The 72,089-nt window shown below is 42.8% G+C and overlaps 2 long non-coding RNA genes across 2 annotated transcripts; both read right to left on the reverse strand.

Moving 5' to 3' along the window:
- Window positions 1–21,777: 21,777 nt before the first annotated feature.
- On the reverse strand, window positions 21,778–25,564 carry LOC134174131 (uncharacterized). Its single transcript, XR_009968515.1, has 3 exons — window positions 25,248–25,564; window positions 24,123–24,174; window positions 21,778–22,553 (listed from the first exon to the last, which is right to left on the reverse strand). It is a non-coding gene; the product is annotated as an uncharacterized LOC134174131 (long non-coding RNA).
- A 5,863-nt stretch (window positions 25,565–31,427) lies between these two features.
- On the reverse strand, window positions 31,428–60,205 carry LOC134174132 (uncharacterized). Its single transcript, XR_009968516.1, has 4 exons — window positions 60,077–60,205; window positions 47,005–47,249; window positions 35,956–36,374; window positions 31,428–31,530 (listed from the first exon to the last, which is right to left on the reverse strand). It is a non-coding gene; the product is annotated as an uncharacterized LOC134174132 (long non-coding RNA).
- Between the last annotated feature and the right edge of the window lie 11,884 nt (window positions 60,206–72,089).

The raw sequence follows: 72,089 nt of genomic DNA on the forward strand, positions 1-72,089 counted from the left end.
ACTGTGTTTACCTTTTGACACTGTTTTATTCCATTAACAATTACAATCTAAGACAGTTCTGCTAGGGTATTGGAAATCTTTACAGCTCCAAGGGAAAAAGTGTATTCTCTTAACAGTTTTGTTAGCTCAACAATTTATTCTTTATTTATATTGGCTTTGATGTGAGAGAAGAAAGTGAAAAAGAATGTAGAAAGTGGGCAGTTTCATAATACAAGTATATTTATCAAGTAAAAGAGGCTTAGGAGACAAGAAAAAACTGTAACATGAAACACTGCAAAAACACAATTAGGACCATAAGTATGAAATTATGCACAGCCTAACCTGAGTTCAACCTTTGCTTGCCTGGTATGAAGGTAAAGCTCTTTAATGGCATTTCCAAAAAAATAAATACCTGGTTTTATGTTCTAAAGCTCAACCAGGAAACTGCAGCAGCAATTGGCATCACTCTGCTAGAAGGAAGTCTTGGTGTGCAGAAGACATGATGGCTCAACACTTTTAAAAGTGCTGAAAGGTGCCTGAGATCAGCAAAGTTTCCCACATGGTTTTGGGATTAAATTTATCTGAGGAATAAGACGGGAAAGGGCAAATAAAATTAAGGATATTTCTATAGACCAGTCAGCGCTACTATATGCATTCAGTATCATCATTAGTGACTTACAGAAAGGCTTGTGAGCTTAGAGAAAAGCTGATATCTCAATCTCAGTCTAATCTCAGACCCATGATCACATTTACATCAGTCTTATATTTATTTCTTCTCAGTGTGCTAAAGCAGCCTGACTGGCTCCACTTTAAGGAGGAGAAGGGTGACACATATTGAAAGGCCTCTCTACACAAGGAAGTTGCACAGGGTGATGACCTCCCTGTGAGCACACTCCCCTCATGTCTTAGATAAAGTTTCTTTTTTTCCAATTTGGCTCAAGCTAAGCTGTAGAAAGCTCTGTTGCACTGGAACAAGCATTTGTGGGTACCTCTTTGGCACCAGCAATTGCATGGTGAGGCTGCTGGGAAGAGGTGAAGACCAGGTGCCTCTGAAAGGGGAGACAAACAGCCCATAACAGAGGAAAACATATAGCCTGTGTCTTCCAGATCCTTCGAATCTACTCCCTGGCCCCTCCTGGCCTCTCTCCTACTGTTCTGCACAGATGTGGAAAATCTTGAATGAAGTATCTAGGGACCTCGATCTTCCTAGCTAACAAAGCTTGTTCCATCTCCTCTCTAATAGGAAATAGATGTCTTCCAAAGGATTTGTCTTGGTTTGGATTCAGTTTTGCTTTTCCCCTCTTGTCCCAGACAAAATCTTGCCTATGTGTGTACAGAGTTGCAGATGGTGATGCACAAGCCTTGCATGCTTGGGAAGAAAAATATAGGATGCACCTAAAACCTAAAACAAGGTTTTATCACTTGTAAATCTCAGTTGTCTTAATGGGGAATGGAGGATATTAAAGCCCTCAATGGTTTCCTGTTCACAGTCCAGCTTCTTTCCAGAAAATACATGTAGTAATGAGAAAAGGATGAAATGGTCTTGCTTGAGTAATTTATTGGATTTACCTGATTTGGGGTAATTCCTGGGATTCCCCCAAATGACCCTTCCCTTTCCCTAGTCCCTGTTGGGGGTTACAATTTGCTTCCTCTATCTGAGGAGCCAGTATAGTTGTTGTGGTGGTAGGTTGGTGTCGTGGTTTAAAACCAGCCACACAGCTCGTTCACTTACTCCCCCCCCTTCCTCCCTCTTTCTTTCCTTTCCACCTCCTTCCCCGCTCCCAGAGGGATGGGGAGGGGAATCGCAAGCATGTAACTCCCACGGGTTGAGATAAGAACAGTCCAGTAACTAAGGTATAACACAAACCACTGCTGCTACCACCAATGATAATAATGATAAGAGAAAATAACAAGGGAAAAGAATACAATACCACCCATCGAAATGAGCCTGACCTAAAAGAGAGCCCTGTGCCCTTCCGGATAACTCCCAGTTACCACCCCGGGCATGACGTGCTGTGGTATGGAATACCTCTTTGGTCAGTTTGGGTCAGGTGTCCTGTCTCTGCTTCTTCCTGGCTTCCCCTCCTCCCTGGCAGAGCATGAGGCTCACAAAGTCCTTGGTCAGAGTAAACATTACTGAGCGACAACTAAAAACATCGGTGTTATCAGCACTGTTCCCAGGCTGAAAGTCAAAAATACAGCACTTCACCAGCTACTAAGAAGGAGAAAAATGACTGCTACTGCTGAACCCAGGACAGTTGGTCATAGCCATGTCTCCAGACACTACTACCTGCTGGCTGAGCATACATAAGCAATAAAGGAAGGACCACGTTTCCTATATGTAACCTTAGATGAGCTGTCTGGAGACATTATTCAGGCAGGAACTCGCATGTACAAATTGGTCAAGTGCGCATTCAACTGTCTGATTTGAATATCCCAAGGTATGTTTTCTGCCTGCACATGGGAAAACACATGTTTTCAGTTTCAGAGGTGGGTATAAAATAAAACTTTTTTGGTATCTAACAGAAAATCTTTTCATTTAAAGAGTTGCTGAGAAAGATTGCACCAGAACATCTCCCAGCTGACCCAGTCTAAAGGAGAGGATGATCCAAGTTACTCTTTTCTCCCTCTTCTTTCTTTGTTTTTCATGAGAGACTCTCCTCAGGCAGCAGGATATCAGACATCCTTCATGGCAGAGAAATAATTCTGTTTCCCTCTTAGTTTCTTATCCAGTTGTTTTCAATGGGGGAGTTTGTTTTTCCTGTATGATTGGAATAATTACTCTGACAAGACAAAGGACTGGGACAGATGTTCTCCCTAACTAATAATAAAAGCAGTGTCTTTCAGCTTTTTGCTGGCTGTGAAATCTACCACCATCCCATGATACCCCGCAATGGGATGCAGATAGTGAACACTTGTAGAACTGGAGTGTTGTTACTGATCTTCACTCTACATTCAGAAGAGGACAGGGCAAAGACTGCAGGGTTAAATTAAACTGTAACCTCGCCATCTCCAGTAAGAAGAACAACTGTTTTAAAAGCTCCTAATTGTTGCAGGTTACCTGCCCTTTACAAGATGGCATTGTTATAGTTTGATATTTCACCACAAAATGGTGCTGTCAGTGGTCAACAGCTCAGGGAACAGTTAATTGTATTATTGTACAGCTGTTTGTAAGAGTGTAAAAAGCTGCTGTTCTCCTTAAAACCAAAAAAAAAAAAGAAAAGATACAAATCTTGGCATCAGTTCTTTGAGGAGAATAGTTAACAAGTGTCCAAAATACTTGTAACTGGAAAGACAATTATTGTGCTTCCTTTTGTCAAGTAAAAATGCATTTCCTCTGGTGTAAAGGGAATCAGCCTACTATTATGGAGTTAAATAGGGAACAGTTGTGTTGGAAATTCAGAGGAATTACTAATCTCTGCTTCTGGAAGTGCCACTTCAAATCCAGGGCCAATTCCTGTCTGCCCACAACAGGGAAAAAGGCAAAGGAGCTGTGGATTGCACCCTAGCAATGCATTTGTGTGGATGGACCTGCAATGACTTCACATGCAGTGAAGTCCTTAGATTGACAATGTCCTGCTAAATCCAGGTTGTTCCTTTCTGATGGACAGCAAATGCCTCAGCATCATGCTGTAACATATCCCTTTCATACTGTGACATATCCCTTGCTACCCCAGTGATCTGAGGTTTGCATTTCTGGCAATACTTGAAGGACCTAGCCCAGCTCTGCTAGATCCTGCAAGATGTGAACAGTGTCAGAGAATTTACAGTGTAGATAGTCAAACCAGGCAGTGGCGAATGCATTGAACTTGTTTATCTGAAAGCTTTGATTTGTCACAAATAAATTTGTGTTATCGGCAAAGGCTCTCTTTCAACAAATTCAAGCCTATCAATATTAATGTTTTATTTGAATGTTTTCTAAACCAAAACTTTTACTGTCTAATTTTTAAATGAGAAAATTATTTTGACTTAGAAATGTGGGGTAGGGTGGGGGGTTTCTACTTTTTAACAGAACGGTTGAAACCAAAAATTATTTGGAAATGATAATATATTTGCATTGGCCCAAACAGACCTCTTTTTTTTTCTTTTGGAAACACATATTCTCTGTCTTTTTTGTATTTGGGAGGTGAAATGTTCACTTCAGATGTTTTGGAGTTAAGGCATCGTTTCAAGATACTTAGAGTGCATGGAGACAAAGAGACATTCCAGTGGGGTCCCCAGGCTCACTGATTGAATTCAAAGGTTGCAAAAACCCCCTCCTTAAGCCAGGGCAATGCACGGCTTGCAGTCTCATCAAGGTGGTAACTAAAGATGACCCATAGAAGCCTCCACGCCATTGGGTGCAACCTGCTGGGGAATTACGCTGCATGAGCAGCACAGTGGGTGCTTCCCAACTCTGTCACTTAACCCACTGCAAGCCCTAAAGAGAGCCTATCCCAGGAAATCCTATCTACTCTGGCTTGTATGCTCAAGGTTCCTCTTTGTATCACCTACAATGCTCTTCTATCTCAGTTCTATCACATATGTGCAAGGCCTCCCCTAAGTGACACACACCTCCGTCTACTCCAATATATTGTGAAAATTAGATCGAAATCAGCCAGCTGTTGCAAAAATGTCACTTAGCAGCATTGCGGCCAGGGGGTCTATTTGCTCCAATGATTCCAAGCAGCTGAAACACTTTAGTGGTTACCCCAAAATTTCTAGCAAGCTTGTATGCAAAAAAATAACTGGTTACTGATGACTTGATCCAAAAGCTGCTTTTTGAGGAGTCTTAATCTAGCCAAAACATTTTTTTCCTCTTTGTAGTGGTACGGTTTGTTATAGCTGTGCATTGAAACAGGAGCCCTCAGGAGACTAACAGAAAGTTCCGACATTCAGAAAGGCATAATTAGTTGCAATTAGCTTTGAGATGGACATAGAAGGCTTTTATGCCTTTCCATAGAAAGTTAAAACAGTAAAACATTAATTGGAAAGAGCAACAACAGATGGATACTCAAAAGGTGGTCCTTATAGACGGACTAGGCAGAGGAATGGTCAGAAAGGAAGAAGTAGTTTTGCTAAACAAAATCTGGCCTACAGGATCCAAACAGAATACTTTGAAATGAAAAGGTCTTAAAATTACCTTGTAGCTTTCACAGTTTTGAATAGTTCACTACAGTATAAGTAATTTTGGGCATTTTTTCTGTCTTCCTTCTTCCTATTGGCAGTCTGCAAATTTTCCAAGGTTGAGAAACTTTGGAAAATAAGGATAACTTGCAGAAAAATATAAAGGAACGTTCTTTATTGCCCCACTTTTTTTTGCCAGAAACAGGACACCTGAAAACTCCCAATTAAAATACATCTTTGACAAAAAATGAGGGAAAGTGGATTCCAAGCAATTTGCCTGATTTAAGTGAAGACACACCAGCTGAGTCATTTAGGAAAAAAAGTGCCAAAATCTACTCACAGGCTCCTGTTCCAGCAAGAGTGCCCAACCCGCTCCAGCACTCAATATCCAACTTTCTTTCTAGATGGGAATAATTGCTTTTTCCCATGAGAAAATGCTGACTTCACTTTTACTGGAGCATCATCTTTCTGGAAGTGAGTCTTCCTCTGTGAAAGGTTGGTGGAGCTGTTATCTTGTGTGTTTGTTTGGCTCAGCATGGTACACTGGGATGTTCTTGTCTCTACTATTGAGAAAGACTTGGATTCAAAAAGCTGGGGTATATTCACAGCATAATTTGACACCTCTCTGTTTATACCAAACTCCCCCCAAAACAGAGGCTACAATTATTCTGAAAACACTATCTGCAGTGCACCATCTGTTGCCTGCATCTGCCTGCTCCACAGAAAACCCATGACCACAATCATTCATTATGAGGCTTCAGAGAAGACTCATGAAGATCCTCTACCCAGGCTTTGAAGGCTCTTCCCAGTAAAAGAAAGACCCTAGTTAAAATGAAGCTGGAGCCAGCTGGAAAACCTTTTTGCATTAAAGTATTCACAGGCTTCAAAATATGAAGGATCTGTCCATGTTGATGTTCCCTGCACACCCATCAGTAGCCGTCACGCTCTTTAACTGGGCAATTAGTGCTATAGCCCACTTGCCTTGCAGGTGCTCCGAGCTTCTGGGACTGCCAGCCCCTTTTCAAGCTGGAAACATGCTGGCTGCTAGCAGCAGAGCACTGAAATGGATATGGCACAATCCACATCTTGCTGTCTTCCCTAGAAATATGACTTTCACATGCTGTGGTCTTCAAGGCAGTGTTGGTACTAATGGAATGTGAAGAGAGACTATTCCAGTAGCCTGATGGCTCCTACAAGATCTACTAGAACAAAGCCCATGCTGAGGCTTATTAAACAGCTGGTGACAGCAAATGGCTGTGAGGGAGGATGGCAGAAGCATTGGAAAATGCAGGCCAGAGACACGAGTAAGCATGCTTGGCAAGATGCAGGGTGCTGCTCTATACCTCGAGAGAGGAATCAGATGCTACCAATAGCGATTCCTTGAGCATTCCCCCACCCAATACCCTTGCATGTAACATGATGCACAAACATTCAATAAAAGCTGTTCTCTCAATAGCCTGTTTGAAAAGCTATAAAGGTAAAAAAAACAAAACTCAAACCCCTTAACATCTCGTTTTGCAGGTAACTCTGGACTAGAGCTGAGTTAATGCAAGTAACAATCCATGCCCAGTTCTTCACTCTACTTCAGCATTTCCAAAATATAATGCAGCAAGGATGGTGAGAAATTGAGCAAGCAACGTGAAAATGGAAAATAAGGCAGACAATTATGATTTAACTTCATCAGTGAAATTGTATGGAATTGAAAAGTCATTTCAGCAGCCCCAAGACATGTTAACAGCCCTAAAGAGTCCAGACATAAAAGTAAGATATTTTCCAACCTTCAAAAGGATCCAAAGTTTCCTAGCAGGAGGGAATTGTTTTAGCATGTAGCTTTTTAATTAGATGTTGGAAAAACTTAGTGGTGGAGTAGATTCTGCCCTAATTTACACTGAAGCAACTGCACTTTAAGGTATAAAAATTATTCTGGGTGGATATTGCCTTACCAAAGGACAGAATTTAACCCAGCACCTTTAAAGTTCATGCACCTGCATGGTCAGAAACTCTCTTGCGCTGTACTGCAAATGATGGCTAAACCTTCTCAGAACTGGAGTCAATTAACGTTAATTTTGTTGAGTCTTCCTTGCAATAAATGGATGTAAATGAGGTATCCCCGGTGGAGACAGATTTACAGCAGGCAAAACAGCTATAAAAGTAAGAACAACAGGAAAACGAAGCTGGTCTCTGATAAGAAGGTGTGAGGTAATTATGAGCTTCCAGCTAGGGCATGAAAGTAACACATCTAACCCCAACAGACAGTAAATGTCTAATCTGGCAATTTATGGTGATTGACAGGTGAGACTTGCTGGGAAGAAGAAAAGAGAGGTGACATAGCAGCTCTTTGCATTACTGTCTAGTCTACAGTGTGTGTTACACAGGGCAAGGTTCTGACACAGCTCAGCTATGCAAACTGAGGCAATTTAATCCTGTTTCTGATCAAAAGTTCCCGAGTGGCTCCTTCTTTCCCATCACAAGGTTTCTTCATCACTTATGAGCCCGTTCTTGATCCTCTTAATCTCCCTCCTTTTCCAAGTTCAGGTTTTGCTGAGCCTCCTTAGGCTTGCTGTAGACACAGATGGGATGGAAAAGAGGAAATTAAAAAAGAAATCATATAGCTACTGTAAGTCAAATGGGCTGAGGTGTTGTCTTCCTTCTTTCTTCAGGAGATCTTGGGTTAGCTTCAATAGGAAGGTGCGTGTCATTAATGGCATTTAGTACAAGCAGATATATTTCACTCTTGAGGGGCACCAATGCAGTTAGCAGAACATGCGAGCAGACAAAGGTCCATGTGACCCAGCGACCACACGAGACATGCATAAGGAGAGGGAAGATAAGCCTATACTGATGTCTCATTTTCTATACTCTCCCAGTTTCCGGTACTCTGGTTTATACAGCAAGACATAAAACCCCGTAGCTGTCTCTTACTCAGACTTGGGTGTAATATTTGTTCCCCCAGACTGCAATTCCTCCTTTGTCCGTACCATTTAGATTACAGGAGAATGGCCTCTGAGCCCATCTGTGCTTGGCAAACGATGAGTGATGAATAATGTGTTAATTGCATAGGCAAAGGAGGGTAAGCCTGCCCAGCTCTGGCCCTCTGTAAACAGTTAAGCTTCTTTGTGGCAGACAGCCTGAAGCACTGAGACAGGTCAATTAATATGAGGCTCCCAAGGGAAAAGAGAGATTGGCTTTCCACAAGGGAGAGCACCAACATTTCAACGGCCACTGAGATGTGTTTCCTGCAGAGTGTACACAGCATTGACCTGGACTGATCTCTGCTCTTGCCTCAAGATCCAAGTGTGGTAGGAACAGGTTTTGTGAGCTTTGAATCAAACATCAAGCAGGGCTAATGCCTGAGGGTTTGCAAGAGTCTGTGAGTAAGGATGGTGCTTGGAGCTAGTGTGACACTGAATGAACTTCAGGAGGGACTAGTAGATAATCCACTGCATCTCACATCACATCCTCATCCTCCAGCTGGCTGTACTCACAGTCTGGCGAGCTAGTTTTCCAGTTACATTGGTAGGTGAGGAAGAAAAAGCCCTCCCAGAGGAAAACTGTACAATTGCTGGAGAAGAGGCACCGGGAACCCTGGAATCCATAGCAGACATGCTCCTGCAGCAGAAAATGACCATCCAGTTATGCATGCTTGACAATTCCCCCACAAATATCTTGAGGTACTCCAAGGATGAGGGCCAAAAACTGGCTCAGTTTTGGGCACAGGGCTCCCACAACAGAAGGAAAAGGGCACATTTGGGTTGTGTTGTCTGAGATATGAACTGGGCAGTAACAGAGCATCTATATGTATGCCAAATGCTGTGGATAAGACCTAGGAGACACCGGGATGGAGAGTGCACAGCGGGTGCAGGGATGTCTGTGAGTAATACGCCTTAGTCTGGGCAAGAGTAATCTCACCATTTCTCAATGAGTACAGCTCTTTTTGTTCAGGTTTGAGTGTCAGTTGTTGCAATAGGGAGCTAAACAAATGACCCAGCAGCCCCTGTGGATAGGCAAATGCTCATTAAGTAGTTTTCATTGCCTCCATTGGCAAACTGCAGGTACCCAGGTACCAAAGAGCATCTCAAAATTGTCTGCAGCTCCCCCAGACAGCAGGCACACTGGAGCTACAGACCAGGGCCATACACTCAAAGCAGTGCTTAAAGCTACATCCTACCACCTCGTGTCACCTCCCAGCAATGTGTGGGGCAGGACTAATTTTGTAAGCAGCAGGGGTGGATTGTGACAGCCTGTGGGACTGGCTCAAACCCAACAGGCAGTGCAAATGCACGTTTGGCTCCGCAGTCTGCTACACATCAGTGAAGGAGCCCTCTGAGCCTGTAAAAGCAGCCACTGTTCCGGGTGTACCTTGATGCAGGTCCCCCTTGTGCTGCCACTGGAAGTCTCAGCTGAGACTGTGGAGTTTATTAAAGAAGGTGAGTAATTATGCAGAGCAGTTCATATACCCACCACACCATATGTGTGCAGTCTGTGACCTTCCTGGTGGTTTCTGCAGCACACCCTTCTGCGAGCTTGCCACAAACATAACAGGTAACTAGAGATCTGCACCGGGGAGCACTCGCTGATTGCTCTAGAGCTGCTAAACAGCTCTCTGACAATGAGCATTTAAAGAGCAGTTTCCTTTCCATCGTTCACTTTTCTTGCCTAATTTATTACTGTGGGGTCATTTTGATTATTAACCTGAGCCCTTTGCTTTCTATGGGCAAGTGCTTCCACCCTCCCGCTGCACATTTACACGCCAGCTCTCTGAACATTTTATTACTCAATTTTCCTGTTTGATTTCCCAGGGTACTTCAGTTCCTGCTCTGAGATACGGTACGTTCAGAGAGTTAGTTACAGACCCACAGTCTCCACGTCGTCAGGGATAGATTCTTCTCCTCCTTCCCAGTAGCTGACAGATGGTTATTCTTCAACAAATAAAATCTAAATTGTATGAGTCTGCGCTGCTGCAGGAGCGGGTTCTTAATAAGAGCCTTGCTGTGATGAAAGGAAATAGAGGGAAAAGCAACCCTGAAGTGGGTGTATTTAGAACTAAAAATAGACTGCATGTGTCCATTTGCTGGAATTGCATGGCAAAATTTCACATCTGGGGGGCACTTCAGTGGCACCGAGGCCTGGTATTGGCTTCTCCAAAGAGATGGGTTATATCCACAGGGAACTCTCCTAACAGACTGGTTTTCTGAACCGGTGGTAATGATGTGCTAAATCTGCCTTGTGCAGGACCCCATGTGTGAATGAGTATCAAGGGAAAAATGAGTCTGCACCCGCTCAGGGTGACACAGCCAGGGTTAGACCACCAGAAGCACCAAAGCTGAGCTGAGTTTATCAGGCAGAATCTGGCTCACTGCAGGCATGAAGGGCTCCCCATTCACCTGACCTGCAAACTCATGCTGTCCATTGGTCCCTCTTTGTTAACACTCTGACAACTCTGAAATGGCTTTATAAAACTTCAAAACCACAATATGTCCATGTCTTAAAAGCTTCATCCCAGGAACTGCTCGGTTCACATCTGCATGTTATGTGGCTGCTCTGGCTTTCCTCGGGCCAGCTTCTGCTCTGGTTAGCATTGACATGGACCAATTCCCACATCAAGGTCTGGATAATTCCACCAACATCATCAAGGTTAATGTGGTTGTACACAAACAGATTAACCCCCTATTATCTTCTCATCATTAAAAACACAGGGTTTAGTATACTACAGGTACGGTGAGTACCGGTGCAGTTGGCGTACAACAAACATGGCCCTTTGGTCAGCATTGCTGCAGCACTATGGGCTGACCCAGCAGTTAGTTGCTTTCCCCGCAGACATCTCTTACCTGTTCCTGAAATGCTGAGCCAGCCAAGGCTTCCAACCACCTAAAATGTCTGCAGATTTTGCTCCTCCTAAGGTAAAATAATAAATGTGGTTGTGGGAAATACAAACATCCATCCTGCTGTGAAGGGGCTGCCACCAGGCTGGCTGCGAGAAAGTGACCATTGGCAAGATATTCCTACAGGAGAGAGACCCTTAGAGCTCTGGAGTTTGACAGATGCTGAAAAGTGTCTTTATTAGCTTTTCATTAGCTGCAGACCGTGAATGGACTGAGCTTAGACAGCAGTCCTCCCACAGCCCACAGGTTTTAATCACCATCCCCACTGATTAAGAAAAGAACTACCTAAAGCCTACTTGTCATTAATCGTTGAATATATATTCATAATTCAAAATCAATAACTCAGATCACCTAGAAAAACCTATTGCTCCTTGGATACAGAGAACAGAAGCGGGCAAAATGATTTGCTAACTTCTGGATTCTTTCCCTCACTGTAACTTCTCAGGTACTCTGAAAAACTCTCTTCTTTTCACACTGCTCCTCAGGTTTACATGGAAGCATCAGTTAGGAATTGGTGCTTCCCTTCCATTTAGTCAATGCTTCAGAGAAAAAGGATTGGGCATATATGCTCTTCCTTGGTGTGCTCCAGTTTATTTTCAGTCCAGAGAAAGTCTAAATTACCTGGGCTGTGTGACATCTCCCAGGAGGTGCTCCAGCCTCAGCAAACCCAAACAATGAACCAATATCAGCCCCAGGAAGATCAAAAGGGTGTGAAGCTGCTCCCATTGGAGAGTCCTGAAGGAGCAGTTTATACCAGCTCTTGCCCTGCTCTATCTGAAAGTTAAGAACTGCAGCAAGAAAATCTTGCTCTTTGAAGCAATTACATTGCTCCTCTACCCACCAGTTCTCTGAGCACCTCTTAAATCACCTTTAATGTGATGTATCTTCACAACTCCCCGGCAAGATAAGGGTGATACCATCAGCCTTGTTTTACAGATGGAGAGCCAGGGCACAGACAGAGCACTGTTGCCTAATCACTTTTCTTTTATTAGTGAGCTTACCTCCGGCAGTGCCTGCTTATGTCTTACTCAGCATTCAGCCCTTTGAGCAGCTGCTCTTTTATGATGGCTCATGAAGGCCGTCAAGTTGCCACAGAAGCAGCAGACCAAGAGGTTTGGCTGGTTGTATAACTATGGTTCTTGCTGTACTAATGTAGGTGCAGTTACAGAGACCCTGAACATAGAGGACTGTACACTAACCTAAACCTGGTCCATTTAAAACCAGACACTTGATTCACTTCATTCATGAGCAATTGTAATTCATATTGGTGAGAACAGGTTGTATACCTCAGGGAGGTAATTTTATTTCATGGTTTACTCTGACTCCTCTAATTAGTACTAAAAAAGCCCTTCTTTTGGCTGTGCATTCTCTGTTCCCCAGACAGGGAAATCCTTGCGATAGTTTCATATTGTCTGAATATGTGTGTATTTTCAGAATGCATAGAAAATCTGCTTGCCATGTTATAGCATGGAACTTCAACATCACATGGAAAATCATAGCTTATATTTACATTTCCATGGTGTGGCTTTGTACTTATGTGAAGACAGCACTTTGATGAAGCCCTCCTGACTCTTGAGTCTAGTTATTTTTGGTGCACCTCATGCCAGATGTTGATCCAAGCAACTGTGTCTTTCCTATGCTCACATACAATAGCCATCAAAAACTAGAGTTGGATCCCGAGCAGCTCCATTCCAACATGCTGAACCACCTTTCTGCCTGAAAAAGAACCACCTAAAATTCAACTTTGACCAAAACAAAAACAGTATTTCCATCCCTCGTGTTCAGCCACCAGCTGGCTGCTGCTTTCCAAAGATGTCCCCCATTGCATGGGTAGAACTTCCTGCCTTGCAGCAACAGCCTGCACAACGTGGGTTTCCAAGGTGGAGTGAAAGTCCATGTTGCATTTGCACCATGTGTGCTAAAATCCGAAGAGCTATTGAGCACCTTGAGGTGATAGATGGGCTGTGTGCGTATAACAAGCCGCCAAATCTTTTCCTGTTGCTCATTTTTCTTTCTTTCCTTTCTCTTCCTTCTTATCTGCTGGTATCTGACACCTGCTGGGGAATGTTGGCCTGAAGCCATTAGGAAGAAGGAGCAGCTGAAAATTGCTTGGCTGATTTCTCTGTGAAGAGCTCTCTGCAAGTTTTGCACGGACAATGAACAAAGTGCTTTAAAAGGACAAAGAGGAAGGGGTGGGATAGAAGGGCTCTGCAGTACAGATCTTCCCACAATCCCAACTTTATGGAAGGGTAACACAGATCAATCTTGAGTTCTCTTAATATGGGACAGAAAGCCGAAATTCAAGCATCAAAGGGCACGGCAGGTGCTAAGAGCCACCCAGACCGACAGTGTCTCCTGTAGTATAAACAAGTAAACTGTTTGATTTCAAGCTCCAGCTATTTTGCTCAGATACCCCTTGTTTACTGAGTGCTGAATGGCACTCAGCATTTACAGATGTAAAGCCCCTGACTGGGAAGGTCATTAAAATTGGCGCAAAGATTGGGTAAAATCTGAGAAAATCCACAGGGGAGCCCAGCTAATTAATTATGGTTTTGTAATGCACCTAAGAGAACAATGTCCAAAGCTCTGAGCTGTTTGAAGGGGCTGTTTAAAAGCAAATTAAAGCAGAATATCTACTGTAAATGTACAATTGAGCTGTATGCTAAACACACAGGCAAAGTTGTTTACCCAGCTCCTGGACCCTCTTGAGCATGGTAGGTTTGAACATTTGAACACAAATGTCACTGGACTGGGAGAGGCTGTGAGAAACGAAGCAGGCAAGGGAGGAGAGAAAACATCCACTGGAACAAACAGGAGTGAAATACTGCAGCAAAGAATGAAAAATAAATAGACACAAAAAAGGGGAAAACAAAATATTGAGATAGAACTGAGTCCTCTCAACACCCTCTACAGAATCTGTAGCTCTGTCTCTGGAAATATTATCTGTGAGGAGTCACTGCTAAGGTTTTGAAGAGATGATGCTGGGCCCTGGTGCTGGGCAGGCTGGGCTCCCATTCAGAGGTGCATGTGGGAAGCCAGGGCAAGCACTGATGCTCTGCACCCCACTGGCAGCCCATAGCATGGCAGATCTGTATCTGCCACATGGGTACCATCTGCCTGGGATCCAGCAATGACCATCCTCAGATTCGGGGAAAATGGGTGGACTGTGGTGAACAAACCATCAGAAGGTTTCCAGATACCATTACACCCAGCCCTTATTCAAAGTATTGCTGAGCCACCCCAGTGAAAGAAGCATCTGCCTCCCATCTGCTCTCCCTGTTTGCAGGGGCATATTTTTTCCATAAGCAAAAGATTTTGCCTTGAGTCAAAAACCTGCCTTTTGGAATGGGCCACAACCCCTGTGCTCCTGGAGCTCAGTCACTCCCCATGGATGAGAGCTTGACTCCAGCAGTGAATGTGGCTTTTTCATCTGACAGCGTAACCAGATACCTTTGGCAACTCCGGTTATTTCAGGAGGGGTAAAAATATAGCTCTTTCTGCTGATAAACTCATTGTAATTTGGCACAACCTGCTAAAGGCTCTCCAAAAGGTGATGACACGTGATGCAAGACAGGTGAAACTGGCTCCTTGGAAAGCACATGTGTGTACAAGCTTGTAGTACCTGCCCTTTCTAAACTGCTTGGTGGGCAGGGAGCAGTAGTGGCCCTGGAGGACTTCACAAGCTGTCAGAGGCAATGTGTGTGCATTCCTGTGAGGGGCTCAGATGACACCGAGTGAAGAGAGAAACCATTATGTAACTTGGAAGATTGTATTATACAATAACTTACACAGGCAAAAAAGACATATCCCAGCCAACTGCTCCAGTGTGAAAGATGAGATTCAGAAGATTAGTAAGGCCTCCTATCTGCCAAATCTTGCTGAGCATTACACCACATGGTGGAGTTGGGCTAACCCGGTGCATTATTATGACTCAGCTTAGTGGGAGAGGTAGGGCAGGGCAAGGCAAACTTCACTATCAGCATCTGCTTAGAAATCGAGCTATATTTACAACACCAGGGCTGATAAAATGTCTGTTGTGTTTGACTAACACCAAATATTGCAATACACTGCTTACCAGAAAGGGGCTGGATTGGCAGCTAAATTGTTTAATTAAGATCGAATTACCAGAGGGCTAGATCTGGTTTTCAAGATGTAACACAGAGATTTACTAGTAAGAAATGAGTTTTAATGTAAAAATAGCAGCTGCCACCAGGTACAACACGTAGCAGCAGGTGGGAGAAAACCAGTCTTTTCAACAGTGATCTTTGCCATCTATCACCCATCACTAGCCTGGAATTGGTCCTGCGTTCATGCAAGGGACAGCCAGAGCAGGACAAAGGACTGGAAAGCAGGATTCGATGCTGTCCTAGGTTCCCACCCAGTTGCCATGAGAGCCCCGTGCAAGGCACTTTTTCCCCTGTTCTGGTGTTGAATGGTCCAACCTAGGGAAGGGGTGGTTCTTTTGCTTGTCTCTGCCCTGGGAGGTCAAGCCAGCCCAGTTTCTGAATGGGAATATACATGGCGAGAAGGAACATCACATCATCCCTCCCAGTAAAGGGGCCATTGAGTAAATTGATCCCATGCTACACATCCCCAGTCAGGAGAGGGGTTAACAGGCCTAAATCTGCATTTAGGTGATCCTCGGAGTCCCTCCAGGCTTCCCACAAGGGACTTCAGTGCAGCAACAGCACCAGCTACCAGTTTCAATCACAGGAATGAGCAGAGCCCAGTGCCTTGGAGTTTTGCATCCTTTTAGTATTTCTTTCTGTGAAGGTGTGAGCCCGCATTGCTCAAATCCCTTCCCCTTTTGGACACAATGAAAGGTGAAGTGGCCTTCGTCTGAGACCATACGACTTCTGGCACCCTTCTCTTATTTGGCAGCCCCTATCCTTAAGTTCTATTTATTCTTGCAATGTATTTCTTTCTGTGGAATGTGAATAAATTTGACCAGTGGATGGAGGAGTTACAAGGGAGGGTCAGATAGAGACAGAGACATGAATATGGGGTTTGTTTGAGCTTCATTTTCACAAGGAACCAGACTAAGATCCACCCACTAATGAAATGCCCTGCTCCTGCTTATCTAGTGAGACACTGGAGAGTCTCTTAACTTCCTGGTGCATTAAGCTTCACTCAGTGCAAAATCTGCCCGTGACCTGGCATCACCTCTGCATTTCCTTCTCTGATAGCACCGCAAGCAAAGTATTTCAAAAGCAGGATCTCAACTTTGGGACCCAGACCTATGAACCCAAACTCTGCCTAGTTTTACCCACAAGTAAGCAGCCCTGCAGCTCCGACCAAAGCCAACGGGAGCTGTTGTACATGAGGCATGTTAGGTTATGGCAGCGTTTCTTAATGAACTGTTGGTTCTTTTGAGACTTGAGTTTCTTCGTTGTAGCTCAGTGCTCAGGAGAGAGGGAAGAAAGAGAAGTGTGTTGGTCTAACGCTGAAACAACTAATTTATGTAGTTACACTGTGACTTAAGAAAGTTCTGCTTTAAGTGAGTTTATTAAGTGGAGTCAGGATGTCTGACAGCTAGCAGAGCCTCTGCAAATAAGACAAGGCTGTTGGTAGTAAAAAGTAGGAATCCAGTTAAAAAATAGCTCCTCCAGTTACAAGACTGCTTGAAATATTGTACTCTGGAAATGTTTGTGTTTTAAGCTGTTTTAGTGTACAGTATAAGTCATTGATTTTTTTTTCCCCCCTTGGTTTTGTTGCTGAACCGATGAAGGGAAATGTTTTTCTCCACTTGCTGGACAGCAGCCATGAATTAGTAATGACTGACCATGTTTCAAAAGTGAGTGTGTATTTTAATCTGCATTGAAAGCCATGTTTATCTTCTTTCTGGAAGCTTAAGGAACTTTTAATGTCTGTGCTGCTGGCAAAATGCAAACTACTGCAAGGAGGCAAGCCTGGTGCTGGGCTGAGCAGCTCCCACATGTGGATACCTTGCATCCCACTGTAGAGGTATCGGCTCGGCCTGCACGGCTGACAGGCAGCTCTGCTCTGCATCAGGCTTCATGACCTCGTCTCACTGCAAAAATTAACCTCATCCTGTTTAGGTAGTCTCCCCATTTCAGAACAATCCATCTGCATCCCTTGTTTTTCTATGTTTTCATGAAGGAAATGAAGCACCTCTATGCTGATGGGCTGTCATGGCCCTCTCATGAGGTTTCTCATGAGGAAATCACTGACACTTTGAGCAACAACTCTACAGTACTTCCTGTCCAGCATCCTAGACCAATGTATTATCTGAGAATAAAGGTGCTTATTTCAGAGTGCTTGCTTTATGAATTTATTATGGCTGAGTCTGCAGCAATTGGTTCCTCTATGGAAGTAATTTCCTTTGTGCAGGGGAAACCGAGGTAGGGAAGGAGAACCATGTAGAAGCTGAAGTGCTAATCTGAGATTTGAGAGACCTTGTCTTAAACTGAGAAATTAATTCCCTCCACAGACTTCCTTGGATATACTGCAGTCTTCTACCCCAGCCTTTTCCAAAAGAAATCTTGGAGTTTCATCAAATTTGCCTTCTGGGGCAGTGAGCAAAACACTTGTGAGATAAACTAAGGTAATGGGGCTACATAAGTACCTCTCAGAGAGATCTAGATGGATGTGCATGAAGAGATTAAGCTCCTGATCTTCATCATCTTTATAGGAATGTGCACTGGGGGGATCCCTGCTAATGCAAAAGGAGTATGAGAGACAAGTGGGCTCCCATAATTTAGAGACATAAGGTCACGTAATGATTTCTCTTGATTCTCAGTAGCCTACTTGAAGCAGCAGAATATTTTTCCTAATTCCCTTTTGTTCAATTACACCAACTGCTTTTTCTGGGGACCAGACAAGCAGAAATATTCACCCCAGCCCTTCCACTGTTATTTCTTCTTCTCTGACTCTGCCATCAATACTCTGGGGTCACTAGGGAGGGCAGTAATAGCAGCAGCATCTTCATGGCTGCTCTACAAGTTTCACTTGTGTAAAATGTACTCTTCATTGTGAATAATTTATTAAGAAAAAAAAAGTCAAAGCTTAGAAAAACCCAACTTTGGGCTTTAAAAGTGCAATGAAATGATCACTCTTTGGCTACATCAGCTTCCCAGTAATTCTCTATTTGGGTGGAACAGGATAATCTGTGAAAGCCACACCCAAGTAATTCCAGTATTTCTGCTAATGTGTGTACACTTTGCTTCTGTAACCTGAACTAGCATGTTCCCAGCTAGCTCAGGTATTTCTGCATGGCACTTCATGGAATAAACACATCCCTAGGCCAATGTCCTCTCTTATGACCATCATTTATACCTAGCAAAACCATTTCTTTCACATTCTACCTCAGTTTTGTTCAGGTCCTGCTGAAGTTGACACTCTGGGTGACGGGTGATGGATGAATAGAGCAAAGGATGAAGACACTGTATACGAAGAGAAGTTAAAAAGTGGCCTCCAAAGTCCCATGGAAATATATGGGAAGAAAGGTCTAGGAGCACAGACATGGAGTCAAGAAGGATTAGGATGTTTGAGGGAATGCTTTAAGTTGATTAAACATGAAGGTTCTCCAGAGAGACCTTGAACAGTAAAATGGGGAGTAGCAAGGAAATTTGAGATGTCCAAGGGTGCAGCCCTCTAGCGATAATAGCAAAAGAAGCATCTTAATAAGTGGGAAAAAAAAACAAATTTCACAGTACCTTGTAATCTCTGCCCAGAGTGAGAATGGATATAAATTGTTTTCTTCAACTGCAAGTGCAGTACTGTGGAGATCATGCTTTTGTCCTATGTTTGCATGAAACTAAGGAGCCCCAGAGATGTGGGCAGGACTGTATAGAGTCATACAGAGCTATCACATTCAAGAAAACATTGGACACAGTAAACTATGCTATAAACCACAAGATGCTTTTTATACAGAACAGATCTTTGTGCTCCCCGAAGTAGCTCAACTGACTTCATCTGCCATCTCTTGGATAAACCTTTCTGGGTTCCATCTGAGTCCAGTACTTGCTTGGGATGAGGACAGCTGCATCACACAGATTATCAGTGACAGGTAAGGCTGAACTAGTGTGGTCCTCTTCACTCCATGCACACAAAGTTTGGAAGACCAGAGAGACAGTCCTGATAACAACAGAGGGGTTTAAGATTCTTGTAGCTTTCAGCAGCTATGATCCCAGAGCAAATCCACATGCTTCCTAATAATGATATACCTTGAAACTTCACAGTACCTCCCAATAATCATATTGATTTGGGTTGAGCCTTCAGGATTAGTGGATTCTGAGGTTTGGAGATTGCTGTTTCACGGATGTGTGTACTTGAAAATTGGCTTGACTGGAGCCAGACTGATGCATGGCTGTATTGCTCTTTTCACATTGTTAGGTCTCATAAGTGTCCTGTTGATCCAGGTGAACAGAGCATGGTATAAAGTGGTTTCCAGCCCATGCCATGCAATCGGGTCATTCTGGCAAATGAACCTTGAAATGGCCCTTGGGGGTGTGTGGGGACAGCCTGGCACCAGTCTTGAGCTCTGGAGCTTGGTGTGGAGATGTGTTGTGGCTTGACTCAGGACAGAAATGAGGGTAATGGCCTTCAGCTTGTATTGAGTGGACAGTGGCTTGCACCATAAACCCCACCACAAATATTTTATTACAGCCTGGTAAAAAGGACAAGTTTTTACTCGTGCAGAAGCTGGGGTTTTACTGAGCTGAAAACTGAAATACACCTCAGATCAGGAGTGTCCTTCACAGTTCCCACCAGTTGTTGTTACATTGCATGTAGCTCTGTAAGCTGCATGATCTGGATATTTTTCATGTCCTTCATCTTTCCATTTCTAGATGCTTACCATTTAGTGGGCTAAAGCTGAGACAAACATATATGTTGAACAATATCCCATTTTCCCATTGAGTTTTTTGTTTCCTGTTTGGATTGACTAGTATATGGATGTTTTCAGGCCACCAAGTGAAAAAATAGAGGTGTTAAAACACCATAAAGCTTCAGCGGAAAAAAATCCCAAAACAAACAACAATTAAACAATGGACTTGTAATACGGCTGGATTTGACTCAGACTTCCAGTGTTCAGTGTTAGCCTCTCAAAAAGCTAACATTTATTCAGAGTATCTATTGCAGAGCCAAAAGCTAAACCACATGGTGGGGGAGGGCAAAGGGAGAGGTGGAAGCATTTTGCCAGTGGAAGACTGTGTGCATTATTCAGGCTTTAACATTGCTTGCATTCATGGAGCAATGCCCTTCAGTTTGGGAAAGCATCACAGGCACAGCTCCTGTTTGGCAGGATGAATGAAAGGCATCTTACAGAATCTGTACGTGAGACCATTAGCCTGACGTCCGAGCCACAGCAAAAGCTCCTCTGATAAACCACACCTCTTGAAGGAGACTGGTGTCCTTGCATCACTGACACAGTCAAAGCCCTAAAACCTGGGCAAATAAGGCCTTGTCTACTGGCTGCTCTCCTCGCCAGGACTTTCCACTGTTGCTACCCAAGGGAGGTAAATGCAGGGAATATCACAAAAAAAGAATGATTCTGTCTCATCATTTAAGAGGTAATTTCATGACTGGGTGTGGGTCTTGGAATTAGTGCCCTGGCAGAAACAAAATCCCAGTCATTTCATTGCAGTTCTCTTCAGTAGCTCTTTGAGTGCTTCTACAACAGAGAGCTGTACTGGGGACCCTCATTTTCTCGAAGGGTATGTGGAGGAGAAAGGCAACTCAGTCAAGGTTATGGAGCAGGCCAGGATTAAAACCAGGTCTCTAAATTCATAGCCTTACCCATGGACAGTACAGCCTCTCCAGAGCATGTTTAATGCATCTACAGTTGGAAAAAAATGAGTCAACAGCGTGTTAAAGATTCCTCTGACTGCCTGTAACCTTGTTGAATCGAAGTCCAATGTTGTGCTGAAGACATGGACATTCTTCATCATCATGGAACCCTGAATGCTCACAGCCTGTAAGTAGTCAGTTGCCATTAAACTGACTGATATTGGTTCACTGGTGGAGAAGTAGCCATTTTCAGACAAGTTTTGTAATGCAGAATTATATACCGGCTTCAACTCTTCTAAACATTTAAATACAGACACTGTTCGTGACCTTATATTTTATTGCTTTGTGGTTTTATTTGTGTGTCTTAAAGTCTTCCTGAAGCACTTTGGATCAGTAGCCCTTTGAAGCACAGACTTGCCAAGTCCATCTTCGAATAAACCTCATCACTTTCAGAGCACTGGTGTGGGTGTATTTGGAAGCAGTCCAAAGCAAATCCCAGCTGAAATGCATAATTCTGGAGTAAAAGAAAAATATATGGGGTGGGAAGAGTTTATGGCGTTTGAGTAAAGGAGAGGAGAGGGAAGAGTGAATGAGAGAAAGCTTGTTAAGCGTAAATATGATGTGATCATAAGTCAAGCAAGAGGCTAAACAGAATGCTGTGCATCCAAAAAAAGAAAACTCTGTAATTTCTAAAATCAAAATAGGCTTGAAAGTTCAGGCTTCTGCACTCTTACAGGATAATTGGTTACTGCAGGTTGGAAGCGATGTTAGGAGACCTCTAGCTCAACCACCTGGCCAAAGCAGGGCCAAACATGAGGTACTTCATTCTGCTCTCCCCTTCTTACATCTTTATGACTTTAAATGACACTTTCATGACAACCCCCCTCTTCATGGTTGCAACAGCAAAAAGGAGGAGAATAAAGAGTAAAGCATTAGTGATTGAAATGATTTAGGGACTGCATTTTTCTTTCTCAAAGACAAGATGAAGTAAAGCACAAAACTATTCTTTTAGTTAACAACTCAAAAAAATTGTCAGTTGCGTCCAGTTGGGATATCATGGGATACCTGTTGGAGAATGCTTGCCTGAGTGGTCTGTGAGTTCTTCCACACTTGTGATGGCCTTGCCCTCACACTTTTCACCCACCACACCATGAGATAGCCGGAGAAACTTAGTCCAGGAGACCAAATGCCACTGACACTTTCTTTCCTTACCCATCCTGATAAGAGATATCACAGTTTGGAATCAAAATACCAGCAAAGTTTGCATCTCCCCCCCTGCGTGACCGCCTCGAATGTTCCTGCGGCTTAAATACACATCAACACAATTTGAGAAACCCAAGATAGAGAGGAAAGCATGTAAATTCCAGCTGGGCTAAGGGACACTAACAGATGTATGGTACAAATTATTTCTTAGCACCCTTGCTGTGATTGCTAATTCTGTCCAAGATTTCTAGGCCGGTATGAAGGGATAATTATTCACATAACCATGAGGATTATGGGCTGAATACACCAGGACTGTAGTGCCTCTGTGTCCCAAATGCATGCCTGTTTGATGATCTAAGCAGTGGCTGGGTTAGTCAAACTACAGCTTTGAAGATATTCATGCACACCCTCGTGTTCCCAAAGATACTTTTTCAGAAGAGCTCGGATTGTATTTTTAAGACTTTTAATGCGAAGATGTGACATCCCAAAGCAAGTCGGTGCTTTCTGAAAATTGGAATGGTAGGGTGAGAAAAATCTCCTAGATTGTACACCCAGGCATTAGACTATGATCTTCTGATCACAAAGGAAAGCTTCTAAGTTCCATGAAGTGTTTGAATGATATTTGAGAGTAGCCTATAAACAAAGAAGAGTTTGGAGGCATTAATGTACTGTATGAGGAGGTTTTTCAACTAGGATGGGAATAGCAGGGTCTCACAGAAATGAAAATTTGGGGAAAATTTACATTATAAAAATGACTGGTTCTGGAAAGACAGCCTTACATCAGAAAAAGCTGAAATTTTCGAGTTATTTTGTAGCTTCTGTTGCTATCATAGTCCTACATAATTTTTTAAAAGTCCATGAAAGATACCTAATTCCCATTAGTTTCAGTGTCAATTAGATACCTAAGAAGCACCTATTTGGACCTTTCAGGTGCCTAAAGACCTTTATCAGCCTAGCATTTCAAAATTAGTCTGGAAAGGCTATGAACTGAATTTCAGGTATCCAGCTGTTATTCTACTACTGTACCAAATATATCAGTCTGCATTCTGAAGAAGATGGAACCTTGCAAAAAAGAAAAACATGTTATGAAATGTCAATGCTTGGAAAGCATTATAATTTATATTTACAAAAAATTAGGTAGCCATTAGGGAAAACTTCTTGATGTGGGGCTCCTGCTAGGAAACAAGTAGAGTTTTCCACCCTGGAAAACACAAACTGTTCTTCAATGGATTATCAAAAAGTCAACAGAAGATAATATTGATGCAATTTCATGTCAGTCAATTAGCTATTGTTCCTGCCTTAAATAGAATGATTATTTTCATGTTATGCTTGTTGCTAGCTAATAACTGTGCTGACAGATGTCTAGAAATAAGGCAGCACTCAGGTAGTTTCCAGGCAGAGTGATTCAGAGGGCTGTTGGCAGAGCATTTCTTAGGAGCTACTAAATATAACAATTCATTCACATTTCTTTACATTGTATTGCTTCAGTGGTTTAGGAGGGTTTTCCTTAGCGCTGTTGTGGCAAATAATTTCTGTTTCTCTGATACTTTTTTGAGGACAATAGCTGGAAGCACCTCGTTTCCTTCAGAGGAGTAACCCTAATTACCTTAACACAATATGATTCCCGTCTCTCTCTGATTTGAGTCTCTATAAGCCCCAAGCCATCCAGGTTGGCCACTTAGAAACAAACATGGCTTTTTTACACACAGCCAAACATGGTGGCACTTCCACCACCCAACTTTTGACACTTTACAGCCGGCACTGGGTGCCCTCAGCCCTGCTGCCTTCATTGGGTGGACCAAGTGGAGATCAAGCCCTTCCTCACACAGGACCTCACAGCAAAGTCATTTAATGCATCTGTTCCTCACCTCAATACCTAGTAAAACAGAGGTGGTAGCACTCCTTTGCATGTATCTGACACTTTCTACTATATGCAGTACCACTTAACATGATAGGAGTTTTTTTCCAATGCTCTTCATAGAAGTGGAGGTACCTCAACACCATTCAACTTCCAGCAGGATACGTCTTTTCCTCATAAGTGCTCATATTTATACATTTTCATGTAATCAGACTGAGAAATTAACACCTCATGAGTCAAAACTTCCAAGCCACAGTATTCAAACTGGGACAGATCATAACTGTTTAATCCTCTTTATAATGATTCTGTAGTTATCCATAAGAGGACTAAGTTGACTAAGTTACCTTTTAATAAAAGCTGTTAAGTCATTCCCCTACGTCTGACCACATTCTTCTTCTGTAAAAGGAAATGGAAAAAGCGTGAGAATTTGAGTGTGAAAAGACCAACAAATTTACATTTCTAGGCTTCTACTTCGGGTTCTTCTTTTGATGTTGGTTTCTTTTCTGAAAGCTGAAAAGGCTGGTTTGTCTTTAGTCTCTGGTTCAGTTTTGCTTAAATTAGAGGTGATTTATTTGGGGTTTTTTGATGTGGCTTGTTTCCTATGACCTGGACTGAGTCCTCAAAATGAATTCTCTTTAGATATTTTATTCAAATTGAAAAGCCTTTCTGTTTAGAAGGGAGAAATTACAGAGATGGAAGAGGGTTTAAGTTTTATATAGTGCTCCTCACGACGTTATCCTCCTTCCTTACCCTCCATCCCTTTACAAAATAGCGTTTTCTTCTCGCTCTCTTGCAAAGACTGATCCTCATTCCTGTCACACATTCCTTCATTTCATATAAATACCAGGAAAAATACTGCAGACCTCGCATGGGCAAACCTCCCATTGAAACCAATGGAAATGTTACCTGAGTAAGGTTCTGAGAGCTTGGCCCTTCACTAGTAACTCAAAGAAATGGAAAAAAGTCACTGAGAAACCAAAATACTCTGTTCTGACTTATAAAAGAGTGGGCAGGAGGTGGAGGAAGGTTGAGGTAGGTTTTGGGGGGGTTATATTTAGAAAAAAACTTAATTTTGGTGTTGCTGCCAATATGAGCACATGGAGTTTCAATTTGTGGTTTCTCTTTATGCAGTACATTTTGAAATTGGAATTTGAAACAAAATATACATCTCCATGTCTGACTGTGTATATAACAATTTGTCATTTCTTGGCAGGAATTTGAAGCTATTTTTAGTGTTCAGAAATAGTCTTCTGTCCCTTTCCTTCACCTGCTTCCCCTCATCTTGCTTCCAAATTACTCTTTAATCAACCTTACAAGATTTTTAGAACTTTCTAAACTCCTGAAGTAAGGAAAATAGTGACAGGAAATTAATAATTATTGAGAAATGGGTCTATATTTTCATTTCCTGGCCCTTTGGAGTTAAATGTTGAGTTAGAGCCATTTGTCAAAAAGTTGAACAGAATGTTTACCTGTAGATTCATTTTAATGCACTCCATTGAAGAACAATGCTCTCTGAAAAAATACATATGTCAGTAAGAGAATCAGGAAATCCTTGTAAAGCCAGAGCACTTGTACTTCAAATCGATGCTTGAATAAGAATAGAATCCCTCCAGGGAGAGAGCTGCTGATGGAATTGATGCTCCGCTCTTCAAAACCTCAGGTTTTGGGACATCGGTATGGAATCCTTTGACTATGCGTAAAAGCTGCACCATATGCTGAACCCCAGGCATGGGAGAGCCATTACAGTTCTGACCTGGATTACTTAACAATGGCATTGTGACCCCTAATGATGGTGTTGTGACTCTCTCAAAGCTGGTCACCATTGTTTCTTAACCCACCTCCACACCTCAGCAGTGGCCACAATCTCCCAAGCCACTGGTAGGTATCAATTGTATAAATCAAAGCTGTTTATTTTATCTTTGTATTGGTGCCATACCATACCTTGGAAGCTTCTTTATACATTTTCTAACTCTAGATTAGGCAAGACAAGGTTTTTAGGTAGCTCCAATTAATCTTTTTAATTAACCTTACTTCTATAGCTAGAAATACTAAACTGGCTTTTGGATCACAACAATTCTTTACTGCTTCTTTTTAGATCTTGAGAGAGTTTGTGTGCTCAGTAGTGTGCTTATGGCTTTTATATGATTCTAGCTGGTCTAGAAAAGATATCCATCTACAGGTCTTGTTTGTGTACATCCACTTGCAACTACAGTAGAAGCTTTACCAGACACTTATTAAGATGGAAAATCTTGAACAGCATGCACTATTCAAGATGTGTTTGTGCCACAGATTTACAAAATAGCATAAGGACATTTTCTTTTTTTGTTCTCTATTCTTCTCCAAATAGCTCTGAAAATCAAAGGTAGGGATTTTTTGACTGTTACTGAACATCGAGTTCCTTTTTATAGAACTGCCTGGCCCTTCCAAGATCTCTTTACTAAAGGATAATAGCTAAGAGCACATCTGAAGAGCATATCATTATGTATGTTAATTGAAGAGGGTTTTTTCTTAGGTGCATTACCTCTGATTTATCAACGCTGAATTCCATCTGGCTTTTTTTTGTGAGTACTTTGGAACTGATTTATTGCTTCTGCAAATCTTCACAGTAAGCTTTCATTTCTACCCTGCATAGTCCTGTCTAGGCTAGTGAGCAAGTTTGTACTTCTGCTGGACATCAAGGTCATTTATACGCATGTTGCACTGCCCAAGCACAAGCAAAGATTACTTTGAAAGCTCACTGGCAAATATTCAGGAGCTGACCACTATTTCCTACTCATTGTTCCTATCTTTTAGCCAGGTATATATATTAAAGTCTTACATATCTCACAATAGGTTCTCTAACGGGCTTTTGTGAAGGACTTTGTTGAATGTATTTAAGAAATACAGACATATTTCATCAATCCATTCTCCCTTTTCTACATGCTTCTGAGTCCTTCAAAGAACACTAGTAGCTTTATCTTCCTGTCACAAAGCTGTTTGGATTATTCCCCTATAAATTAGTAAGTTATATTTATTCATGTCATGATCTTATCCTTTATTGTAAGCTCTACCAAGCTTCCTGGGCACACATTTCTAAACTTGTTTCTCCTTGTAGAATTTTGTTAACAATTACCATCACCATTTCTCTAATGCAAAGGCAGGTGTAAATGAGAGCTCACACACCACAGCTAGAAGATCCATTATTTCAACCTTGCCTTTCTTTAGAACCCTTTGAGGGCCAGTATGGGACATTGTCTTTTTTTTTTTTTTTTCCATGATATTTCTTAATTTGTTCCATTTTTGACACTGGAAATGAGGCAGCCAAAGTATGTGTTAAGGCCTCGTGGTGAATAAAAATGGAAAATAAAAAGTCATTTCTCTTTTACTCTGCTTTTACCTTTTTTCACTGCTACTTTCACACCTTCACTGTCTACTGGCCTGCAAAATCTCTGTAGGGCATTCGTAACATATTAGGTAATTCATTATTGGTTTTATGCCTTTCTTAAGTTGATCCCAAACTCCTTTTTAGATTCATCTTTTTGCATCTCATATGTAATTTCTTGGAGATTGTTCTCTTCTTTTTTCTTCATTTCAAAACAACTTCACCTTTTTTAGGAGTATGTCTTCTTTCTTCTAGCAGCCTCCCTTATTTTGTTGCTTAGCTATCCTGTATTTTGTTTATTACTTTGTTCTCTATATGGTTCATTTTAATAGGTAGTATGCATTTGATTTGAGCCATCAATAAGAAGTAATCCTCACAATTCTTTCATCTTCAAATATACTTTATGCTAGCTGGTGTTTCATGCCTCAAATAAACTGGAACAAGCATGTCCTTCACCAGTTGTCTCCTAGCCAATGCAGCTTTTGCAATTCTTTTCTTGTCAGTCTGTCTTTACATTTTTGTTGCTTTTATTTGAGTTCCTTCAGCTACTCATCTGCCTGTGAGGACTTGTATTCCTGATGAATCTTATGCTGAGGTTTAGCTCTGCTTCTGACAAATCCTCTGAAATCCAGGTAAAGTCTCAGCAGGTTTGAATAGATGTCTACTCACAGATGTCAATCACCAGCATGGCTCAGGTCCATATACTCCTGTTCGTACCTCCAGACAGCACCACAGTGCCACATGACTATATAAATAAATTTAAGAGAACATCTGAACCCATTCTTTTTCCAAACTCAACGTGAAGAGATGTTCAAGCAAGAACAATATGGACCAAGGTTGTCACTGGAGCAATTGTCAGAAGTATCCGGTGCCAAGAAACGCAGTTTCATTTACTTCTCCATTTTTAATGAGTTCCTTTGTATTTCTCTACTCAATTAGTATCTAGTTATATCTTAGAAAGCAGAATATTTCTAACAGGAAAGATTGAGGAGGAAAGGCTGATGATCGTCCAACACACAGATGATCTGGGCTTAACACCTTGATCTGAATTAGGCAGATGGAAGGCCTGGGTCTCTGTCATTGCAAATGAGGTCTTTAACAACTTTAGTGCTATTGGCAGTGCTGGAATGTGATGGGGAGGCAGGGACTGATCTCATCATTCAGTTGGAAATTTCATCCACAACCTGGCAAAAAGTGCAGCTGGAAGTTACATTGGAAAGTTTCGACTGACAATTCAGCATGTTTCTATCAAAAGCACCCTGGTTAGCAGTCTGGTTATCAAGTGACCTGGGAAGGTGGATACGTATCTCAAGAGTCTTGAAGAAACTACTTATAAGGTTTTTCAGCCTGGTTTATTCTTAATGTCAGTGAACCTCGTAGCTATAAAATAGGACAATTCAGAGACAACTACTGGCAACTCAGGGGATAGTAAATCCCTGCTATGTGATGAAATTTACCCTGCAGTGTTCACAAACGTGGGTCAACAGGAGGCTAAATGGATTCATAGGGTTTGGCAAGTGAGATGGAAACTCTGAAGATTACTGATGGGCTAACATCGTAATATCAAGAAATGACTCTTTGGAGTATCCATGGAAAGTGTACAGCAGACTCCTGGAAAATAAACTTTGATGTGAAGCAGCCATCTGTCCAAAGTCTGGATTTATGTTTCAGCTGAGCTTTACTAAGTGTTCTAGGAGCACAAGCTCCGATGTGAAAGTTTAGGTTCCTCCAACAGGTGTTGGGTCTATTGGGTGAAGATCATAGAATCATAGAAGAGTTAGGGATGGAAAGGACCACATCTATTGTGTTATATGAAGACATTTTAGGGTTCTCCATTTTTCAGTACCAGTTCTGAGATTTAAGAACTTACTGATCATTTTGGGGTGCCAAAAAAGTAAGTAAGTCATACTTTTAAAATCTCCTAGTGAAAGAAATTGTCGTACAGTTTGAATCATGTAGCATAGTTTATTATCCCCATACTACAAGAACAAAATTCCATGGCTGTTTATGAATTAAATCAGTTCTCTTCCATGATATCTTTTCACCATCAGAGCTACTTTGGAAAATCTTTAGTTTATAACAAGCCTCTTTGGTAGAAAGAGAAGCATCACCTGATATTTTGGTCTGAGAAAGGGTCAAATCAGCCATGGTTTTCAGAAAAATCATGCCCTAGAAATGTGCACACACCACTGGGAGCAAAGTCAACACCCATGGGTGTCAGGGTCCAGACTGAAAGTGAAAGGGCTCTCCTCTGCAAAGAAGAGCTGGTGGTATGGGTCTCAAGACTCAAGGTCTCGCCAGTTCATATGCTAGGTCTTAAACAGCTCAAATCACTAAATATTGTTTACTCTCTCCAGTGAATTCCCACCTTAGCTGTTGGTTTGGGAAGTCTGGCAACTGCTACTAAGGACAAAGCCAGGATTAAATCATGGAAGTGTTGCTGAACAGGTTATGAAATTGTGCTCTTGCCTGCCCTCACACTGCCAGAAATCATTGCATAACGTTTCTAATAGTTTCCTGGTTTGTACCGCTCAGATTATTTCTTTAGTTCCTAAACCGATAGCTCTTGGTAATAATGCGTCACTTACTTTTCTTACAGGTATGAAAAAGACTGTTAGCAAATATATTTTATACTATGATACAAATGATACTTTGACTTTAGAGGTACCCAGATTTTAACCTTTAAACAGCTGATCTGGCAAGATGAATTTGCTCAAATGTGGCAGCAATAATGTATAGGCTGAGGGAGTGGAAGGGATCTCCATATCCCTCACAACCTAGATATTGCTTGGTGTTGTGTCAGTCTTGATTTTACAACTCTGCTTCTGTCATAAACACATCTGTATATCCTTGTTGGAGCACTTTGCTTTAGTGCTCATTTTAAATGAATATAACCTTGTGGTGTTTGAGAAATCACAGTGACAAAGCAAAAAACATAAAATTAAGTATAACTGAAGGGTTTGTTAAAACAAAACTGAAGCCAGCCTGGCACACTTGCATTTTACTCAGCCCTGCTGCTGGAATAGTTCCCTTTAGAAGAAAACCAAAAAGGTCTGAACCTCAAGAAGGAAAACAATTCAGTCCAGACTAAGAGTATTTCAGACAGAACTAGAAGAAAAACTCCATGTGAAGGGAGTTTTTTTAAGCAACAAGGGCTTTAAGTTATTTCCACGGAGTTTCAGGACTGTCACTTTCTATGATGACATTTATTCCTGCTCAATATGCCAACTGTTTCAATGTTATGCCTAAAGTCAAGCCTTTCCATAGGAGCCTCTGCTCCCAGCACCTCCAAGAGCCAGAACTGCTTTCATGTAGGAACCGAAATCCATACTTTTGTGTGTCAGCATACCTGCTTGTGAGTGAAGGCATATGATTGTAATGCTGTTTTCCTTGCTCAGAGGAAATGTATTGTCAATATCAGAGGGCCAAACTGTACAAAGTGAATTTGCAATAATTCAGCAAGACCATATCCGCTTTCTGACAGGAAGAACCTAAAGAAAGGAATTAGCAGGATTGGATGTGGTACTTTCTGACAGAGCCAAACCTAGGAGGCCAAAATAAGAAGGCAGCGTAAAAATAGATTTATGCTTAAATTGAAATGTGCACAATTCCTATCTCTGTCACTGCGCCCTGGATTAAGCGACTATTTTATGATAGTTTATAAATTCAAAAGCCCTGGGTTCAACAAACCACCCACTTCACCATAAATTAAGCTGCATTTGAGAATGCTATAAGTGGCAGCATTTCTAGTGGTATTATGCCTGCTTTCTTCCCCAAAAGGACAGGGGTGTGCATGAACTTGCTCAGTGATGAACATCCCAGGCCCTGCTTTGGAGCACCATGCAGCTACACCATTGCAGGCAGCCAACCCAGGTAAGTCTCACCACAGATTTCCCTCTCTCTTGACCTCAATCACCACCTTGCCCAGTTATTAAGAACACGGTGATATGCTTCAGCCTGGAAGGGAATTGTTCCCATTGCCTCAGATGGACCATCAGAAGTGCACAGAATCCCTTTTCCTCTGCATATGAGGCTCTGCTCATGCAGACCACATAACCACAGTGATAAGTACCTGCTTCCTGAGGTGGGCAAGCAAATGTCTTGCAAGAACAGTGTCAGAACCCACATTCGGAAACTCAGCCTTAAAGTGCTGACCTGTGCTGAAAATAACCTTGACAGATTGCAGGGGCAGATTCATTGTTTTATCAAGCATCTCATGGCCTAAACTATTCAGCTGGTAAATATTCAGCTGGCAAGCAAGCTTCTTCTTCCAATCTGTCCCTTATTGCCTGAGTAGGGATGGTGCCTTGGAGTGAAGCCCCTTGTTCCAAGTGCCTCATGTTTAACCTGATCCTATCTTTCCAGGTCAGGCATCTCCAGAAGCAAATATCCTACAAATGGAATATATTTAACAATACTTTTAATGAAGGATCCAGATTAATTCCCAGATATTTGCCTAAGAACTGCTTCATCAGGGCCAACAATTTTCTTCAGTGTGTTTTGGACATGCTTAGTGAGCTGTTAGCTTCAAAACATCATTGCTTATTCAGTTCTGCCCCTGACCATTGCTACAAGGCACCATAGAGGGGTGCCATCTTTCAGCTTTCTTCTTTTGAAGAGCAGGGGAAATTCACTGAATCAGAAGTTGATCTACATGAGGACAGGGAGCTGAAACAGGCACCTGGAAGTGTATCTGTGCTATCCTAGGGGACATCAGGTTTCTGTCTACCTACAGTGGGCTTGCCATCTCTTTTCACGTCAGCTGTGGGAAGCAGCAAGGTGGCTGCTGACTACACATGGGACAGTTTTACCAGTTAAGAAGATGCCACTGGGACTTGTAAGCTTTATGGTAGCACTGGGAATAATTAACACTATCATCACTTATGCTATCTGCCCATGCCCAGGTTGCAAGTGCCCCTGTGTGTCTCCTGGGAGCTCCCATCCATGGGCTGCACAGGGCCTGCAAACCTTCTATTCTTCTCCCTTACTCCAAAAGGTCACTGTTCCTCTTCCATGAGCCAGAGCAGAATGAAAATAAGAGGGCACAAATTGCTGCTGAAATGGGGCACACAGTGGCATGGGGACAGTGCTTCTGAGGTAATTGCTGATGTGGCGTGGCTTTGGCAAGACGTCAAAACACACAGCTGGCTAATATAGACCCCTCTTTTCTCCAGAGCCACCTCAGAAGCAGCTATTGACTCTTAAGGCAGTAATATTCATCTGGCATCTCATTCATTCCAAGTTAATTGCTTAAATGGGTGGAAAAGGAAATTTGTGAAACGAAATGTGCTGCTGCATCAGGCATAAAGGAAACTTCGTCCCTATTAAGCTGGAAATGCTTCCCAAAGACAACACATACGCTTTACCGTACCGAGGCACTTAAGTTCAATTCTTCAGTGGGACCACTGTTTAAAGAGAGCATTACTAACTCGGTCACAGCAAGCTTCTGTACTTCAACTTCCCAGTCACTCAGTTTACTCTTCAGGATGGTTTCCCCTACAACTTAAAAATATGGCCTTGGAAAGAATCACTAAATAAGTAAATACTTGAGTCTAGCAAGGTTTTCTTCCTAGATCCAAACCCTGGCACAGGTTGAAGCCTTGCAACTATGTCCTATCTGCTGAGGAGCCTTCTGTTGGTATTAAGTGGCATATTGTTTAGAGAAATAACACATTTTTGTTAGGGAAGGAGAAAACATTCCAAGTAAGCTGCTGGTCAAACACATTTTTATGCGTGTCAGCAGCTTGGGAAGAAGGAGAAGGGAGCAGTTTCATTTTAAGGGTTTCTCTAAAGAAAAGTTCCGGTTTACATTGCCATGAATTTCTCCTTCAGAGTGCTACTCATTTTCAGGATGCAATTTTGTGCTTCCTTCTCACAGCAGACTTTTATTCACAATCCATATAGCAGCACTCCTGTAAGAATTGCCTGTTTCACCTCTCTAAACAAAGCTTCTTCAGTACCTTCATTAATCCCTTGCATTTGCCATTACTACCATACAAAATGCCTTTTCTGCAGAGATAATAAAACTGCAGCCATTTATTTAACTATTTAATGCAGTTGGCATCTTTTAAAGAAGCTTTTATAACTATTTTATTCAGTATTGGTTTCCATTTGTGACCCTCACTATACTGGCTCACTGTCAGGTAAGTCTAGAAAGGTTTCTTTCCCCTGAATGTAAGGTTTGAGGAAGGTCTCAGCAGCGTTTAAGGGATTGGCCCAGGATGTCTACCAACATCCTGTGTCTGTGAGCAATTTTGTCCAGTAAAATAGCATTCAAGTGAGATTTTAATCCTCTGTGAAGTGCTTTTTCTTCTTCAGCTCTGGTACTGCTGTGTGATGAGCCATTCTCTTTACACCAAAGCTATCAACAGCCCCAAAAAGCCAATGTGATGACTGCCAAAATAGAAACCTGTTTGCATGCTCCCATGGTCCTTGAGGCACTCCAGCTCAGCTGCAGCAGGGTAAGATGTGCATTGCCATCTCCTGTGGCTTCACAATCCAAAGACCCTGCTCCCAGGTCTTGGTTGAGGGACACAGTGTGATCTAAGAGTGCATCATTTTGATTGAGAACATTTCCAATTACAAATGCCTACTCAGCTTGTTTTCAAGTTCTCTCCAAGAAGCCTGAAAAAGACTTTATTTATTTATTTCCTTTAATCTGAGGAGAATTCCATACTGTGGTGTTTGCACTTCTGCTAAAGGCGTGAGATGCAAACCACTGTGCAGTCAAAGTCAGCAGGTGACTTACTTACAGTAGTGGTAGGGCTGATCCAACAAGATACGGCTGAGTAGCCAGTTCAAGAGTTAAAAGTTTCAGGCAGCTGAAGTCAACAGGTGAGTGAGAAAAAAGGGAGGAGGAACTGCAAAGAGCTAAAGAGAGCTGTCAGATTTTGAAATAGAGCAAGGTGAAACTGGAAGAATTGGGCTGAGAAAAAAGCCAGGAATTTCTTGAAAGTGGCAGAACAAGCTCTGCGCAGTTTGGTGCAAGTCTGTAGCTGTGAATTCACCAGCCTTCCTTCAGGCATTGACAAAACCAGCAAAAACTCTTTAAACTCTGTATTCTCTCATACCCTGCCTAATCATAGAATCATAGAATAATTAGGGTTGGAAAGGACCTGAAGATCATCTAGTTCCAACCCCCCTGCCATGGGCAGGGACACCTTACGCTAAATCATATCACCCAAGGCCTCGTCCAACCTGGTCTTGAACAGTGCCAGGGATGGAGCATTGACAACCTCCCTGGGCAACCCATTCCAGTGCCTCACCACCCTAACAGGGAAGAATTTCCTCCTTATATCCAATCTAAACTTCCTCTGTTTAAGTTTGAACCCATTACTACTTGTCCTATCACTACAGTCCCTAATGAAGAGTCCCTCCCCAGCATCCCTATAGGCCCCCCTTCAGATACTGGAAGGCTGCTATGAGGTCTCCATGCAGCCTTCTCTTCTCCAGGCTGAACAGCCCCAACTTCCTCAGCCTGTCTTCACACGTGAGGTGCTCCAGTTCCCTGATCATCCTCGTGGCCTCCTCTGGACTTGTTCCAACAGTTCCATGTCCTTTTTATGTTGAGGACACCAGAACTGCACACAATACTCCAGGTGAGGTCTCACAAGAGCAGAGTAGAGGGGCAGGATCACCTCCTTCGACCTGCTGGTCACGTTCCTTTTGATGCAGCCCAGGATCCAGTTGGCTTTCTGGGCTGCAAGCGCACACTGAAGCCGGTTCATGTTCATTTTCTCATCAACCAACACCCCCAAGTCCTTCTCCACAGGGCTGCTCTGAATCTCTTCTCTGCCCAACCTGTGGCTGTGCCTGGGATTGCTCTGACGAGCAATTGAACATGATAGCTGTTTTCTCAGCACTCACTTGACTACTCTGGAAGGAGATAGCTGCAATGAGATAGATAATGACAGTGATACTTGATGCTCAAACAATGGGAACACCTTCTCCTTGCTGGGTGGCTGGCTTCACTAAGAGAGAGGAAAAGGAAGCTTAACCTGAGTCTTTGCAATTTAAGCCCATCCTTTTTCTATCAGGCATGGACAAAAACAATAAATCATTCTCTCCCTCTCCACATCAGCAGCTTCCTTATTCATGGAGAAACTCTCCCTTTCAGTTCAGTGGGTTTCCAGGTTCAGTATTGCTCCCAGGATTTAGGCCACTGAGGATTACTGCTTCACTTTCTGCATAACAAAACAAAGCTAAAAGTTTCCATAAGGATCTCATATAATAAAAATAAGGAGGCTGACAAAAAATAAAGGTGTTAATGCTCACTTATGTGCCACTTTTCCTCATCCTCTTGGCTCTTGTTTTACACTTGTTAGTGCAGTGTATGGGTTAGAAGTATCTTGTCTCTTGCTCTTTTTCAGGGCACAGTTTTTAAACATAGATTTCAACAAAACAACCCCCACAGGCAATTAATTTCACCTGAGGAAGGTGGAAATTAAACACAAGAGAGAGGCATTTGTAAGAAAAAAAGCTGTTAAGAAGAAAGACTTTAAAGCTGTACCTTTAAATAAATATAGAAAACACTTTGTCTTTCAAGCTGATACACTGCTGCCCAGAGGAGATATCATAGAGTGTCATCAACATTACCTACTGATGTAGAAATCTGTGGTATCCATCATCAGCCCATGTCTGTCATTCCTGCCCTAAGGTAGATTGGCTGTGTGAAAAATGAGCCTTACATGTGAAACAGCTCAACACCATAACGGAGGGAGGCTCTGCCCAGAATCACGAGCTTTAATGCAGCATTTCAGGATCTCAAATAACTTTTAAGTGAAGCTTATAGGAAAGAAAGGCTGATAGATACTTACTCAGAAGTTTATTTGTGATCTGGCTGAGGATACACTTCCAGAAATCTGTGACCGGTGCTCTGCACTCTTGTACATCAATGCACTGAGTGTTGTAAATGGTTATCGAATAACCTCCATTTCAGAGGAAGGGCGTACAAGTTCAACAAAACATCGGTGTCCAAAGGAGCCTGTGGTGAAGGAGCCCTCTAAAGAGCTATTAATCTAGCTAAAAAGAAAACCTTATGAGAACACTTTAGCATTCATAAGTTTTTTTACCCCTGAGGAGATGTGTAAGGACGGAGCTGAAAGATACAGCAACACACTCATATTTGCCTGTTTGTTTGCCTTGGTGTCAGGTATCTGGTACTTGATAAATGCAGGAATTGTATTCACTGAACTGCTAGGATGATGAAATGTTACTTTCTTCATCTGCTGTGGTTCTGCAAAAGATAAAGAATAACTAAAATGAAGTTATTAGGAAGCTCAGTGGTTGAACCCTGGAATTTCAGAGCTATGCTCAGGTTTAACTGATCTCCCTCGAGGAGAGCACCAACTGCCTTCAGATTTTAGGCTTGGGTCAGGTAACAAATTCCAGAATATACATGCAAACCCTCCCAAAGTTACATTGAGGCTTTCTTGTAAGTTTTCAAGTCATACAACTCATTTCTGGAATCCAGGACAAACTGGGAGTCTCACAAATCACACTAGTCCAGGTTTAGTTCCAGGAATAAGGGAAACGTACTGCAGAGCACTCGGTTATTCTGCTATTGCTTCCTCTATGAGAAAAAAAATGGTCCTTAATATATCTGGACAAACTTGCTTTGCTTCATTTCTAGCCTAAATGAACATCTTGCTCTCAGTTCAGTTTCACTATACAACAGCAAAAATGAGAAAAGAGCCCAACAATACACTAATAGATTCCAGAAATGCTGTACAATGTCAATAAAGAAGTCACTGAGCCATTTCCAGAAACGTTGAGTATTTGCAATATATGATGAAGTGAAATTGTTACTCTTATGGCTCATAAAAGAAGCCCAATGACATTTTAAAAGAATTCCAATTATTATCTTATAAGAAAAAAATAATTGATTTGTATTCCAGCTAAATTGAAGCAGTTTATTGGAAAGATTGTTTCACCTATAAATAAACAGCTTGATTTGTAACATGTAATTTTCAATGAGACCAAATTTCGGTCTATAAGAAAATCCTCTTTTTCTAACTGGTTTCAGGGTCTTTCATGTAAATATCCCACAAATGCTCCTGGTTCTGCAAACCCAAAGTGAAAACCATTTTCTCAGAAAATGCAAGGAAGTCTAATCAAATTAGTAAAAGAATAATAGACATAACAAGAGACATCTAATTAAAAGTAATTCCGAAGTCACCCTGGGGTTAGATATATGCAAAAACTGGTTTTCTACGTGCTAAGGGAGGAATTCAAAGCCATTTCCAGGACAGGCAGCAGACAACTGCAGGAGACTGAATTTTGGACGAAGGTTCCCCCAGAGACACTGGGGAAGCACATAGGCTTTTGTGGAGTTGAGCCCCTGGAGTTTTTGTTCTTCAGCTGTAAAATGGATGTACCAAACCCTATTTTCCTTCCTCACCAGAATATCGCGAGTGTGATTCAGATTAAAACTGTCAACAGCCAGCTCTACGAAACTGGGGTCATGGAAGTGCCTGAGATGTTACTTTTCATTGCAGTGTCAAGAATGGTATCTGCTTGACCACCTGATAGCTAAAGGGCTTGTTTGCTAAGCAACTGCTAAGAAAAGAATGTGAGAATGTTGGATTTCCATTTGTCATTATCTTGTTTCCATTCTCACAGGGTAGCAGCTGATTTGAGATATAAGCTGCATTTATGGATTTACAGAAAAAGATTAGCTATCACTGACTATTGATATCACTATTTATTCAGCTTTTCAAGATGGATTTTTTATTGGCTAAAAGGGAGTGCCTGCTATTTCCATTTTCCTGAGAAAAAGGGAGTTAAATTATATATCTGAAAGCAGCCTATAGTCATGACACATGAGATCACAGACTTCTGACTACATTAGAGGTTTCAAAGAGAATTTAAACACCTAAAATATTGCAATGGGCTTTATCACACTGCCCTACCAGGGTCGTTTTAGGCTGGTTCAGGTAACTGAAAATAATTCTCCAAAGTCTGAGCACTACTGCTGTGATGGCAGCTTTTTTCATTGTTTTATCTTAGAATCATAGAATCATAGAATAGTTAGGGTTGGAAAGGACCTTAAGATCATCCAGTTCCAACCCCCCTGCCATGGGCAGGGACACCTCACACTAAACCATGTCATCCAAGGCTCTGTTCAACCTGGTCTTGAACACTGCCAGGGATGGAGCATTCACAACTTCCTTCAGCAACCCATTCCAGTGCCTCACCACCCTCACAGTAAAGAACTTCTTCCTTATATCCAATCTAAACTTCCCCTGTTTAAGTTTTAACCCGTTACCACTTGTCCTATCACTACAGTCCCTAATGAAGAGTCCCTCCCCAGCATCCCTATAGGCCCCCTTCAGATACTGGAAGGCTGCTATGAGGTCTCCACGCAGCCTTCTCTTCTCCAGGCTGAACAGCCCAACCTTTCTCAGCCTGTCTTCATACGGGAGGTTCTCCAGTCCCCTGATCATCCTCGTGGCCTCCTCTGGACTTGTTCCAAAAGTTCCATGTCCTTTTTATGTTGAGGACACCAGAACTGCACGCAATACTGCAAGTGAGGTCTCACGAGAGCAGAGTAGAGGGGCAGGATCACCTCCTTCGACCTGCTGGTCACCCTCCTTTTGATGCAGCCCAGGATACAGTTGGCTTCCTGGGCTGCGAGCGCACACTGAAGCCGGTTCATGTTCAGTTTGTCACCAACCAACTCCTCCAAGTCCTTGCACCAAGCATGAGTGAATGCCAAGCACCCAATGAGGGTTAGCCATTAGTGTCTAAGGCACTAGCTGTAGAGTCCAAAATATAGAATCTCATTGCATTAGTTCCTCCATATGCCTAATCTGGTTCTCATTTCCACTCACTTCAGCTCAGGACCCCTTGTAATGTATTGGGTAGAAAGTGACCGACACCTTTATATGTGTGACTTATGGGGAATACACTCCCAAATTAACAGCTTAGTCTCCAAAGAAGAATCTGGTGAAAGAAAAAAGGTTATTCTGAAAAGTACCAGTGTTTCTAATGTCCCTGGAGATCACTATCACTCCAGAACGGCTGCAGACCTCACACTGGCTGAGGAATATAGGAAACCTTATGTTTTATCATGGAATAGTTTTTTAATATGCTTAAAAGAAGAAGAAACCTCTGTTGAAATTCTTGTACATTCAAAGGCAACTTGTAAAGGTGCCCCTAGAGAGCAGCCTGCTGGATGATTGCGGAAGAGGGGAAAATTAAATTCAGGTGAGCATATAACAAAAAACAACTACTTGCATGTAGCTACATGATTATAATTCATGTGGGCATCACTAACCTCTTCCTGAAGTCTCAGAGATAACAAAACTAATTTGTTGCAGTGGCACTAATGTTGACACGTCACACTTGAGCACAGTGTTTTTTCATTCTCTGAACTTTTATTCCCTTCCTCAGTTTTCTGAAAGGCTTTTCTACCTCTGCTCTCCCTGCTTATCACCAGCCACGTTGTGGGGATTTCTAAGTTTTTTTCCAGCTCTTATTTCTCACTTCCTTTTTATTAAGAGAAAAAAAACTCTGCAATTACAGAAACATTATATATCCCATTTTGTCTCTGGGGCTGTTTCCACAGCGAGAGCTCTTGGGTCAGGACTGACTCCACCAGTGGACACTGGACATCGTGATGCCTAATGACCTTTGTAGCTGCACAGCTTCACAACTGTGCCTTTAGAAGCAAAGGATGGATATCAGCAGGAGGAGTATGGCCATATATGAGATATCAGTGCCAACCTTATGGGGTCCTGCCCACCAAGAATGCCCTCTGTTCAGCTAACTGTAGGGCACACGTACACCGAATCAGCTAAGGCAGTCCAGCAATCAGAGGTTCCTTAAGGAATCCCAACAGGAAAACCTGGCTGTTTGCATCCTCACCATTAAATAAGTAGCCTGGTAACAGGATGGGCAAACTCCCTCCAGCTCGTGGATTAACACCTCATCATTACACTTCACAGAATCTAGCAGACTGTTATTATTTTCACAATTCTTACAGTATCATTCTTCCTGTTCTTTCCCTTTTTTCATGCTCAGCAAAGAAACAGTTTGTTTAGAAGAAGAATTCTGAGCTGCTATTAGAAGAGTTCCTTAACTCTTCGCTGACACATTGTGAAGGAAATAGGGACAACCTGGCAAAATGCATGGAGCTATTAAAAAAATTTTTTTTGGTCAGAAACCTGTAGAGTTAGATTAAAACTTACTATCTAACTTCACAGGAGGAGGCTGAGATACCTTCCCTTTGCATGGGTGAGAAGTCGCTCTCATCTCCCTGCAGGAATGGGCAGTGAGGGTGCAGAACCACCAGTCTCACACCAGCTCCACATCAAGCAACAATGAGATTTCATAGAATCAAAAAGTAGTTTGGGTTGGAAAGGACCTTAGAGCTCATCCAGTTCCAAACCCCCTCTCATGAGCAGGGACACCTTCCACTAGACCAGGTTGGCAAAGCCCTTTGCCATTGTGTAGGCAATGGTTCTAATCACTTCCATTTCACATGGATCTTGTGAACTCACTTTCTGACTTAATTAGAAGTGCCCAAAACTAAATAAGCTAATTTACTAAATATTCTCAAAAATCAGGTTTATGTTGTCCTGAAAAAAATATCTTCCTGATTTTGGATATAAGCTTTTAATCAGTCAATTCTTTATCTAAGCACCCCAGGATCCACAGTGTAGTTATTCCTTCATGTGCAGAGAGAGTGCACATGCATTTTTGATTTCACTCATAGATGAACAACCATGGCACAGAGCAGAGAAAGGATTTGCCCAAGGCCATCCAGATACTTTGTGGAGGAGCAGGGACTTGAACCACTTTCCTACATTCCTTCTCTGGTTCAGTAAGAGACCAAGATGATTTCAGTCAGTAGACATTACAGGGCTCTTCATCTGACCCTATCTCATATTTCACAGTGTAGCACTCAAGTACAATATTTCCTGCAAGTTTATTTAACTTTGCTAGTGTTCCCATTTATCTGCTTTCCTACCGGTGTGCTCAGTATTTCCCTCAGAATATTTTGACTGGGAAGCAAATAAAACAAGGGATTTTACCATTTGTCAAAGCTCTCCAAGTTTTGGAGTAGCATGGTCAGATTGGCACTTGTGATGGTAGTGTATGCTTCATCCAAGTCATAGACAAGTGACCTTTCTGCAAATCTTCTGTGTTTCTTCTTCACCAAGTAAATTGCTGGTACACATATAAATCCCTTTTTTCTTCTAGGGTTTCCTATTTAGAAATATGTAAGACCTGCTCTGTACCTTTCTAGGCTGTAGGAATGATGAATTACTCTTTGGATGGGAAATGCCATCTCCACTGGGAAAATCTAGAAGCTCTTTATATCTCGTAAAATTCTGGTGTAAGCAATACTCTAAATTGCACAATTATGCTTACTTTAAAATGCTACCAGTTTCTACAGTGAAGCCCAGCATTTCTCAAAGGTAATAGGAAGAATAGAGGAAAAATAATGAGATGATTCATTACTTCTATATCTTTACTGCGATGGCAAATTCTAAAACAGTGCACGTGAGAAAAGAAAAAGGTTTTGAGGGATTCCAGAGACCATTTTCCTTTCTGTATGTGCAAAACAAATCACTGTAAAACTAATTTGATTTATCTTCACATAACTGTTTGCGGTAATTTCAGTCTGAGCTTAATGCTTGTATGTCAGCAGAGATTGTGGGCATATATGTGAGGTGGAGGACAGAACAGCAGTAGCACTGTCCACCTCTTTATTAATTATCTGATAAAAGATTGCTAGTGAAAAAAATACATGTTATGCTGTCCTGACATTCAATGCCCTTTCATGTATGAGCAGTTTTGCTAAGGCTTATTGGTTCCAAATATTTTTAGAACTGTTCCTGGTACTTTCCTAGTTAAATCTCATCTGTATCATACCTTAAAAGCTTCCCATTTTGCTCAGCTCTCCTAGATGGCAGAATTTTTAGGGGCACTGGTTTATGAAACACAACTGGCATCTATATCCCTTTAACAATAATCAGGAGAGAGATTTCTGCAGTGGTCATGCAGGAATAGCAGAATTTAGATTCATTGCTGCTGGGAAACTGCTGTAATCCCTTCATAAAATATAACGATATACAGTGCTCATCCTACAAGCAGGGTGTTCTATACCAACACATGTATCTTATGTGAAATACAAAATCATTAATCAGTTCAACACTCGTGCAAATCACCAAACCTATCTCCAAAATGGGCACTGTGTGGCCAGTGCCAGCGTGAGGTCTGCTGCTCCTCTGCCTCAGTGAGCCTTATCCAGAAGGTGGTGGATGCTCTCACCTCATTGATGCATCAAACATGTGGAACCTCCCTTGTGTCCCTGCCCACAGGCGACTTCACGTCTCTGCCCCTGAGAAATTACGTGCCAGAGTGCCGGGCTCCTGTTGTGAATTCCCAGGCAGAAGCACCCACGGAGGGTTAAGGAAGGTTTCTGGGCAGGATCTGAGCTAATTCCTGCTCTCATTTCCACCAGAATAAACCCAGAACTGTGTGACAGAAGCAGAGAAGCACATCGGCGCCTTAAACCCAACGTAACAGAGATCCTTTTGCGTCTGCACACAGCAGCACCTTCCTTGTGGACATGGGCACGTACTGCCTGGGACGGATTTGGCCCAGAGCTTGCGGAGTTTGTCCTCATTCCCCCTCTAGACGAGCTCTCCTTGTAATTCCAAAAACGTAGTTCAGTAGCTCAGCACAGCTTGGCTGATGACGAGAGGACACAGAGCAACTTTGGAAACACAAACTGGCACGGGGAGAGAGTCTTTTTGGCTTTGAAAGGACAGCGCACATGTTCGGAGCCAGAATGTGTAAAGACTTTTGTTCACAAACAGAAATCCCTTGTGCTGACAGGCTCCGAACAAGGCTGACGCTCTTGTGAATGCAATATGAAAGTTACCTTGTATTGGGATTAGTCGAGTGAAGAGTTTGCAGCAAGTAATTGGCTCGGAAAATTTAGTGGGAGAAGATGGTCCTCCAATGTTAAGAAAAAACAGAAAACAAGTAAAGTCAGCTGTGAATGCTCTGCTGTTTTGACTTCATTCTGTCTTTAAAATCACCTAGCAAATGTTTCAGGAGCATACATCTAAGGGTGGCCCATGGTCTGTTTGCTACAAATCATTAGTCAAGGTGTTATACACAGTCTATAGGGTGCCCCATGCTCATGGCTGTTGTCTGCACCTCTGGTGCAAAGAACTGACCCTTGCAGCATCTCTGTGAAGTGGGGTACTCAATTCCTCCGCCATACCCACAGACAAAGGAGGTTAATAGGTTCAGACCCTCGCCACCCAAGTCACACAGGGAGTCTACAGCCAAGCTGGTCTTGCTGTACCCCAGCAAGAGTTAGTGTCAGAGCCACATCTTTTTCTGGCAAAACTTTTATCTTCCCGGTACAGTATTCTTCACTATCAGACACGAAAAGGAAGTGCTCACATGGACACTCTCCCCTGGAGTCACCTCTCCCATCTGAGAAGGGATGGGCTGTGCTCTGGACAAACTGCTGTTTCCATAAACTATAGATGGAGCATAAACAGACCAAGCAACTCCGTTACATGACTTCAAGATTGCCATGGAGGGAAGAGGCTGATGCCAGATTGTGCTGAAGTTTCTGTTTCTGATCAAAAGTCCCACATTTTACAAGCTTTTTTTTTTTTTCCCTAATTTCTTCTCAAATTAATTTCAGACGGTTTTCAAAAACCGAATGACTTAAATGTCACTTTTCTCTGTGCACTTTCATATGTTCCAACTTCTCCAGAGCAAGTATTCTCCAAAAAGGTCACAAACAGACATAATAAAATCCCTAAATGATTTCCAACACTTTCCCCTCACTTCAGGCAGATGTTGGGGCTTGGTGCTGCACCACTGCTGTTTATTCCACCGCAATGCTTTAGTTCCTAGGCACTGTCATTGTTAATTATCTTTAATTGAGCTAATTATTACTAGCTATCACTGGATAAGTTCATATATGTACTATAACTAACCCTCAGAACTGAAGAGCAGTGAGCTAAGCATAAAAATTAATGGGTTAAAAATGTGCCAAGGAAAGCAGTAAGTTCATATGATGAAAGTCCATTTGTTAGGGACTAACACCTTTGAGTGGTGCCCCTTGCATGCGTCAAGCCCTATGTATGTTACCATCAGCTGGCTGGGACTGAGAATTTAGAGGTTTTCCTTTTGTATTTCTTCCATACAAGTCACTGGACTGTGAGTCTTCTCACCCTGTGGGCCCTTCACCCCCTGTCCCACCACTGAGGAGCCCCAGGGTGAGGGAATGGAAGCAGTTTTGTGGCAATGTCAAGCCCAATGGCAATCGTGTGAGATCCAAGCCTGAGCCCAGGGTGGAAACTTGATGGTCTTTGATATCACAGAATCACAGACTGGTTTGGGTTGGAAAGGACCTTAGGATTATCCAGTTCCAGCCCTCCTTCCATAGGCAGGGACACCTCACAATAAACCATGCCACCCAAGGCTCTGTCCAGCCCGGCCTTGAATGCTGCCAGGGATGGGGCATTTACCACTTCTTTGGGCAACCCGTTCCAGTGCCTCACCACCCTCACAATAAAGAACTTCTGCCTTGTATCCAATCTGAACTTCCCCTGCTTAAGTATGAACAAATTACCCCTTGTCCTAGTGCTACAATCCCTGATGAAGAGTCCTTTTACCTGCTCTTTTCTCAGCCACAGCAAAGTGAAGCAGCACGCTGTTCTCCCCTTTCAGGACATGCCTCCAAACACGTCTTTTTCTCTGGTTTCCACACCTATCAAATTACTTTTTCTCTTCATGTCTTTACTCACTATCTCAGCGTGGATGGCAGACTCTAAATAAGACCACCTGAGGGTGAATAGGAAGGACCCTTCCACTGCATATGTGGGGAGGACTCACAGGCACAAGGGTATTCCAGCAGCACTGAAAGGATTAATTGATGTGTTGAGCCAGAGCAGTAATTATTTTACCAAACAGTGAAGAGCTATTCATCCCTCCCTTCTTACCTGCTACTGCTGCAATCAAGGCCAAATGGAGCTAGGATATAAAATTACTGCTGCAGGTCACCGATACTCTACATTTTAAAAGCAATTAAAACAGAGAAGTGCCCATGATTACCATGTAAGAAAGAGGGTTTTCATTAAAGAAATGGGTGTAATGCTCTAAAGCTCTGCTACTGCTTCCCAGCAAAATAAAACATACAAGACTGGACTCAATTCTGACTTCCCAGAATGAATCCATTCACTTGAGGAGAATTTAGAATTTCTCCAAATTTACTCTGAGATCAGAATCAGACTTGTGCAAGGAGAAATGTAAGAGACACTTTTTCTTTGCTTCACTTTACTTTCCTGTGAGCATATTTTACCTCTTTCTATTTGCAGTTCAAATACAGGAAAAACAATAAATGTCCCAAAGAAGAAACTAAAGTGGGGTGGAGAACAGGAAGTGAAAATACTTCAGTCTTCATGTTTATTCTTGCCATAGGAGTAAATAGGGCTTGGTTCAGCGCACAGCTCTGTCACAGCACGTTATGTTTGCTTCTCCTTATGCCGGTGAAGCTTCACCAACTGCCGTGAAATCACCACTACAGTGAGCAAACAGAAACTGGCTGATGCTCAGAGTGGACAGCAGCTATCTCCTTCCAGCTTTCAGAAACTGGAACTACTGAATGACCTCCTTTCTCAGACCTGTACAAAATAGTCATCGCCTTTATGCTAACACTGAAGGGCCTTATGCTTTTATCACTATGAATCTGCTCCATCAAATCCATGGCGGCAATGCATGCTTCCCCCACCTGCATTTGCACACTCTGCTTTATCAACCATCTCCATACATCTTTGTTCCTTAATCCACTTTGCACTTCCAAAAACATTCAACCACCTTTGCTGAAATTTTCCATGTTTCATTTCTGACCGAAGGTGAGTTTGGATTTTTTAAAAAGCTAGAGGAATATTTCATTTGCTGCCTGTGAACTGAAATAAGTGCCAAACCAAAGAAAGGTTTCCTCAGCTTGAGAGGGCTTCTGGCCACAACTCATTATGGAGTGCAACACCAACCATTCAACATAAGGGACTTGAACACAAACCTTATGAAGGTCTCACCCCACCACTCTTTAGGCAATAAAGAGCTACACCTGGACTTGCACAAGCAATGGCAGCTTGGAAACCAAATGATGCAGCAGGTTCCTTTACTTATCCAACCCAAATCCTATTGAAATCTGCAGGCATCCTTCCATTGATCTAACAACAACTCAACTGGACCTCAACATCAGGAATAACGTGGTAAAATGTAGGGCTGCAGTCTGGCATTGTCTGTTTGTGGCTAGCTGGATACCTACTAGCCCAAAGAGGCTGTAAGCTCCCTGCATGCCCCTCAGCCTATATCCCTATATGCTTGTCTGTCTCCCTGTATCCTTGCATACCCCTCTGCCCTATATCCAACACTTTTTTTCCCTGAAACAAGTATTTTGTTCTAACAGCTGTTCTGGTTCTGGTCTGAATTACCAAAAATAACCCTCTACCTCTGAACAGAAGAGATGGCTGGTAATTTTCTATGTTTCCTAGCCAGCACAGAGCTAGTTAGTCCCTTTCCATAAGAACCAAGTGATTTTCATCGAAAGAAGAGGGGGGACTATTCCATTACTGAAGGGATATTGAAAGTTTGGGGTTTTTTTTGCTAAGAATAAAAGTGAAGCTGCAGACATCTCCCACATCTAATAATGGAAAGCTTTCCTGAATAACCTTGCTTTGGAAAGTGTGAGGCAGAGCAACCTTTCCTACTACTTCATTTTCATTTTTCTTCTTTTTATTCCCTTTTTCTTTCTGCCCATTGCAATCTTATCCCCAAGCTTCCTCTCTGTGCTAATGCTATAGTGGTTTCTGACTTACCAGTACAGAGTAATGTTCAGCCCTCAGAAGGAGCTCTCTGGGGTAGGACTAGAACATGTTAGGGAAGTTTGTTATGGCCTCTGTCTTGGCTGACACACTGGGATTGAAGTAGGTGCCTCCAGAGCTAAAAGCCCAGGTTGTTGCAGGCTGAGGTTCAGAGCCAGGCTGCGTAGCTGAGAGCTGTAACAACTCCTATACTTTGCGGATTAACACAGAGGGGAACTTGTGAGTGGTCCATGTGATATCTGTTTGGGAGGTAAACAGAGGATTTCAGTCTCCTGGGCTGTCAAACCGGCTCCTTTGACAAGCTCTAAATTCACTTAAAGCCATGTAATTTGAACGTGCTGTGGGGTCCAAGTCTACTTCACCCTTGATACTGCATAAATAGGCCCATTAAGATTTAGCCAAGTTTTGTGTGGCTTGTTCGTAAACAGTCACCATGATGTCTCCTTTGGAGAGATAAGCACTACTTTGCCAGAGCACAATAGGGGCTGCCCACAGGGTGTGAATCCATGACTTCAAAATCATGGGGAGGGGAGAAGTACAAAACCAAATTGTTCTCAAAAGGTGCTGTTCAACTTTAGCAGCTTGTGTATATTTTCCCAATAGACACCCTGTATGCTGAGCTGTGACTTTGTCAGCACTTGAATCATAAACACAGTCTTGCAGGGCTTTTATAAATCAGACATAAAATTTTGCCACAGCATGCAACTTTGGACACAACTCCTCAGCTAAGGGAGAAATGTAAAACTCATCTACATACTTCAAAGTGCCAGGATGTTTAGGTTCTCTATCTTACCGTAGAGACAATTACACACAGAGAAACATCACATTGCACTGACTTTTGATTAGATGTTTGAGGGGGTTTTTGGTAAAGCTCTAGTGGTTCAAAAATACAGTCTTGGATACCAGATTGTTCTCATTATTCTCTGAACCAGTATCAGATACCATTTTATAATCATATGAACTAAAGGAAGCATTCCATAAAGCACTGCGTGTGAGTCTCAAAGAGGATGATTTGACAAACCTGTTCCAAACTGCACGGAGAAACTCAAGCTGGACACCGTTGGCTAATGGTTTCTGCAACAAATATATCTTTTTGATTTGAGCCATACCAGCTGCTTCAAACACAACATTTATGCTTATCTTAAAGACTGGGGAATCTTTAAGATTCTCTTGTGGCATCGCTGGGTAGGAACCCAAATTATTACCACATGTAGAAAAACTCAGGTAAAGAGAGAGAAATTAGGACGCTTAGTCCATAGACGTTGACTGAAGTCACAGGGAAACATATGGTTGCAAGGCACAGTGTTCAGGCAAGCTGCTATTTTCAAACCTCTTAAAAGATAGTATAATTAAGAAAAGATAGTGTTGAGAAACTGTGCAGGTGAGAATTCACTGCTGGTCTTCCTTGTTGTCCCCAGTGTGGTAAAGTAGGACACAAAGAGAACATGCACACAACTGGGCGGGTGAGAGCACTCATTAGGGACCTGGAGGTAGCCAAACCACAGAGGCCCAGGCCTCTGAGGAGGGCTATGGACCCATGCTTTTCTGTGCCTACAGCCCCTTGGTTAGAGCAAAGATCTGGCAGTTTAGACACGGCTGTCTTAGAGCATAGGAAGGTGAAGCAAAGTCATATTGTCTCAGACTCTTCCTGGTCCAAAGAGGGTTGGCAAGGTTGTGTTACAGCTATCTGCTATAACTGGTAATATTTGCTTTACCAGTTTTGTGCCTTACATCATCTGTATGTCTGTATGGCATGTAACAAGTTGCAGTAATGGGTTAAGCCTCTCTCTTTTTGCTCATATTATCCTTTGAAGGGCTATACTTGTGGTAGGCTGAGTACAGAGTTGTTTGGATGGTCCATCCCCACTCTTAAGGCCAAGGAAAGGCTCCCACTGATTGTTGTGGGGCTGAATCCATCACTGTCCGTGCAAGAAGAAAGCCTAGATATACAAGGGAGCAGTCCTGAGCCCCTGGAGCTGGCTTCAGTCCAAATCCCACTTTTGTGGTCCACCCTTAACTCCCTGAGCCTTTACAGCTCTCCAAGTCCCTCATTGCTCCATTCTCCTTCAGGTATTCTGAGTGCTCCTGCACACAAACCTCCTTCATCGCTCCCCAGTGTTTTAGCTCAGCAGTATCTCTTTGCACTATGAGCCAGATGGAAGGAATGCCATCATTACCGCTGGAAAGGAGACAATGTCACCCTGCAAAACAAGCAGACATCTCAGCACCCAAGCTGCTGATTGCAAGACCGAAGGAAGGGGTGTCAAGGTGTGTCTCTGCTTCACTCCAGTGCATTTGTGAGCCTTCTTTAACCCCTTGGTGTTGCTTTAATGTTTTGTTGTATGCCTGCTGCTCTGCTCATTGCCTAAGCTTCCTACTCTTGAATGTCTCAGGTTTTCAGCCTTCCGTGTGGAAAGGACTATTGGTCTTACACCGAGTGAGTCTTCAGGGAAAGTGAATGAACAGGAGAGAGCACTTAGAGCCCAGACGCTGAAAGGCTCCTTACACAAAACACAAAAGAACTTTTCTCCTCATCAGTGTTTTCAGGAGACAAAAGAAAACACATTTTCTGAAGTGTTCCTTGGAGATATTTTGTTTTGAAGTGGTTAAAGAATTTCGAATGTGAGATAAGGGGGAGACACTGGCATAGAGCAAGGATAACAGCTTGTTCCTCTAAGGGCTAGGATTAAATTGCAGGGAATGCTGGCACTCAGCCCAAGCTCAGCTTCCCCAGCCCCACACTTGCTCAAAAAGGTAGAACTTGAAACATGTGCTTTGCACTCTCTTCTTATCATCGCCCTCCCTGCTTCAACCATTGTTCATGTGCTCTGGCATTCACAAAGCCTGCATCTAGGTTTTGCTCAAGACAGCGTTGATAAGCCAGATGATGAATGTGGAAAACTCCTCCCTGAGAGGGTTTGACTGGGGCTGTGATTGAAACTGCTGGCAAAGGACTCTGCTGTTGTTTTTTGTTGTGCCCAACTTTGAGCAGTCCCGTTTTGCAGAGGACTGCACGATGCGAAGCAGAGATGCTCTACTTGCAGGTGACTCATTATCAGGTTGACAGTGCTTAATACTGGATTATGTCAGCTCTGTTTTGACACAACACAACTCAAAATCTGTTCCAGTTCCAGTTCCCACTCTCCTTACCTGCTGTTGCTCTTTTTTTCAATAGCAAAGACTTGCTTGTGGACGTTATGTGTGCCAGAAACTCTGTGCAAATCACTGACAAAAAGTCCTCCCTTCTCAGTCTGCAGGCATTGCTGACAGGTATGAGATCTTTCACCTGTGTAAGTAACCCTTAACACACGTGTTCTCACAGCAGATGGGTGAGTGGGAATTTTCATGTACTCTAAGTCAGTGTGGAGTCATAGATTAGTCAGGTCTGTGAATCAGAAAATACAGCAAGGCCCTTTTTGTGCACTGAGAGCGTTAAGACCTGTGCTTGCCTACATCCATTTATCATGGCTTGGTATGTTCAAAAATGTTGTTATTCTTCATTAAGTCTTTCATCTGTAAAAGGCCAGAATCTTCATGCTGCCTTTGCTGCTGCATTCCTGGGTCTCCCAGGTTAATTGATTAATGAAGTGGAGCTGCTGGTATCTGTGGAAAAGAGGGCATCTTGATTTAATGTAGATACCACAGTGATGGTCACTGGGGGCCAGAGGTAAACACAGGAGCCTGGTATACATAAAGAAAGAGACAGTGCCCTGAAAGCCTCAATAGCAAGGCAGAGTAGGATTTTACTCTTTCAAGTAAGGGAGGAGGTGGGAGTTGATGGAAATTACACAGTTACTTGCCTAAGATCATGCAAGGAGGTAGTGGGACATCTAAAACCCCAGGTGTTAGCCACAAAGAAATCAACTTGCAATTTTAGGTGGATATGTCCTGTTAGGTACATGAGCTATGTGTAGACTGCTGTCTTATTTGTTCACTTCTGGTAAGAAATGAAAAACAGTCCCATCTCTAATCAGGCAGAATGCAAGGATGCACACTAAGCTGCAAAGCTCCCCAGCTGGCTGCTAAACCCAGCTGCTCTAAGCAGGTAAACTTTGTGCTGCTCCTTCTCTCATTCTCCAAGAGCAATTTTGACATGCCCTAGCCTGTCTGGGTTACAGGTGTTTCAATGTTCATAATTCTGCTTTGTCCCACCAAAAGGTCAGGTCCCGAATCCAGCATGTGTAAGCACAGTTATAGTGCATGGGTTAGATTTTCCCCAGGGATAAAAGAGACTCAAATCTCACTTCCCAGTTAGGGTGTCAGAATATACTGGGGCTGAACTGGGGAAACAGATGCCCTTTAAAAACACAGAACCATCAGCTGAACCTTGATCTTCCTGTGGTTTGGAAGGAGGCTGCTGTATGTTTTGGGTTGAGTCAGTTTCATCTGTTTAAGAATTTTTGGAGACAAAATATGGATTTTAGCCTATGCATCCTAAGTAGTTGTATCATAGAGTTTGGCCTGTGTTGTCTCTGACATATTGTATACATGCAGCTTTATTTAAGTAACAGCTGGGATATATGCACATATGTCATCTATCAAACATTGGAGAGGGAAACGCATGAGCTGGTGCATTTTTGTATACTCGCTGTCATCACATTCATGTAGAAAGAATTAAGGCTCACAGAAAAAAAGTTGCTCCATCTGACCATGGAAATCTTCTTCCTTTAACCTTATGCCCTGCATGGTTGAGCAACTGTATGGAAAAGTTTAAGTAAGTGGATAGTACAAAGATCAAAAGAACTCCATCCATTATAAATTATGAGTCTCCTGCAAGTCAAAAGAAAAAAAAAACCTAACAGAGTCAGGTTCTGTTTGTGTTCCTGTGGGTTGTTGTTGTTTTAACCTGTTAGTGTTTGTTTCTTTAACTTCTTATTTTGATGCTGACTGTGCCCCTCATCCAAAGCCTAGGAAAATCATGAAAACAGGGACTGTGAGCTCTGTGGAACGAGGACCCTTTGTTTGTCTCTCTGGGAGTGGTGAGTAGCTGCTCAAGGATATAAGTAAAAGTGATTTGGGACCCTTTCATGGGTGAAAAAATGGTACGTATGTCTCTACTAGGGCTTTGTAGAAGGTATCAAAATCTTACATCCCCAGGTAATATGGGTGACACAGGTGCGATACGGGTGATGGGAGATCAGAGCACACCTTTGTGAGATGGATGAAATTCCACTGAAGCAAGATGATGCCTGGCTTTGAAATGTGTCATTTTAGTAAAATCACCTCTCAGCAGAAGCACAAGATCCAAATACTGGTTACAATTTTCTTTAGCTTCTCTCAGACAGCAGAGGCAGCTGGATGTTGAAACACTACATCTAGGTTTGGATAGCCTTTGTTCCTCATGCCATATTAGAGAAGTCAGTGAGGTGTAAGGGAAAGACATGCAAATTGTATTTATCTTATGCATATCTCTTCTACAGATCTACAGATTGTCTCCCCCCATCCTCAGAATACAGAAGCTGATGTTTTAGAAAATACCCAATGCTGATCTAATCCAGTATCTTGACTCTGACAGTAGCCAGTGGCAAATACTTGAGATAGCTGCATTAAATCATCATGACTGCAGGTGAATTTGAAGTAATCTTCTCTCTCAGAGTACCCATCCTGCACTGAAATAGTTAAGGAATGACTTCAGCTCTGAACCAGAAGGTGTACTAGCCCTTCAAATGTATATTCTGTTATGATGTATAACTTACACCTAGGTATCCTCCTTATTGGTAGAAACACAGTTTTCTCAGTATGGTTGAACATCTCCCTACAGCAGTGAGTGCCTCATGCCTTCATGACTGGTACCAGGAGATTGTTCCCTTCTATGTTTTAATAGTTCCTCTGAAAGCCACAGTGCTTTTGTGTTGTGTGTTTGGAGAAACACCTTAGGATGTCTCTCAACAATTTATTTCTATCATTTCCTTTCTCACTTGGTATGACTACTTCCATGGGCCCCTCCAGCTTGAAGAGCTTTGCCCTTAAGAGCATTCCTTCCAGCAGCAAAACCTTATACAGAACTCAGCAAACTGACCTGGGAGAACCCCCAAAGAATGATTGAGATGTCATGGTCACAACCTTGGAAGTGCCATGCTTTCTCTGTGGCTGGAGGGAAGGTTGAGGTTCCCCGTGCCACGTGTCTTGAGTTGGGATGGAACAACGCATGTCCTTCATGAGTTTCTGCATCCACCCCTACCTGCAGTCCATCTGCATATCTTCTGGTTCTTGTCTTGATTTAGTGGAAACACCCTCTGAGAGCAACAACACTCCTGAGAACAAAGACCTTCAAAAAATGTTAGGGCTTACAAACATACACTAAATCAGTTACAGATTGCATCCAGTTTTGGTTTTAAAATGCTACAAAGCTCAGCAAGTAATACCAGCTGAGTTTTGCGTTCACAACCTTCTTGTGTCCTGAAATACAACATGTGCCAGATCATGTCTTTCCCTTTCTAAGCTGCTGGGCGGAAGGAGAGCTGTCATGCTGCTCCCCATTAACACCACCACCAGTCTGCTCCTCACACCCAGCTTTCTCACAAAAATCCAGTGCCTTGCATGAGCTGTAGGTGGATTTATAAGACCTAAATTTCCCAGGAAGCATTTTCATTACTCATAAACAACATTTTCCACTGGCCTATCTATAACTCACTCTCTGAAAAGGCTTCACATGGATGCCAGTGTCTCCGCAGGCTTGCTCCTCTCCTGAGCTTTTTTCCAGTAGTCTGTTACAAATAACATCATTTCACTTTCATGCAAGATACTTCAGCCAAAACCTTAATCTGAACTCTGCGCACTGGTTCCCCCTCCCTTCCAGCATGTTGATTTTAATCCCCTGTATGGAAAATGCTGTTAAACCCGTACGGACTGATTTGGCCATCAAGAGCACTGTTCCAGCCTTTATCCTACTGTGAAATGCTGCCAGAGGAGGAGAGTCGTGTTTTACTGTCCTCCTGCCTGCAGCAACTGACAGCACTGGACAGGCAACAGTCTCATGGTTCATGTTTAACTTAATCTATGGCTGTCAAAATTATTGGATATTATCAAAAGACAGGAAGAAGAGAAAGGAAAATCTTAGTTCCATAGGGCTGTGGTCAACTGAGTGTTGAAACTGGCATAGTTGAAAAGAGGAAGTCAGTGAGGCAGCATATAAACAGGAATTAAGGAAAATGAGAATGAGTTGTAAGGATAACCCAGGTCTACTGTGTGTCCTGCAGGCCAGCCTGCAAGACAAAGCTCCTCACAACATTAGAAGAGCACCAGATGAGCCCAGACCTGGGGCTAAGGGCACCAGAGAAGGCTGAGCTCTGCTCTTCTGTCCCAGTGCAAATGATGCCATGGGCAGGGATGTGATCTGAGCTTCTGACTCTGTCTCTCTTTGTAGCTAATATGAGACTTATGGAAGATGAATTCATTTTGAGGAAGAACCACTTCTGTCTAGCAGAGGGCACCTCTTGCAAACCTTAACTTTACAAGCAAGGTCTGTAGGATGAAATACTTTGAGACAAGGGCCATATAAAGCCATGTATGTATGGCTATACATCATCTTCTGCGCCACAGTCAGACCTCAGCATGTTGTGCTTGGTTTCATACCTGTACCCACCCTCAAAAGGTGCTTCCTCATGGCTTTTTGTGTTTTAGCAAAACGTCTGGGCAAATGGTGAGCGATGATTTCCTTCAATTGTTGCCGCCATCCTCCACCACCCTCAAAATTATTCATTCTAAAGGAAATTTATAGAAGCTTTTGTTTGAGAATTCCCTCCCTCTAATTGAGTGCATTGTACTGAGATCAAAGCACTGTTTTTAGTGGGTCTTTAGTAGGCAGGAGTTTTTCTGAACAGACTCCAAGCTTTTGGTGCAGAATGGGTCAAAATGACCTTTGCTTTCCCCCTCCTTCCACATTCATACATCACATTCATACATTACTGACTGCTAATTCACCTTAGCTGGCACGGACTAGATTTAGATCAATTATTCTTAAAGACTTACAGTTTTCATACAGTGTGGAAGAATAAAAAGTGCTCCTAAACTGCACACATTTGAATCTTAGACTGCTGCTCTAGCAGAGAGAATATCCTTCTCAAAGGCTTTTTGATGGATACATTTCACTTCTACCAGCTTTCCGCTTATGGGACCAAAAGTGGAGGGAAGTGGAGGGAAGACTGAACCCACGGCAAGCTTCCATCAAAGAGATCCAGATTTCATGTGTGGGTGAGTTTCCTTATGCAGTACTCTCATAATTGGGCAAAGCAAATAATAGCTCATTTTATTCCCCTGAACACAGGACTCAAATGTCCAACTTCAGCACAAACATTCATCACAATGAGGATCATGGGCTGTTAAAGACCTAAAGAAAAATAAACAAGCAAAATTTATACATCACCTCTAGGGAAAACCTCCTCCCACACACGAGTGTCAGATACTAGTCTTGGCTTGACTGTTGCCTGAAATGTTAAATCACTAAAATGGGAAAGGAGATGGAACCATACTGTGGCTGGTTTCAAAGCTGTGTGTAACTAACGACCTTTGGAAGAAGCCATTTGTCACCTGCAGGAAGTCCTGCATTTAGAAGGGCTAACAGGTTATCAGAGGAAAGCAGTGGTGGGATGGCTCTAGAGAGAAGTGCTTAATGAAAAAGGGCAAAAAAGAAGAGCAGAGGAATATAATGTGAGGATTTACTCATAAACAGACGCATTTCATTGCTGCCAAATCAGCAATCTTACTAATGAGGGTTTAAAGAGTCTCTTGCCAGCTAAGTAATATTACAGTGTGTGAAAAAGCTCAGGTTTTCTAAATGCTTGCCTCTAAATCTCTAGCCAAACCCCACTGAATGCTTTCTGATTTAATACTCAGTAAACTGCTTTATTTCAACGTAACATAATGCATTCAGTGTTTCTATTACACTGAAATGCAATTTGTATCATTAAATCCTGAAAATACCACCACTTTACAGGTTTATTCAAGCTACTGAATACATCGCATTGCCTACCGCTGTTATACTGGGGAGTATTTTGAAGAGGGACAGTAGTCCAAAACAGTATTTGTGTTACAGTAGTTTCCTAGTCTCAGGCAATTTTTTTCCCCTAATTTTCAAAGTCTGTAACAATCCATCTGGAATTTTACATCCATGATCTTCTGGAAGAACAGGCTTTTCTTTCTGGAAAGTTTGAAGTAAAAATGGACAAAGCGTCTTTGAGACCTGGAGGTTCAACAAATGAGGTGTTTTCATGCTTGGAAAAGTTGGCCAGTTTGTGTTTATTTTGGCTCATCTGATCGTATATGGCTACAGCTACGGACAACCGAGGAGGATCAACGCATTTCACCAGCTCTTAGTAATGTTGTTTAGAGACAAGGAGTGGAGCTTTGGCCCAAGAGATGCAATTAAAAAAATGGGCCAACATGCTTGAGTTTAAAGCTGAAAATTTTAATGTGGAAGATCACCGAGTGCAAGAAGCAGCTAAATTGCATTCACCTAAATGGATGAGATTCCTCATGTGGCACTCTGAGGTGATTTGAAAAGGAGTTGAATTGTCAAACTCAAACACAACACAACTTCTCCATTGGTTCCCTTGGACCTTTCGCCCTTGCAGAGATGTCTCCCAAAGCTGTAGGAGATGTCCTGCTGGGCTGCAGCTCTTGGTGCCATCTCCTGTTTCCAGCAGCATAGTTAATGCTCTGGCTCCACTGCAGATCCTCAGCTATGCCCACAACCCACCTACAACCCAAGGAAAACCCCAAGTTTTCCTTGACTTTATACCTATTTTCTTCACCTCGTGACTCATTGGAATCAAATGACTTTTGACTTTTTTAGCAGTTGGAAGTCCATTTTTCCCCCAGCCATGCATTTGTGACTGTTGTGGCATTACATATCTGCAAAGATGCAACCAGGCTGAGGAAGTCTCTGAAGAACAAATTGTTGAATCTTTCCTAGGCATCTGCTACAGGCCAAGGCTCGGAAACAGAATAATGTGCTACCAGGGTTTTTATACAGTCACAGTGTTCCTGTGCTCTCATAACGCATCATTTATGTTATACTATAATAGCTGTAAATCTGTGAGTGATGAGGCTGTATTATTTTCAGGAAAAGGATGTTTCTTCTTTTAGGTGGAGCACTGATCCGTGTGTGTTTATAAGCTATTCTTTCTGTCTTATCCACAAAGGAAGCGAATCTGGGACTGTCAACGCAGCAAAAGGTGTGACTGCAGTCATGATAGCTCAGTCTAGTCAGGCTGTTAACAACAGCACTGACAATATGACGATGTTGGCTTTAGCAATGACCCTGTGAGTAAATAGCACAGTCCCAGGAGAGTTCATATGCTGTCACCAAAGCTTTTACTGTGGGGTCTTTGCTGCTACTACAATCTACTCCCAACATGTGCCATCTGGCTCAATTTTCTGCTGGAAAGCTAAGCCTGGTTGTAAAGACTCCTGCTTTCCAAGTGTGATACCCAGTGTGAGCATCTCAATGGTTGAAGCTGTTCTACGCTTCTTTACGCAGCTTGGTTTCTGGAGTGCAACCTTAACTCATCCTATAGACACTGGAAAAATGAAGGCCCTGCTGAAACGCCATGGCTTCACTTCCACAAGACTGCAACAGGAAGTTTGAAAAGCCCTATGCTCTTTGCAATGACAAGATGCTTGTCATAGGGGTCATAGGAGGCTGAGCCAACCCCTCACCCTTCCTTGTCCCACGCTGCCAGTAGAGGATTAGACAAAAGTTTGCTGGGCCATATTGACCAAACTATTAAAGGCTAGCATGAAACACACATGGCAAGCACCCCTCTAGCCAATGACACATGTAATGATCCAAGAATTAATGGTAGGAAAATTAAGCAGATACTTTTCTAATGCAAACTACATGCATGCAGCCACAATAATAATGATTGCCTGAGCTTGGCCAATCTCCTTCAATAAATATCATGCAAAGTGCCTCCTAGGAAGAGTTCAGGGACTGAAGACTTTGGAAATTGACTAGGATAAATCATAAACACAACAGCCTTCCCTCTAAATTAAAAGCCAAGCTAATGGAGAGGTAGAGGTCCCAAATGTGGCCCTCGATGATTACAAGCTTGCCTGTGTTCAGTTATACACACACGAGTGCCAGTGAAATAGCAAAGCATTTATGAGGAGGAAAAGAAATCACTTCAGGTCCTGGATGGGAGCACACATGGGAGAGAAGCTGCACAGTCAAGGCTTGTGTCACTTGATCTGCAGCCTTCTAGGCAATGTAACTATTCTTTTCGATTTACCACATATGTCTGGATAAAGAAGCTGTTTCTCTACAGGACGAGGGTACTCTCTGTCTCTGGAAAGTCTCAGTCACTTGGAAACAGAAGTGGCAAATGCTGGCGGTGTTAGCATAGTCATTTTTCCATCACCCACACTGAAAGTTGTTTTCTGTCTCCAATCTCTTTGACATGAATGGTCTGATTCTGACAAAAAAATGTGTGTACGCAAAGGAAACCACTGAATGCAATAGCAAGGAAACCTGTTTAATGTGCTCATTGGGTGCTGTCATAACCTGGGTCTTTTCAGGGTTCACATCACTCCATAACTGAAAAATTATAGATAAAGCTTTGCAGAATCCCGACATCATCTTAAAAGATCATGAGATGGTTGAGGAATTAGCAACAGATTTACTAATTTGAATTCTAAAGATGAAATCATCGTGGTTCGTATTCTCACCCTCTTCTTTGCAGCAGCTGCCTGTATTTTTGTTTTCATTAAAAGGTGAATTCTTGTGTAGTTGCCCATAGGAAAACAGTCATAAAAAATTCATAGAGGCGAAGGATTTTTGTTTAGCCAGACACTTTCCCAGGTACGTGCAGACAAAAATGTCATGGTCTTACTACAGGACTTTCAATGTTCTGTGTTTTAGCTAAAGGCCCACCAGCTGTTGCAAAGAGGGTGAAAATAAAGAGATGTGTATGAAAATTCATCTTTCAGTTGAAAATAAATAAATAAGAAGCTTCTAGGCATTAACATTGCAGAGAAATACTCATGTGTGTGAGGCTGATGCTCAGATGGTGATTCAGATCTTAAAGGTATGACTTTTACAGTGAGATGTCTACATTTCCAAGCAAGACTCTTGAATGTAAAGGCCCGTCTCAGGGGTTAGACCATGGGGTTGGGATATAAGTGATACTCAAAAAATGCTCAGTTGATCTGGGGAAAATGTAGTCTGGAGTTCAGTGTGGAGGCAGGACACAGTTTGCACATGTGCTTCTGTTACAGGACGGACTGTAAACACAGACCTGTCTGTGCATATTAATAAAAACCCTGTGTATGAACAGCAGCAAGTTCTGGGAACAGTGAGAACTGAGTCCATTCCCGATTGCTCACACCACTGTAATGGTGTGATGCAATGATGCTTCTGGCTTGCAAACCTGGGATGCAATGGCTGCAATCAAGAAATGCACAACCTGGGTTCATCTCAAGCAGTGGTGGAGTCTGAATCCTAAAGCTGCCACGTAAACAGCAGCACATGGAGTGAGTTGCCAGCCAGACTGAGACTGCAGCAAACTCCCGTTCCTATAAAAGGAATGGTCCCCAGACCCCAAAAGATCAGATTCAATCCTGAATAAAGTAGCCTGGATTCAAAGTGGTCCTCCCAAGTAAAATGTTGGGCTGTTCATTGTGTCACTCTCAGACCCATCCTGCTCTTGGAGGAGGACTAATGTTGCACACCTCTGAGCCTTGCTGTTTGGCAGGTTATTATAGGAAACCAAGTTCTGATGCTTTCAGAGCATCCAGACACCAAGACAAAAATCACCACACATACACACCCCACATCTGAGTCCTGAGCCCAGGTCTTAAAGTAAAAGTTCACACAAGTGGCAATGATAAACCAAGGGCTAGCACATAAAAGCTGAGATTTTGTGATGTATATCAAACACCCACAACGAGCACTTCAAGATCTCTGAAATCTGTTTCCTTTTACCACTCATATGAGTCACTAACCAGGTTTACACATTAATACTTTCTCTTCCTCCACCATAAGTATCTGTTCCTTGAGTTACAGCGCAGGTAGCATCAGTCTCCAGTGTCCCTTCCATCACGGAATGACACAGGCCTGTATGTTCACAAGATTACTTGAAGGATGGAATATTATACCAAGCACTGTGATTCAGGATATGTTTTCCTCTGTCACTGAGCAAGCTGTGGACAGCTGGAGCGGTGCCTCTGTACAAAGGAAATAGGAGCCACCTCATCTACAAACACAAGATGAAGAGTTAGCTCTTCTGCAACAATCACAGCGATTCATCAATCTGTGTGCAGCATGAACATGGGTACGTAGCCCAGCACCAAAAGAAAAGTCCACCACCAGGCTCCTGAGGCACCAAATTCAGCTCGTGCTTTCTGAAAGCTGTGGGACAGAGTGGATGAGCCTGGCTGCAGAGGGCCAGACCTTTGCTGAGCTCTGCCCACAAGGACCTCAAGTAAACTATCTGTTAACCTAGGTGTCAAATGGGTGAGTGATGGGCAGCTCCTCCACAGGGCAGAGGCATGAGGTCATGGCTCTTAATGTGGCTACAAACAGCACATCAATATTCACTCCAGGCTGCAAAAGTGCTGGGACTTGCACTGTCTTTGAGCACATTCCTCCCAGCTACAGCGTGGCTACAAAGCCTCTTCACAAGCAAGCTGGAGCTTCCCTGCACAGCCTCAGGCCCGCCAGCAGCAAGGCCAGATCCTGCTGCTGAGGAGGAATGGAGTCAACATCCCTGGGATGGAGCAGCCTGGATCCCTTTTCCCAGCTTTTCGTTCGGGATGGTTTTGTTTATCCAGCTCACACATTTGCATTTGCTGCTTTGCCATTTCATCTCACAAGAGCTTGCTAAGCAATTCTTCATGGCTGCGAGCATTGGCAGGGTGCAGCCTTCCACCAGACAGTTAGTGGGACTTTTCTCCACCTCTACAGAGTGAGTCAATCCAGCACTCTCCCCTCCCCTCTTTTCTTTCTCCCTGTGCACAGAGACATTTGTGAGACACAAAAGGATAAAAGTCCTCCTGTGAACTGCTGGGTGAGTGCTGACATTTCTTGCCATGAAACTGATAGGACTGAGCTTATAAAAATAAAACTCCTCAATAAAGAGCTCGGGGGACTGTAAACTCAAGCAGATCCATTTGCTCAGCTGGGGAAGTCTTCTGGAAATCACCTCCCCAAGGCATTCAGTATTCATTTGAAAATGCCTTGCTTCCCTCCAGTTTGTGCTGAGGGTTAATCAGCCTTGCTGTTTTAATTGTTTTTTACATGCTTTATTTCCCTTGTGAATTTGTCTGCCCTTAACTTCCAGGCTGAGCTTCTTACTGGTTCTTGTTGTGTCGCTCTCTGGCTGAACATGAAAAGCCCTTGTAGTGTCCAGTATCTCTGGAATGTACTTAGACACTTCTTCAAGGCAACTCTCTCAGTCTCCCTTTTATTGTCCTGTTTATCAGGGGACAGGAGGGAAATCAGGAACGGTGGCCACCCCAGGGAAATCACAGGTAGCTGAGGCTGTGTCCAGCTAAGGAGGGATTACGGTGTTCACTTGTGGCTTTTTGCTTGCAAGACAAGTTCCCAGGGGCCATTCTGCTGAGAGCTCCTTTCTTCACTGACTCCCTCAGGAAACCATTCCTGCCCCAGAGAGCATGTAGGTGGTGTTAGGAGGAAATGAAGTGACATGGTAATATAGCCACTCAGTGACAGAGGAAGGACAGTGAGTCCAGTGTAGGAACCAGAGCACTGTACTAGGAACCGATGTTTCTTTGTTTTCATTACTTCATTCCCCTTTACACAGCCAACCATCCATTTTCCTTCACATTGGTACTTTTAGCCTCAAGGCTGTTGTCTTCAGTTTCTTGCCCTTTCTTTCTGATTTGGAGACGGCAATATCCTGGGAGAAGGATCAGTCTTACTAAATCTACATGGCAACGTGGCAAAGTTGTGTTCCCAGCATGAGACGTGCTACTTGATGGTGGACAAGCCCTTCTCCAGTGCATGAGTCTGCTCTTCTCTTCATGAGAGCCCTTCTCTCCATATGAGTCTGCTTCCCAACTTGTCCAGCAACTACCTGTTGAAGTAAAGGTCCATGCCTCAGTTTTCCCAACCAGCAAAGAGCATTTCAATGTTTATCAGTGTTATTCATGGAGGTACACACACTCCTTATGGGAGTAGGACTAAAGGTGTGGTGAAAAAGTGTTTTGAATGGTGGTGCTCAGATATGAAATTGCTCTGGTTGCCAGCAATCCCTCTTTTTCATCTCTTGCCTATGAACTAATTGGTTCCTTAGATTTTATATGGAAAGCAACAGCCCTTGCCGGTAGCAAAAGAGGCATTTTTAGCAGCAAATGAAGAAAGCTCCCATTTTGCAGCTTATTAGCAACTGATTTTCATACCCTTTCACTCTCAAATGGACCTAAGGTTTCTTCCCTTAATTTTTCCCGCCTCAAAATCCAGGTTGGTTTGTTGAAATAAGAAGTAAACATAATGAATTTAATGGGATGAGCTTGCGGGGCTGTTGGCTGACTGAGGCCACCCAGCTAGAGTTCAGTGTGAGACAGTCTGCACCTTATAAGGCTAAGAGATGAAGGCATTTACAACAAAAAAATAAAGGATCTGAACATGTTATTTAAATCATGGTGCAGGCAACTTTTATCTAATTCCTTTTTTTTCCCTTCTGGTTCATGACAAAACCTGAAACATGCAAGTGAATATAACGTCTAACATTTGTTAAACCCAGACTGAAGGCCAGCCAGATAGGACTGAAAACAAACTGTGAATATTTTAAATGGAGTGAGATATACACAATGGAGTAAATAAAGGGCACATACCACATAAGAAATATTGGACAAAGTTCAAATGCAATTCATCTTGGAGAAAGGCTTTAGAGCAGAGCAGTGCAGCGTGGAAATGGTCGCATGTGCATTAGGATCCACTATGGTCTGCCCGCTTTCTGGGGGCAAGGGGAGTCAAATCATTACAAAGAAAAAGAGTTAAAAAAAATGACATCCCAGGTATTGCATGCTATTAGGTAATCACAACTCTGAAGAGCTAGGAAAAGAGAATAGGGGTTGTATTAGGCAATAGATGGAAATGATCCAACATGTCAAGAGTTCAATGCTACTTCTAGGTCTTAAGTGCTAATAAAATAAGCTCCTAAACAGCAGAAGGCACATGTCCAGCCCCAAATGCTTTCCAGTTCCTCAGCAGCTATTATTTTTTTCTGTCTGGTAAAGCATTTTTAACTCTACTTCCCCAAGCCCAGAGATTGTCACAGATTTTGCTTGTTTTGTCTTTCTTTGGGTGCTTTTTTTAGTTGATGCCACTTTGGAAACTGAAACTATTGAACTGAAATTCCTGCTGTGCATAATGCCACTTTTCCAATGTTTAAAAACATCTCAATCTACTTGTGGATTAGGTGGGAATCCCAGCTGTGTAAAAAGGGCAACGTGCACAGCACACACAAGATGGAAAAAATTCAATATAATATACCCATAAATCAGGAGTTTGCTCTGTTCAAGCAATTGGCTCAATTCTGTGACTGGACAGAAGTTGCTCACCAATAAAAACAAAAAGGAAAAGTCTAAGAAGAAAATTAGTATTTTTGGAGAGGTTTGGACTGGGCTTTGTTGCTGTCAAATAGAAGCTGGTAGCCCAACACCCTGGTACCACTGGTGGAAAGTTTGAAGCTCTCAGTAGTATTGAAACAAGATGTCTAAGGAAGTTTGAAAGGACATTTATTCCTGTGAAAGTTGCAGGTCAGCAGGAGAGTTAACAAAACTCTACCCATGATCTCCTCCTGCTCCTGAGCCATCCTCGCATCCCCTTCCCCAAAACCTGGTGCATCAGTCTTCTCCCTCAGCCAAAAGCTGACAGCTCTTGGCAGCCTGGCTCAGCGTGGCTGTTGGTTTTAATCACATCATTGCTTCGTTTCTGTTTTCACTTCATGCTCATGTGTCTGTTGCCCATGAACTCTGCATTTTAATAGCAGCACACCAAAAGAACTGTTTAGATGCACTTTGGTGTATGAGCAGGGAACTCCCATTTGTCATCTCCCACAGTATTGGGCATCTCAGGCCTGTTTGGCTATCTCCACGGGACCTGTTTGCAAGGGTGGAAGGCGACAATATTTTTCCAAAGACTCTTCTCTCAATCAAATGACAAGGGTCTTTGTGCTACCTCATGGGAGTCCCTCTCACCCCACACTGCCCTTGGAATAAAAAAGCAGAGAAGCACTCTGCTTAAATATGCATCTAAAACTCTGCTGCACAATAGATTAACTGCCATCAGCTTTCTATTTAGTGCAAGGGAAAAACAGTAGAGATTTTTAATTGATAATTCAGAAAGACACTCCATTGAATGGTGTTAATAATTACATCTGCCTATTCTGAGCTCTTCATCTACGCAGGGGTAATAGAGCCTTGTCCCTCAGAGACCGGAGCCCAGCTGAGAAGGCGGGACACCAAGCAAAGGAGTTGTAATTTGTATTTTGTCAACAAAAGCTGCTTAATCCTCCAGAAAGGCATCCTTCGGAGAGGCAAGCCTTTGTCCCAGGGTTTTCAGAGTGGAGGGGGAGGATGGAGAGGGAGGGAGAGAGGGAGAAAAGGGAATTACTGGCCACATGTAATTTATGGTTGAAAAGGTTCATTTATAGCTATCCCACTGTTGTATGCTTAGCCTGAGACCCTACTAGCTTCTCATTCTCTCATCAAGTTTGCCTTTTGTGGCTATACGAATGGTAATGATTTGAGGAGAGGTTGGTCATGGTTGTTAAGAGTCATCTAGCGTGATCAGAACTGAAGCCTCAAATTGATATTCATGTTTAAATACATTTCAACAGCATGAAATTTGGAGTCCCTGCAATAATCAGGTAGGAGTAGGCAGTCATGATGCAGTACTTGTGCATGTTTGTATTTATTAGCCACGTTTCAGTTTGTTTTCAGATGACACAAGGGATCTTTAACATCAGGTAGAAATGATTAAGTGTACATGAGGAATAAATAAATAATAAAAAGATCAAAACTGGAGCTGGAGCCCTCTGAGCTCTGGTGATCAGAAGATACTGCCTGCTTTTCCTTTCAGGTCAGATCCAAACCAGAAGACACCTATTTCTTGTACTGTAGTTTGGGTACAGTGAGAAACTCAAAACCTGAAGCAAGAAGTCCTGTAACAGCAGCAGCTACATGACATTTGTGCCACGCAAGGTTGGCACCTCATGGGAACTGACTCCAAAGTGGCATTACCCTGTTTCTCCATCTGACTTCCAGCCTGAATGGCCTGCAAAGGTTCTCAGCCCAGAAATGAGGCAGAACAGTTGTACACCTTCACAGCAGGTATATCAGTGAGTTGACCATGGGCTAGAGTTGGGTCTAACTGCAGCTCTGTCTGATGTGCTCACCCTACACCTTTCCAAGGTTAGATTACCCGCACAACACTTCAGCTTATGCCTCCAACCAGTGCAGTAAGGATCCTCTGCCACAGGAGGCTTGCTCTGAAAGGTGTAAAAGAGCTCACAAGTGATTAACAGGGAGTGATCTGCAAAAAAACCTGGGCTGAAGCCAATGAAACTTCTGCCATCTTCAACATCAAGTGATGAGCTACATTGCCACAGAACCACTTCAAAAAAGCTGTTTAGATGCACTTTGGTATTATGTGGATCATCATCTATCTACCCATAAGTGCCTAGCCAGGCTGGTGTGAATAATATGTCCTTTTTCGCAATGAGCTACTCCTGGCTTCGGATCAGGGAAATGGCTATGGGATAAAGGCTAGAAGAGGGAGATCCTTCTCCTTCAGTACAGGCCAAAAACACGTTGGTAGAAAGGGAGGTCCATGCCACCATGGGGCAGTAATGAAAATAACATACAAGAGGATTTGATTGTGAAGCACAGCTTGGCCAGCAAAGTGTTTATTCTCTCCCATTCTCAAGAGGAAGGCAACCTGTTCTCCAAGGTTTCAGAACAGGATGCAAGGAGCTGTAGTTTGATTGTTCAGGTATCTTGTTCCTTTGAGTGTGATGCTAAACTGTACATCTAAACACACCCAGATATGGCTTTCTTTCCCTTCAGCTTTCTCCTTTCTTCCTACTTTTTCCCTCCTATTCTGCCCATTTTGTCTCCGTCTTTCTAACTGAAATTGTACACCCTGTCTCGTTTCTAGACTGTGGCCTTTTTTTTACTTCAGAAGCTAATTGTCATAGAAGCTAAGTAAGATGAAGTCACAAGCCTAAGTTCAAGAGTCATTTGAGGGTTTCCATTCTCTAAAAGAATTTCATTCTAAAGGATGAACAAAAGCAGCAAGGGCATTTAAGTGTTCCTGTAACAGCCTGATCATTAGTTGATTCATACGGCATTTTATCAGTGCACCCGTTCAACAGGAAACTCACTAATCAGGCAGTCATTCTCCTCTGTATAGTGCATAGCATGGATGATTTCTTCACTCAAAGGCATTGTTTGGGAGTTCAGTGGGACTAAGCAACTGCCATGCAGCTCTTATTGCACCACCTTCATTGAACACCGCCCCCAAAATAGCAATGAGGTTTCACCTAGCTTGCAGACCTGAAACAGCATTGCTTCTTTACATCCTGGTAGCTACCCAGTTTGTAAGCATGTTAGAGTGCTTTTTCATCTCACTTTTTAGCAAAACAGAGAGTTTAAGGCCATCACCACATCTCTATATTCTGTGTAGTCTTTTCTCAAGCTTCACTGCAGATCTAAGTTTCAGAAATGCAAACACGACAAATAATAGTATGTGCGTATGGACTGGGCAAAAATCATCTCCAGAGTGAAGCCACTGAAGGCAAATACTAATGTGAAATCATGAGCCAGGAAATGAATTTGTCTCTTCTGCATTACCCCTGCTAATACATGCAGTAAATGTCTCTGAGTAAATGACTTTCAGCAAATGTTTCTTAGCGATGGGTTGTTGTGCACTTGTAACCATGTTTTAACACAGCAGCTTCCTTGCCCATGTCTTCCTAAACATCTTTGGTCTTGCATTTGAACCATTAGGGCTAGGCTACTAATTATCTGGTTACTAGTCTTGGGTCTGATTAGTTTCTCCATGGCATTATCAGAGTTAACAACTGAATCATAGGAAAGGAAAGAGAACGTGGTGTATCGTGTAACCAGGGTGGATGCCTGTGACGCTTTTGGGTTGCTGAAGTACATATGGCATTGGCTTATGCTACAGCATTGACTGATATTGATTCATGCTGGCGTTGATACGCTGCCGTCCTAGTACCAGGGGTTATTTGTCTGTTTAGAGGTGTCATGATTTGTTTAGTCCCTTTGGTCATTTGGTAACTATTTGCATTACTTTTCTTTGCCTTTATTATTACTGACAGGGGACCAGTATGTTCTTAATTGTAAAAGAGAATTGGGTACATACCTGAGAAACCAGAAAAACAGGATAGGAACTACGTCTGGAGAGACTGCTCTTATAGAGCCACCAGTGACTAGGCAGAGGAGCTGCTGGGAATGGGATCAAGATCTTCTCAGTTATTTCCCTCTGTATCCTGGGACCTCCATGGAGCACATGAGGTTTTCCTGGTTTGTGAACAAAACCAGAACCAGAGGCCTGTATTTTTTTTTAACAACTCTTATCATTCATAAGAGGATGACTGAATGTCAGATCACTTAAAAACCCATTAACCAAAAGCCTTTTGCTCAGGCAAGAACAGAATCAGCTTGACCACTCTGCTCTGTTCCTGCGTTTGTGAGACGATGACTCCAAATAACACTTGGGGTTTCCTCACAAAACAAAAACAGTGTGTGTCTGTTGAGCCAAAGCCTATTTCAGGATTTCATACGCAGCAGACAAGCTTCAGCCAGTCTGTGCCAGACTGCTGAATTTGCTTAAACTTCTCAGTTTGTCTAAATCAAAAGGGAAAAAAGGCACTTTCAGCAAGGGAATTAAATAGCTATGCTAATTTACCCCGTGTTCCTTAGGCAGTGTGTTGAAGGGAAGTCTTTGCCCATTTTTTAATTTTGGCCATGGAGAAGGCAGGAGACAAAGGGAGCTAAATTCAGTTTATCCTGTCATAACTCACCAAACGCAGCCTGCTCATTGCTAACAACTGATGCGGTCCCTTTGTAGACTTACAGGATATTTGTCCTATATAGCTTTTCTGGAATTTGCTGCATTTCATAGAAGGAAACTCATATTGTCATCAAGAAATAAGGTTTAGGGCCATTCCCAGCTCTGCTGGGAAATCATTTCACTGCTACTCCACATTTTGTTATCTGTTCTCATCTTGCTGGCTGAAATCTTCTCGCTGGTTATTTCTACTCCCTGAGACATTATTTGCTCCAGGAGCAGCATTTTCCCAACAAACTGCCAGCATCATTACCATTTTCTATCTTTCCTTTCCTCCTCACCTGCTGCAGAATATTTGTACTGACAGGTAGGACTGAGCAGGGATCTCCCAGGACTCTGAATTTGGCCCCCAGCTTTCAGGACATGCCATCCATGCCAGAAACTGCCCAAGCATAGTATGAACTAAGCCCAGCCCTCACTCCCTCCACTGCTGCTGGAAGCCTGTTTCAGAGCCGTGCTGCTCAGGTGGCTGGAAAACATCTTCTAATTTCCTGACTGTGTTTATTAGTGACCAGTTTATATCCATTTGTTCTTGTGCCAAACCTGCCTTTTGCTTTAATAGCTCTTTTCCCTCCTTCGTATTTACTTCCCTGATGTATTTATAGACAGCAATCATGTTCCCTTCATTTTGCTAGGCTTAACAAGCCAATCTCTTTTAGTTCTCGCTCATAAAACAGGTTTTCCAGGTCCTGATTATGCTCCATTCTAGTTGCTTTTCTCTGCACCTGTTCCTGTTTGAGTTCATCTGTTCTGATGAAGTCACAACAGCCTAAAATCACTGAAATACCCCACTGACTGAAGGACTGGGTTTGATTATTTTTCTAGCCAGAAGCATTTTAATAGACCTTGATATTATTTTGTAAGGCCTATGAACAAAGGCTATGTATTTCTTGGGTATAAGGAAGAAGTTTGGATATAAGGAGGAAGTTCTTTACTGTGAGGGTGGTGAGGCACTGGAATGCGCTGCCCAGGGAAGTTGTGAATGCTCTATCCCTGGCGGTGTTCAAGGCCAGGCTGGACAAAGCCTTGGGTGACATGGTTTAGTGTGATGGCAGGCAGGTTGGAACTGGATGATCTTAAGGTCCTTTCCAACCCTAACTATTCTATGATATTTTTTCAATCCAGGTGTAATCTAATTAGTACTTGAAGGACCACGATACTTAATAAAATGGTTGCTCTGACTACCCAGGAGATATGGGGCCATGATTGGCATGAAGCAGATGCTTGCTCTGCCTGCAACATTGCCCATTCAGTGCTGGGGGAGAACCTACTTGTTTAACTCCACCACTTTACCTTTATTTTTTAAGGTTTGCCATATCATCCATCAAACTGGGATGGATTTCTTTTCACAGGTGCAAATGAGCCATCATATGTTTGCCAGCTTGGAAAACAGTTAGAAAATTAGGGGCTAGAATTGGGAGAGACAGAAGAAATCACAGGTAGCCTCACAGCCCTTGCTGGGATGCAGCTATCCTGCAAGAAGCAGAGATGAGTTTTCTTCCATCACAGGTTTTGTGCTGGTTTCTGAGGTCCTTGTCAGCAAAAGTCAGCAGCTCTAAAGCTGAGCCCATTCCATAATGAAACAGTTATCCCAGCCTTAAAGGCAGGATTAGCTACCCGAAGTGGAGCAGAGAGCCCCTCTGCACTTTTTAACACCTCATGAAGAGATCTGGCTGCCAACAAAAGGAAAATCCTAATGTGTAAAAAATGCATAATAATAAGGACTTTGGCTGAGTGGAATTCCATCACGGATCAGATGAAATTGCCTTGTGCAACTTGCTGAGGGCTTCAAGCTATGCTAAATGACCTTTGTACCATGTAAAATGGGCACTGCTGCAGGATGCAGGGAGAACCAGGGGCTGGGCTGCTCTTTTCTTTCCCCCCCCATGGAGTTCCAGCTTGTCAAGAATACAACAAAAAACAGAGGGAGAAAGAAGGGGAAGAAATGTCCCATTGAATTTTGTCAGAGGAGAAAGAACATCTGTGTTCACATCTGTGAAGGGTCCAGGGGGATACACAGCAAAAGTAGGATGCTACTGTCTGGTCCTGGGTAGCCAAGGATATGTGCAATGCCCCATGCAAGGGGTAAAATCCAACCTGTGCTGCAATATTTAAGGCTACAGCTGAAAGCCACCTTGCCTTTGCCCTCTTTTCTTGCCTGAGGCTGCCCACTTTACACTTATGAAGGAGCAGTGATTCTCAGAGGCTTTGGGGCTGAGGTTTCCGTGGGTGCACTCAAAAAATTACGCCCTTGCTGCCTCCAAATGATGATAAATCCATGAGTGCACTACTTGGTGGTGTCCAAGAAGGGCTGTTGGGTGACCAGGCAGAGTCATGTCCCTGTCCACATGGGACTGATCATGACCCAAGGCTGTTCATGAGTGTCTGCACAATCTGGGAGGAGCTTTCTTCTTTTTTCCTATGGTTTCCTCACCTGCCTTACAGGCACCTGAGCTGACAAGAGCTATAAAGGCAGGCAAGGACATAAGAGCTGGTCCCCCTGGAGGTGTTAAACACTTCCAGGGTAAGAATTATCTTGGATCACACACTCTGGGCTTCCCTTGGCACCGGATTTGGGACCAGGAATCAGTCTTCCCTGGCTCAGCCTGTCAGGAGCTGCTGGGCTCTTTCCTTCTCTTTGCAGTAAGGGCTGTGACCCTCTGTGTAGAGTCAATGGGGAATTTTACTTGACCATTTCTTTCCCACGTCATGACAGAAGATGCCCTTGAGATTTCCTGCATCTTACAATACAGTTTTGAGTCTTTGACATAAAGTATTAAGTTTGCTATACGGAGCAGGGCAACATTTTTTTCCGATGGAGGTGAACACATGTGGAAGAGCTATTGAGTGGTAGCTTTGGGACTGGACATGAGCTGCCTGTGATAGAGGAGGACTGAGCTCAGCATCAACGTGCTTACTATCAGTTCTGCCTCCATCCTGCTTTCTCCACTAAGAACTGGGACCAATGTGCTAGGAGCTGTACAAACACAATTCAAAAGCTTATACCTGCCTACCCAGAAGTATTGCACAGAATGTCCCTAACAAGTCAACAGCACGGGGTTCTTCCCTAATGAGAAAAAGAAAAAAAAGGCAATGGACACCCAAAATTGATGAGAAGAATCCAAGGTATCTCTAGAGACATATTGTACACGTCTACAGAAGCAGGATATAGTCATCTGTCATCATACACCTACTGGCTTTGTATTTGATCTGGATGTGCCTCAAGTTTCAAACTTCCCAAGAGCTCACCATTCAAACCACAGTCAGATTTCAAAATAGGTGGTTTTCACCAGAGATCACCATGTTAGCATCCCCTAAAAGTTTATCCAGGGGGATGAGAAAGGGTTTTGAAACAAATAAGCCAACTGCAGGCACAGAACACCCGAAAATCAGTCCTTGAGTTGCTGTCAAGACTTGTATTTATGAACTTGCCTTCGTCTCCCACATAATCCCATACTGCCCCACACATACACACCCATGTATCCCGAAGGGTGAACAAGCCTGAACAGGCAGAGATGAGTATCTGCTCAATGGCATTAGACAACTAAATTGCTTCAGTCTGCTGACGGCTCTCCATGCTGCCTTGCAGGTCTTTCAATAAGGATGCCCCAAATAGAGACACAAAGCCCACAGAGCACATGGTATTCCTGAAGGTCAAACGGCACAAGGAAAACAGAACCAGAGAGGAGAAACGGAGCTGAAGTCCTGCCTTCTTTTTCTACCCACTCCAATGCCCTTTTGCATGACTTGAAGCTGTTTATTCACTCTACCTCCAAATTTTGTTTCACCTATCTGTGGAATTCATGCCGACCTGCCAGGAATTTCTCATGAGTTAATTTGGTCTGGGAGCATTGGAAGAGCTGCTACTGAAAAGCAAAGGGGATTTTTTTTTTTTATATATTATTATTATTATTTTGGTTGGTTTTTTTTTTAATATTATTGTTATTATTATTGTTAAACATTTTTCCTCCCCCTCCTTCTCCCTTCGCCCACTCCTCATGGCCAGAAGGTAACTGCA

Source organism: Pezoporus occidentalis, unplaced genomic scaffold (assembly GCF_034315485.1).
Source record: "Pezoporus occidentalis ecotype Australia unplaced genomic scaffold, CSIRO_AGI_Poc_V1 ctg58, whole genome shotgun sequence".
NCBI lineage: Eukaryota > Metazoa > Chordata > Aves > Psittaciformes > Psittacidae > Pezoporus > Pezoporus occidentalis.